Genomic DNA, 72,089 nt, shown 5'->3' on the forward strand with positions numbered 1-72,089 from the left:
GATTTAAGACAGATGTTATTTATTCCATTAAGTACGGGAGACTTTCTGGTTGAAGATTTTTAATAATTTTATATATCTGGTTATATGGCTCTCGGCAGAACCTAATCTGTGTAAATGGTTATTTATAATATCTTCAGTTGCTGTGTTGTTCAAATTTGATGAAAATGAATTGATATCATAAAAATGTTGGCCTAAAATTTGGCATTTCTCGGTTGACGTCGAGTAGCGCTCATCACCATGTTTTAATGTGGGAATATTTTTTGATTTCTTACGTATAACTTTGGTTAAATTCCAAAATGGCCGGGACCCTTTGTCTAATGTGGATAACAAATTATTCCATGAGGTGTTTCGGAATCTTTCAATTCTACTTTTTATTATTGAGTTCATGACATTAAATTCATAGTAATCGTCGGACTCGCGGTAGCGTATCCCTCGTCTGCGGAAATAATTTCGTCTCTGGATTAACATTTTAATATCCATATTAAAATATCCATTTTATATCTACCTCGAATACGTTTTATTTTAAAGGGAACACTTACGGCAATAGCTTCATTTAAAGTACCAGTGAAATGCTCAAGTGCAGAATCTATCAATTCCTTTGTGGTTAATTCCAAGCTAGGAAGATTAAGATTTCGATTTATATGCTGACAACACCGCCTCCAGTTTGCATTTTTAAAATCGAGATATTTTGGTTGAGAGTTTCTACAATCAGTATTAAACGACAGCTTTACTGGAAGATGATCAGATCTCAGATCGTTAATGACTATATGTGTGTTAGTTTAGGACCTTCTCTCGAATCGCTTTGATTTTTATTGCAACAACTTGTATTCAATGTCCCCTATTCGACGGTACAAGTTTCATCAGGGGCAAGTCCGTACTTCCTGAGAAAATAGCCTGAAAGTTGCAAAAAGCCCCTATGACGCCGTGTCTAGTGGTTAGAGAGCAAGATAACTCTCGAACGGATCTGCCGATTCGGTCCAAAATTTAGCCTTCGTAATATTTTGTCTAAGCATAGTTTAAATTCGAAGATAAGCCATATCGGTCAACTCCTTCCGGTACCTCCCCCACAAAGGTCGAAAATGTTCGGAAAATTTGTACGTACGATAACTCTTGAAGGAAGTAACCGATTTGGTCCATACTTTGCAAATCGTGAAATGTCTACCTTTTCTCATGGTCCATCACAGCAATAAACTCGGATTTTTAAAGAATATTTTTTCATACATCATCACATCAGTAAACGTGGATTTTTTAAAGAATATTTTTTCATTGGCCGTCACAGCAATAAACGTGGATTTTTTAAAGAATATTTTTTCATTGGCCCTCACAGCAATAAACGTGGATTTTTTAAAGAATATTTTTTCATTGGCCGTCACAGCAATAAACGTGGATTTTTTAAAGAATATTTTTTCATTGGCCGTCACAGCAATAAACGTGGATTTTTTAAAGAATATTTTTTCATTGGCCGTCACAGCAATAAACGTGGATTTTTTAAAGAATATTTTTTCATTGGCCGTCACAGCAATAAACGTGGATTTTTTAAAGAATATTTTTTCATTGGCCGTCACAGCAATAAACGTGGATTTTTTAAAGAATATTTTTTCATTGGCCGTCACAGCAATAAACGTGGATTTTTTAAAGAATATTTTTTCATTGGCCGTCACAGCAATAAACGTGGATTTTTTAAAGAATATTTTTTCATTGGCCGTCACAGCAATAAACGTGGATTTTTTAAAGAATATTTTTTCATTGGCCGGCACAGCAATAAACGTGGATTTTTTAAAGAATATTTTTTCATTGGCCGTCACAGCAATAAACGTGGATTTTTTAAAGAATATTTTTTCACCCACCATCAAATCAACAAACGTGGATTTTTTAAAGAATATTTTTTCATTGGCCGTCACAGCAATAAACGTGGATTTTTTAAAGAATATTTTTTCATTGGCCGTCACAGCAATAAACGTGGATTTTTTAAAGAATATTTTTTCATTGGCCGTCACAGCAATAAACGTGGATTTTTTAAAGAATATTTTTTCATTGGCCGTCACAGCAATAAACGTGGATTTTTTAAAGAATATTTTTTCATTGGCCGTCACAGCAATAAACGTGGATTTTTTAAAGAATATTTTTTCATTGGCCGTCACAGCAATAAACGTGGATTTTTTAAAGAATATTTTTTCATTGGCCGTCACAGCAATAAACGTGGATTTTTTAAAGAATATTTTTTCATTGGCCGTCACAGCAATAAACGTGGATTTTTTAAAGAATATTTTTTCATTGGCCGTCACAGCAATAAACGTGGATTTTTTTAAAGAATATTTTTTCATTGGCCGTCACAGCAATAAACGTGGATTTTTTAAAGAATATTTTTTCATTGGCCGTCACAGCAATAAACGTGGATTTTTTAAAGAATATTTTTTCATTGGCCGTCACATCAATAAACGTGGATTTTTTAAAGAATATTTTTTCATTGGCCGTCACAGCAATAAACGTGGATTTTTTAAAGAATATTTTTTCATTGGCCGTCACATCAATAAACGTGGATTTTTTAAAGAATATTTTTTCATTGGCCGTCACAGCAATAAACGTGGATTTTTTAAAGAATATTTTTTCATTGGCCGTCACAGCAATAAACTTGGATTTTTTTAAGAATATTTTTCATTGGCCGTCACAGCAATAAACGTGGATTTTTTAAAGAATATTTTTTCATTGGCCGTCACAGCAATAAACTTGGATTTTTTTAAGAATATTTTTCATTGGCCGTCACAGCAATAAACGTGGATTTTTTAAAGAATATTTTTTCATTGGCCGTCACAGCAATAAACGTGGATTTTTTAAAGAATATTTTTTCATTGGCCGTCACAGCAATAAACGTGGATTTTTTAAAGAATATTTTTTCATTGGCCGTCACAGCAATAAACGTGGATTTTTTAAAGAATATTTTTTCATTGGCCGTCACAGCAATAAACGTGGATTTTTTAAAGAATATTTTTTCATTGGCCGTCACAGCAATAAACGTGGATTTTTTTAAGAATTTTATTTCATCCTTTATCAGACCAATGAAAGTGGATATTTTAAAGACTTTTTTTCATCCATCATCAGACCAATAAACGTGGATTTTTGTAAAGAATATTTGTCACAGACAACATCTGATCAAGAATCGTGGACTGCCAATCAATGTACGCATAGATTGCACAAATGCAACAAGCTCACGAATGAATAACGAAGCGTCCAAAATAAAGTTGGTAAACGCTTAAATATACATATATGTATATCAAATATTTCTGTTTGATAAAATTCGCCAAAATGCCGGTAAATCGGCAAATCTGGCATCATTGCTTGAAGTAATTATTTTAATAAAATTTAGAGCATATTTTTAGGATGCATGGGTATTATTAAAAACATTGAATTGTTAAAGTTTTTACAATTTTGAAAAGAAACAGATGACGTCTCAGATTGAACAAAAATATATATTACTTGTATTTTATTTATTACACCCTACACCACAATGTGAAAAGGGTATTATAAGTTTGTTTTTCCGAAAATGCATGTAACACCGCGAAATAATCGTCGTAGACCCCCCATGTGGTATACCAATATTCATATCTCGACGAGATAAAGCGATTTTGAGATGTGTGTCCGTCCGTTCGTCCATTAAAAATTGTACGCACGCTACAGGCCGCAATTATGGACCAATCTTCACGAAATTTTGTATGGAGGTCGAGTTCAGACCAATTTTTTCTGTAGTTCGCAGTGGTAGTATGATCGACGCGAAATTTTAAGTGAAGTTTGAGTTTATGACGGAGACGAAGCTTACAATTCAACATGATGATCAGATAGTATTTAGGGGGTTAAATGGACCAAAACTTTTGTGTGAAAATTTGTAAAAATGCTAGTATAATGACTATATCTTTATTTCCGCCCACGTGAGCTATTTTTGGAAGACCGTCTTCCCCTTTCCATAGATGCCAAATATGTTGATGTACGTTGTCAGATAACAGCGTTACAGCCTACAGGGATCCCACATTTTTAATTGTGTTTAGTGTAACCGTAACCACGCTAGAGTTCGCAGTTATAGTTCAATACTTACAAAACTTTCCACGATTTAAGATTATGGTCAAGGAAGATGCCAATAATGTTGGAAAATGATCGGCTAGTGTTAAGGGGGTGAAAGTGGCCATAACTTTTATGGGAAAATTTTCCAAATTACATTTTTTGTCCGTATTATAATTTTTGAGGGATATGTTCCGGTAAGTTACGAACCAAACATGAAAACCAACTCTAGACCTCTTCTTTGATGCAAATTACACCAATGTAGAGTTAAGATAACAGAACTATTGTCTATGTACGTAAGTTGGTTCCCCTAGTTTTTTTGTTTGTTTGTAAAGAATCACGATAAAGAAATTCCAAGTTTTTAAATTAATGCAAATTACATAGTATACAGGGTCTTGAAGTATTTGTGCTACATTTGGTCAACAGTAATGGCATTTCACTTTTCATACTACAACTTATGTATCAACAGTTTTTGTCTCTACTGAAAAATAGAAAAGTTTTAGTAACTACCTTTTTGTTGAACAGGTGCGATATATTGCAGCATGGGGTCGCTTCGCCACGTTTTTTTTTTTTTTTTCAAAATGTACTCGGTGCCGCTACCGTTAAAGTTTTTTTGAAATTTCTTCAGTGCTGTTTGTTCGACCTTTTGTATTTGTATTCAAAATTAAACAAGTGGTTTTCGAGCTTGAGGTCATGTTTTTGTTTTTATTATTTCCAATATTTCGCAATTCCTTTAAATTGCATCTTCAGGGAAAATCTACAAAATATTTATTTAATATTAGTTTCATTTCATTTTGATTAACAAACACAAAAAGATTCAAAGAAACGAGAATCGCTTACATTTATAACTTATAAAACTAGTGTCAAGTTTACTTATAACTATGATAGACTTCACTATCGTCGTCGTCGAGTGTAAATATTGCACTGAGTTAAATTAGTTATTGCACGATTTCTCTTTCTGTGAAAGATGTCGGTAACAGTATGCTGCGTTATCCGTATCACTCTTATAGTTTATTCTCTTTGTTGTTGGTAGGTTGTTAATATGTAACATCTCCAATGTAAGTCTCCTATTGTAGTTATTTTCTGTTTGCAGAATTTGTACTTTTTCGAAGTTTGGTGTGTGGTTGTGTCTCTTACAGTGGTCTGCAAGAGCTGTTTTTTGGATTACATTCTGGTTTCTTAGTTTAATATCGGATTTATGAGCCGATAATCGCGTCTTTAATTTATTTTTCGTTGTTCCAACATACATTTTTCCACATTGTTCCCCATTGTTACCATCGCATTCTATTTTATAAATAACATTATGTTTATCCAAATCGTTTATCTTATTTTTTGTATTCGAAAATAACTTTTTAAGTGTATTATTCGTTTTTTGGGCTACATTGTATTTTTCTTTGTCGTAAAGGTCTGATTTTTGGAATCTTTCCGAAATTTTTGGAACATAAATCATAGACTTATATATTTTCTCCTTTTTCTCCTGTGTCTTTCTTGGTTTTTGTTTGTATATTAAGTTATTTATGATATTGTTTGGAAAATTATTCTTGGTCAAAATTTCTCTAATCATATTTTTGTTTTTGTTGTGGAATTTTTTGTCGCTGATGTTTAATATTCTATTTACCATGTTCCTTGCTGTATTCATGATCATCGGTTTGGGATGATTGGAGAGGAAATTTATTATTCTACCCGAAGCCGTAGGTTTTTGATACCAGTCCAGTTCTAATTTACCTTTATTTCTATATATCATCGTATCTAGATAGGGGATGGATCCGTTATATTCTTCTTCTATCGTGAATTTAATGTTGTTATTGTAGCTGTTTAATTTTGTCAAGGTATCTAATATTGCATCTTTCTTAAGTATCACAAAAAGATCGTCAACATATTTGGTTAAAATCACAGGTTTGGTCGTCAGTTGTTCCATACAGGTGTCAAGTAGTTTCTCCATCACTATGTCAGCTACAATCGGAGAAGCCGGTGACCCCATCGGTAGTCCTTTTTTCTGTTTATAAACTTTATCGTCATATGTGAAGTAGCGGTTGTCCTTGATGCAAAAAGTAAGAATACTGAAAAATAAGCCCTTTGTCATATTTGTGTATTCTTTAAGTTCATCCCATCTTTCTTCTATTAATCTGACTCCTAGGTCCACTGGTATGCTCGGGAACAGTGACACCACATCGAAAGATACCATCTTTTCATTTTCTTCAATCGTCACATTTTGTATCTTGTTTTTAAAGGCAAGCGAGTCTTTTACATTATATTTTGATTTACTTGTCAAATTCTTGAGTATTTTGACCATATATTTACATAGTTGTATTGAAGGTGAATTCACTGAGGAACATATCGGGCGTAATGGGTAATCTTCCTTGTGTATTTTTGAAAGTCCGTATAGTCTAGGTGCTGTCGCCACGTCAGATTTTAATTTTCGTCTTTCTATTGCACTTATTATATTACTATTGTATAGCTCTTCCACTAGTTCATTGTTCTTTTTCATTAGCCTTGTTGTTGGATCCTTATTGATTCTTTGATATGTCATCATATCAGATAGTATATTCGTCATCCTTATTTTATAATCATCTTTACTTAACGCTACCGTAACGTTCCCTTTGTCCGCATTCAAAATCAGTATGTGTTTGTTCCTTCTCAAAAAGGTTCTACTGTGAGCGACTATGCGGTTTACTAATTTGTCTCTTTCATTTTCTCTCTGTTTATTCAAATGTGTATCTATCATAGTTGTAAATTTGGTTCTCATTATTTCTTGTTGTTCCTTGTTGTTATTAGTTTGGATAATGTCATCACCGTCCGCTATAAACTTAAATAAGGGGAAATCTCTTTTCGTTGTTGGTAATCCAAACTTGTCACCAAGTGAGAGAAGCCACTTTACTTCGGTAGGGAATTCTACGCTTGTTTTGTTTACGAACCATTTTTCATTGTGCTTTATGTCATACTCGTTCATTTGTTTCTGTTTTAATTTGTCAAATTTTTGTTTTTGTATGTTTATCGTTTTATTTTGTATGTTAGTTATTATTTTATCTTTATAAATTAAAGACGCGATTATCGGCTCATAAATCCGATATTAAACTAAGAAACCAGAATGTAATCCAAAAAACAGCTCTTGCAGACCACTGTAAGAGACACAACCACACACCAAACTTCGAAAAAGTACAAATTCTGCAAACAGAAAATAACTACAATAGGAGACTTACATTGGAGATGTTACATATTAACAACCTACCAACAACAAAGAGAATAAACTATAAGAGTGATACGGATAACGCAGCATACTGTTACCGACATCTTTCACAGAAAGAGAAATCGTGCAATAACTAATATAACTCAGTGCAATATTTACACTCGACGACGACGATAGTGAAGTCTATCATAGTTATAAGTAAACTTGACACTAGTTTTATAAGTTATAAATGTAAGCGATTCTCGTTTCTTTGAATCTTTTTGTGTTTGTTAATCAAAATGAAATGAAACTAATATTAAATAAATATTTTGTAGATTTTCCCTGAAGATGCAATTTAAAGGAATTGCGAAATATTGGAAATAATAAAAACAAAAACATGACCTCAAGCTCGAAAACCACTTGTTTTTTTGAAATATTAATTTTGGTGAAGGAGAAGGCACCCACTGACCTCCTCAATGAACCCAGAGTCAGGGAGCTGACACTGGAAGTTAACAGGCTGGTCGGCGAGCACAAGTGGTTAAATCATCTGAAGAGTTGCAACATTGGAGCCGGTATATGTGAATTGTGGGCAACGGTTAAGTCACTCTCGAACCCTGGAAGAAGGGAAGATAGGACCTCAGTCACGTTTGGCGACGTTACGTTGACTGACCCGAAGAGGTGCGCAAGTTATTTCAATCGACAGTTTGTCGAGCACCCCGAGAGTGACAGGGCGAAGAGAAGAGTATTACGTCGCATCAGATCTCTTCCTGCCGAGGAGGAACCACCACAGTTTACAATGGATGATGTTGCCAATGCCATCAGGAACGCTAAATCATCCAAAGCGTTGGGCCCTGATGGAATCTCCATGGTAATGCTGAAGCAGCTGGATGAGCCGGGAGTGGAGTATCTCACTAAAGTTCTCAACTTGTCGCTATCCACCCTCATTGTTCCCGATGTCTGAAAAATGGGCAGGGTGGCCCCACTACGGAAGCCCAGCAAGGCTGCCAGCAAAAGTGAATCGTACAGGCCGATTTCGCTTATGTCGCCCGTAGCAAAGATCCTTGAGGCCTTAGTCCTCCCCAGTATCAGAAATAGCTATCGAGTTGCCGATCATCAGTATGGATTCCGTAAGCAGCACAGCACGACAACTGCTCTGCACGCCATTACCACACATATTTGTCAAGGACTCAACCAGAGACGGCCGTGCGATAGAACAGTGATGGTGGCGTTTGACTTATCAAAAGCCTTTGATACAGTCAGGCACTCCACGCTGTTTGAGGACATTGAGCAGACAACCCTCCGGCCAAGCTTGAAACGTTGGATAGTCAATTATATGTGTGGACGCCAGTCGTACGTGGAATTCAGGAACAAGAAGTCCAAACCCCGTAGAGTGAAACAGGGAGTTCCCCAAGGTGGGGTGATATCTCCGGAACTGTTTAACCTCTACCTCTCCTGTATTGCGCCCCTCCAGACATCGAGATCGTAACGTATGCAGATGATTGCACGATCCTGGCGTCGGGTACCTATCCTGATGACATCTGTGAGAGACTGAGAACACCACATGGACAGCGCAGTTTGGAAGAGAATTGAATGTCGTGGTTGACGGTAGCAGAATTCCGACCACAAACTGCCCCAAAATTTTAGGGGTCACATTCGACACTACTTTCACGTCGTGCGCGCACGCCTCAGCTGTCTGCGACAAACTGAAGAGTAGGAAAAAGGTCCACAAGTCCCTAGCCGTCAGCACTTGGGGTGCAGATAAAGAAACCATGTTGACCACATATAACGCGATAGGTCGGTCCGTGGTAAGCTATGCGGCTCCAGTCTGGTCCACGAGATTATGTGATACGAATTGGAAAAAGATTCAAACTTGCCAGAATGCCGCCCTGAGAACAGCAACAGGGTGCCACCTCAAATATTCAGTGGACCATCTACATGAGGAGGCAAAGATTCTTCCAGTAAAGCAACACAATGAGATGCTTTCGTTGCAGTACCTGCTTGGATGTTACCGTGTTAGCCATCCCAATCATCATCTTGTGGGTAGGCCCGGCACATACAGGCAGATCAGGAAGGATATCCATGCTCTAGAGGAAGAGGTCCAACGATACAGGAGAGAACCCCTAGATTAACAAGCGTATCAAGCAGGTTTAAATAGTATTCACACGGATGTAGTTGCCAAGGCCTTAAGCAGTTATAGAGTGAATAAAGTCCTCGAAATACATCCTCCATCTATTGCAGCTGAGGAGCGTCAGCTGCCACGACAAACTAGAGTAGTTTTGGCTCAACTACGCTCGGGATATTGCAGTCGCCTTAATTCTTATTGGGCGGAAATCGACCGCGCCGTGCAAGACATCTGCCCAGTATGTGGCATGGGCCCGCACGACACAAAACACCTTTTCAACTGCCCAGCCAATCCTACTCATCTAACTCCAGTGGATCTGTGGTTACACCCCATCGAAGCAGCCACTTTCCTGGAACTGGAGATAGACCCAGAGCCAGATTGAACAATAGAACGAACATACAAACATAATAACAAACACTGTTACAACAACAACTGACCTCCTCCTGTCGTATAATTTTGGGATTTATACATACAACAATTTACCGCCAAGTCCGAAAGGCGTGCCCTAAGACACCACTTGTAGAGAAGTTTTTCATGGCTGAAATACTCAGGAAATGTCGTCAACATTACTAAGATGCGTCTTGCCTCCGTTGATCGATTCCCCGGTCAGGTAACTTCAAACGGTGGGAAAATACCGCTCAGTAATGTTGGCGATTTTTTTTTCAGTCATGCAAATCTGAAATACAAAATGCATGAAATACAAATCTTCCATACAAAAGTGGACAAAAATAGAAGGAGTTGACATAGGTTGATGAATTTTTGCACAAGTACTTATGAGGGAACAGGAATGAAAAATTTCAACTTTGGTCCATATCGGTTCAGATTTGGATATAGCCCCCATATACATATCGCACCTCTTCAACAAAAGGATAGTAACTCAAAATTTTGAAATTTTCACTACATATTTAATAAAAAACGATGAATGTATACCACCCAGCCAAGATGAGGTAATGACAGCAATAAACCGGCTGAAGAATAATAAGGCGGCAGGAGCAGATGGCCTACCAGCCGAGCTGTTCAAAACCGGAGGCAACACGCTGATAAGGTGTATGCATCAGCTAGTTAGCACCATCTGGCAGGAAGAACGCGTACCCGACGATTGGAACGTGAGCATCCTATGTCCAGTACACAAGAAGGGTGATAAGACAGTGTGCTCCAATTACAGGGGCATAAGTCTGCTCCCTATTGCATATAAGATAGTATCTGGCATGTTGTGTGAGAGACTAAAGCCTATGGTCAATGAAATTATTGGACCCTATCAGTGCGGCATTAGACCTGGCAAATCCACCATTGACCAGATATTTACCTTGAGACAAATCCTGGAAAAGACCCAAGAAATGCAGATCGACACCTACCACCTTTTTGTTGATTATAAAGCAGCCTTCGACAGCCCACTACGTTCAAAGGTATTCCAGGCCATGTCTGAATTTAGAATCCCCGCAAAGCTCATTCGGCTTTGTAGAATGACATTAACCGAGACGAGATCCTCAGTTAGAATAGAAAAGAACCTCTCCGAAGAGTTTATTACCAAAAGAGGTTTCAGACAAGGAGACGGCCTCTCGTGTGATCTCTTCAACATCCTGCTGGAAAAGATTATTCGAGAGGCAAACGTTAAAAGAAGTGGCACAATCTACACCAATAGCCACATGTTACTTGCTTATGCTGATGATGTAGACATCATGGGACGATCAGTAAAAGAAGTAACAGTTACCTTTATGAAGGTCGAAGGAGAATCTGCTAAAGTGGGCTTGGCGGTAAACGGCAGGAAGACTAAGTTGATGGTGTCGACGCGCAATGCGTCCATAGAGATCAGGCCAACTGTTGACGTTGGTTCCTATAATTTTGAGGTAGTAAAAGACTTCGTCTACCTCGGCACCGCCGTAAACACAACTAACGATATCAGTTGTGAAATAAGAAGAAGAATTGTATTGGCCAACAGATGCTACTTTGGCTTAAGTAAGCACTTCAAAAACTAAGCCACAACTCGTCGAACAAAAATAACGCTTTACAAAACACTGATACTACCCGTGCTGATATATGGTTCCGAAGCCTGGGTACTTGCGCAAGCAGATAAGGCAGGCAACGACATCAATATAGTTAAACGTATTGAGATGCAAATATTGCGTTGGCTAGGCCATATCATAAGAATGAGCGATGGAGAACCCGCTAAAAAGGCGTATAAATACTAACCGCTTGGCGGTGCACGCAGAATTGGCTGGCCAAAGAATAGATGGCGCAAACAAGTGGATTAAGAGATGAAAAGGCGCGGTATTCCAGAGTGCAAAGCAACAAATAGAGAGAATTGGAGATATTTTCTTAGTTCGGCCTATAGAACAAATGTTCTGTAAAGGGCCAGCTAAGTAAGTAAGTAATTTTATATTTGATATTTTATATATTTTACAGTGGGCAAAACTAATGAGAAAGTGAAACCAACAGAAGTAGCTGTCACTGACAATGAGGAAGAAAATTCAAGAGTAGTTCCTTAGCGCTGTCCGAAACACTCAACCAGGATTGGTTGAGACAATGGCAGGCACTTGTTGACACCACCTATTCGGAGTCAGACAGTAGTATCCCCAGAAATAGGAACGGATACATTCAAGATACCATCGACAAATATGACCGTCAGTCCGGGGGCAGCTGCTTTGAGGTCGGCCTCTGTGGCATCAAAATCATCATCATCATCTAAGACAGCCTCCTCCGCATCAGCCTCTTCATCTTCATCTTCGTCATCATCTTCGCCATCATCCTCTTCGTCATCAGGGAGAGAAATACCTAGACGAAATATTCAAACCAAATGAGGAGAGTGGACCGCAAAACTTATCCATAAAAGAAACAGACCATGCAGCTGGAACTGCCACCCTAGGAGTTCCCCAGTCTGTCACGCCACAGTGGTAAGACGTAGAAGCCGGGAAATATCCCGACGCACTGAAAATCGCACTAAAAAAACTAATGAGCCAACCCAGAGGTAACCAAAAACCAAGGCAATTACTTAAAATAGGAAAGAGGCAGTACCGAATCATAGTCAATGCATCAGGAGCCATTAGAGTTGCCATGAAAACCTCTGCCATAACCGCAAATGCTCCAACCACTTTGACACCGTCAAAGGGAAACAGAGAGCGTGCTGGTGAAACCCAACGATAAAATTTCATCAAGCTACTAGCCGTTTTTGTTTCAACAGTTGAAAGTCAGCAACAACAGAAAGAGCAAAAATCAGTCCAAAAGTCTGGCGTACAATCCATCGTTTTTGGGGTACAGGCTCAAATATTCCTACCATATATCTTTTTTGAATTGTTTTGTTATGTTGTATAAAAATGAATTAATAAAAATATGAATTGTTGTGTTAGGTTTTATACTAATAAAAAATATATAAAATATCAATGTACCAATTATCACTTAAGCCAACAGACGGTTGTAGTAGACATTTAAATTTACGGCCAAACGACGACCTCTACAGATGGTACTACCACCTCATCGCCACCCCTAGCGGTGAAGGAAATAAACAACAGCATACCAACTGAAGTTGGCTGCAGTTGGTTGGCGCAGCCACCACCGCCACGCTATAAAAGGAGATGCCTGGCCGTCACTCGGGACAGTTGTCTGTTGACCGCTGGTGAGTTAACTGGGGTATGATAAGTACCAATCTTTTAACTCTGTAGTGTAGTTATTATTAGTGAGTTAATTGGGGTACTGAGAGCAATCGACGTTCCAATCTCTTAACTCTTTAGTGTGGTGTGTGAGTTAATTGGGGTACTGAGAGCAATCGACGTACCCATCTCTTAACTCTTTAGTGTGGTGTGTGAGTTAATTGGGGTACTGAGAGCAATCGACGTACCAATCTCATAACTCTTTTGTGTAGTGTGTGAGTTAATTGGGGTACTGAGAGCAATCAACGTACCAATCTCTTAACTCTTTAGTGGGGTGTGTGAGTTTATTGGGGTACTGAGAGCAATCGACGTACCAATCTCTTAACTCTTTTGTGTGAGTTAATTGGGGTACTGAGAGCAATCGACGTTCCAATCTCTTAACTCTTTAGTGTGGTGTGTGAGTTAATTGGGGTACTGAGAGCAATCGACGTACCAATCTCTTAACTCTTTAGTGTGGTGTGTGAGTTAATTGGGGTACTTAGAGCAATCGACGTACCAATCTCTTAACTCTTTTGTGTGAGTTAATTGGGGTACTGAGAGCAATCGACGTACCAATCTCTTAACTCTTTTGTGTGGTGTGTGAGTTAATTGGGGTACTGAGAGCAATCGACGTACCAATCTCTTAATTCTTTAGTGTGGTGTATGAGTTAATTGGGGTACTTAGAGCAATCAACGTACCGATGTGCAGCGGTTAATTGGGGTACTAAGAGCAATCGACGTACCGATCTCTTAACCTACTTCGACAATTGGAGATATTGACGTCATCACCCTCACGAATGATTATCAAGCCATCAGCATATGATTGTGATTCGCCAAACCACTAGCTGCCGTCGGGAAAATAAGAATGACTCCCAGACCAGTGAACAATTAAAACTACGATTGATCAAATGTGTTGCCGAAGACTCCGAAACTGTACCTAAACGAAACCAAATAATAAGATTGCGATAAAGTGTTTAATGAAATGTAGTGTGAAGTGTTTTTATACCCTACACCACTATGTGGGGAGGGTATTATAAGTTGGTTTTGCCCAAAAAGATTGTAACGCATCGAAATAATGGTCGTAGACCCATACTTATATATACCAAAATGATTGTCTGGCTATGTGTGTCCGTCCGTCTGTCCATCTCAACCTTGTAATCACGCTACAGGTCGCAATTTTGATCGGATCGTCACCAAATTTGGGAGGAAGAAGCCTATTGATTTTGGTGATGGTCGGATAATATTTAGGGGTCGGAATGGGCAAAATAATTATTTGGCGAAAAGGTAAACGTTTTTTTCCAAAGCAAATATCTCAGCTTACATAAGGTGTATACCAAACGGAAAACCTGCTAATGAAAGTAGAAAGTATCAACTTTCTAACGATTTAAAGGAGGTTGATGTAGGTGGTCTAATATATAACGCAATAGCCGCTAATAGAACCCAACTTTTCATTTTTGCGATTTAAGTTATAATGACGAATATCACAGCTTTGGTTGGCGAGTTTGCAAAAGCAAAGTCTGGCTATGAAATTAAAATATCCCATATTTACAATGATTCAAAGTAGGTTATCGTAGGTGGCCAAATAACGGAGATATCGCAATAGTCGTTTATACATCCCATTTTCCCATTTTTTTGCAATCACGATACATGTTGCAATTTTGATCGTATAGTCACGAAATTTTGGTTGCTTAGAGGGATCCCAGAGAGAAAGAGGTATATTGTGTTTAGTGGCAGTCGGATTATATTCCCTAAAAGATATGTTTACCAGTGAAAAGCTTATGCACGGGGGTAGTGGTGTAGGGTATCACATGGTCGGCCCCGTCCCGACTATAGCCGTTGGTCACTTGTTTTGTATTAAATATTACAACGTTTATGAAAAAAAATTAAACTTCTGTTTTCTCTCTCTCTAACGTTCCCAACAAATAAATGACGACCCTGGCCCCCACTGAACTACCCCAGCTTCAAAGTGAAAACACGTCGTTACAGTGTTGTTGGGATCCCAGAGAAGTAGAAGCCTATTATTTTGATGATGGTTGGGAGCTACTTTGGCCGACCATTACTTCCAAATCGTATACAGTATTTTTACATGACTTTCACAAGTACACATTCGACCTTTGGAAGCTTGTTAAAACTTTTATAAATTGTATCTTATCTGCCCATAGTGAAAAGTGTGCCACATTCAGTCCATTTATGTGCTTTCTAATATGGTGGACGCTCAAAACGTTTCTTATCAAAATGCATTTGTCTAGAGAGTAGTGGAGTTAAATTTCACTCTGATAAACTGCAAATGACGCGAGAACTGAAATCATATTTTAAGACCTAAGGCGAGTATGTAACTATATGTAATTATATTACATTAATATCAGGGCACTTATATTTATTTACCCGATGTCTGAGTTGTTTTAGAAATCTACTTGTCATCGCTCGACGACGATAAGAAATGAAGTGGTATATGAAAAAAGGCAAGGAAAATATTTAAATAAATGCAATTTTTGCAGGCCGTGTAGTATAGTTTTTGACGGGGATATTAGACAAACGTGTCGGCGTCGTTGTTAAACATTTGAAAGTCAAAAGGATCCGGGATACCATGAATATTTGGTTAATTATAATTTGTGCTGTTCTGGCCGCACTTTACTCTCTGATAAAGTCCAAAAGTTCATATTGGCAGCAGAAGGGTGTACCACAGCTGGATAATGGGATATTGGATAACATACGCCGCCTAACATCCATACATAATACCGATTTATGGCAGGAAGTCTACGATAAATTCAAGGGCCAGACCCCCTTGGCCGGCACCTACATCTATACCAGGGCCTTTGCTGTGGTCTTGGACTTGGAATTGGTGAAATCGGTGTTAATCAAGGATTTCCACTCGTTTACTGATCGTTTTACAAATCCCCATAGCAAGGATATTTTAAATCAACATCTTTTCAATGCTGATAGTACCATATGGAAGGGCTTGAGAACAAAATTGACACCCACCTTCACCTCGGGAAAAATGAGATTTATGTTCCCCTCCTTGGTGGAAGTTTCCAAAAGCTATGTGGCCTCATTACAGGCTGCTCTTAAAGCGAAACCTGATCACATTATGGAAATGTATGACTGGAATGGTCGTTTCACCACAGATGTTATTGGCAGTGTCATCTTTGGTATTGAATGCAATAGTATTCGTGATCCTAATGCCGAATTTCGTAAAATTGGTCAGAAGGCATTTGGTGCTGATAAGCCGAATATCAAGTGGTCTTTGGTGAAGAATATGTATATGAAATATTTAAAATATGTTGGTGTACGACGTTTCGATCCCATTTTTGAGAGATTCTTTTTGAGGATTGTTAACGATACAGTATTGGAGCGGGAACGTAGAAATATTCATCGTAATGATTTTATTGATATTTTAATTGAATTGAAAAATCAAAAAGATGAAAATGGCAACCCTGTGCTGAGTCTTGAGTTGGTGGCTGCCCAATTGTTTGTGTTCTTTGTGGCTGGGTTTGAGACCTCATCGAGTAATATGAGTTTTGGCCTATATGAATTGGCTAAAAATCCTGACAAGCAGGATATATTGAGGCAAGAAGTTATGGATGTGCTTAAAAAACACAACAACCAGCTCACCTATGAGGCCATGATGGAAATGTCCTATTTGGATCAGGTTATATCGGGTAAGTAAGACACACATATAAAAATTTCATTCAAATGATTTACAATATTTCCCTTTTTTATTCCCCTAGAAACCCTTCGCCTCCACCCTGCCTTGGCATTTTTGCAACGTGTCTGCATGGAAGATTATCAGGTGCCGGATACAGATATAATTTTGGAAAAAGGCACAGCAGTTGCCATACCTGTCAAGGCTATACACTATGATCCAGATATTTATGAAAACCCCAACCAGTTTGAACCAGAACGTTTTGAACCTTCCGAAGTGCAAAGTCGTCATCCTCAGTCATTTTTAGGTTTTGGTGATGGTCCCCGCAATTGTATTGGCCTACGTTTTGGTCGCATGCAAGCTAAAGTTGGCCTTATTAGTCTGATATCGAATTTCCGTTTCTCCGTCTGCCCTAAAACACCAAAACATTTAGATTGTTCCAAACACAGTTTTGTATTGATACCCGGTAAGGGGGTTTGGCTGAAGGTTGATCACCTGTAACAAAGTTTTAGAAATTAAGTTAATTAATTATTATTGAATAAAAAAATATTTAATTTTATGAATAAATAATAAATTAATCAATAAATTTTTAATCTAATTTTTGTTTTTATTTCTTTAAACAAAAATTTTCAAACCCCCAAAAAAATATTAATATTTTTTATTAAAACTATTTAATTAAATAAAACACCATACTTTCACAAAAATATAATTGTTTTAATATTTTTATTTATTATCAGTAATGCTCCAACTTCTCCACCTATAGCCATACATATTTGATAATTTTATTTATTTTCCCTACTGCTCCAACTTCTCCACCTTTAGCCATATATCGTTGATATTTTTCAATACGAATGTATGTTTTGAATATTCAGGTTGTTCCATAGTTTTATCACATAAAGAAAATTTAAAATTCGACAACATTGCCACCATGGCAGTTGTAACTTGAAGCCTTCCCAAACGTACACCAATACAATTACGCGGTCCATCGCCGAATGCTAAATATGCCTGGGGGTGTCTTCGCTTTACTTCAGCCGGATCAAAACGTTCTGGACAAAATTCTTCAGGGTTATCATAAATTTCAGGATCATAATGAATACTGCGTACGGGAACAAAAACTCGAGTTCCCTTATCCAACACGTATTTTGTATTCGGAATATGATAATCGACAGTGGTGACACGTTCCAAATAGGAGAATATGGGATAGAGACGATTTGTTTCTGTAAAAGAAAATGGAGAGGGAGAGAAAAACATTTATTTTAAAATCCAAAATTTCTCTAAAAAATCAAAATTTATTTCACAAATATTCTTAAAAATATTTCAGAAATATTCGTTAAAAATTCAAATTTATTTCAGAAATATTTCTTAAAAAATCCAAATTGGCTTGGGAAAAATTTATCAAAAAATCCAAATCGAACTTAACGACTTTTTACTTGTTTAAAAATCAAAATTGAAAAATATTTTTTTAAAAAATTCAAATTTGACAAATATTTATTTTAAATAAATCCAAATTTATTTAAAATATATTTTTTTAAATCCATTTTTATTTGAAAAATAATTTTTTAAGTCCAAGTTTTTTTTAAAAAATATTTTTTTAAAAAATCCAAATTTAATTGAAAAATATTTTTTTTAAATCCCAATTTGTTTGAAAAATATTTTTTTATAAAATCCAAATTTATTTGAAAAATATTTTTTGTAAATCCAAGTTGGTTTAAAAAATATTTTTTTAAAAATATTAGAAAAAAATATTCTTTACAAATCCAAATTTATTTCCGAAATATTCTTAAAAAAAAGCAACCTTATTTGAAAAACATTCCTTAAAAAATATTTAAAAAAAAATTAAATTTTATTTTTTTTTAAATCCAAATTTGACAAATGTTTATTTGAAATAAATCCAAATGTATTTAAAAATATTTTTTTTAATCCATTTTTATTTGAAAAATAATGTTTAAATCCAAGTTTTTTTTTAAAAATCCAAATTTAATAGAAAAATATTTTTTTTAACCAATATTGTTTTTAATTTTTTTTTTTAAATCCAATTTTATTTGAAAAATATTTATTTAAAAACTAAATTTATTTGATTTTTTTTAATCCATTTTTTAGAAATATTCCTAAAAAATTGGTAAGAAATTTATTTAAAAATCTCAGTTTTTGAGCAATATTCTTTAAAAAATCCCAATATTTTGAGAAATATTGCTTAAAAACTCAAATTTATTTGAGATATATTCATTAAAACTCAAAATCTATTTGAGAAATATTCCCTAAAAAATTCAAGTTTGTTTGAGAAATTTTCCTCATTTTATTAAAATTTAGTTCAGAAATATTTATTAAAAATCAAATTATATTTGATAAATATTCCTAAAAAAACAAATTAATTTGAGAATTATTCCCTCAAAATACAAATGTATTTAGGATATGATATATTCCTTAAAAAGATCCTAACTTATTTAAGAAATATTCATTAAAAATCGAAATTTTTCAAGTAATATTCCTTAAAAAATTCCAAATTTATTTAAAACATATTTTTAAAAAACTACAACAAACCAATTTGATTTTTTTTAAATCCAAATTTTTTGAAAAAAAAAAATTAAATCCCATTTTATTGGAAAAATATTTTTTTATATCCAAATTTATTTAAAAAAAAAAAAAATTAAAATCCAAATTTATTTAGAAAAAAAAAAAAATTAAATCCAAATTTATTTGAAAAATAATTTTTCAAATCCAAATTTATTTTTTTTAAATTCAATTTTTTTTTATTTTTTTTTTTTAATAAAATTTATTTTGAAAATATTTTTTTAAAATCCAAATTTATTTGGTTTCTCTTTAAATCCAAATTTATTTGAAAAATATTTTTACAAAAAAATATGAAAAATATTTTAATATTTTTTTTATTTTTTTTTAATAAAATTAATTTAGAAAATATTTTTTTAAAATCCAAATTTATTTGGTTTCTCTTTTAATGCAAATTTATTTGAAAAATATTTTTACAAAAAAATATGAAAAATATTTTAATATTTAATATTTAATATTTAATATTTAATATTTAATATTTAATATTTAATATTTAATATTTAATATTTAATATTTAATATTTAATATTTAATATTTAATATTTAATATTTAATATTTAATATTTAATATTTAATATTTAATATTTAATATTTAATATTTAATATTTAATATTTAATATTTAATATTTAATATTTAATATTTAATATTTAATATTTAATATTTAATATTTAATATTTAATATTTAATATTTAATATTTAATATTTAATATTTAATATTTAATATTTAATATTTAATATTTAATATTTAATATTTAATATTTAATATTTAATATTTAATATTTAATATTTAATATTTAATATTTAATATTTAATATTTAATATTTAATATTTAATATTTAATATTTAATATTTAATATTTAATATTTAATATTTAATATTTAATATTTAATATTTAATATTTAATATTTAATATTTAATATTTAATATTTAATATTTAATATTTAATATTTAATATTTAATATTTAATATTTAATATTTAATATTTAATATTTAATATTTAATATTTAATATTTAATATTTAATATTTAATATTTAATATTTAATATTTAATATTTAATATTTAATATTTAATATTTAATATTTAATATTTAATATTTAATATTTAATATTTAATATTTAATATTTAATATTTAATATTTAATATTTAATATTTAATATTTAATATTTAATATTTAATATTTAATATTTAATATTTAATATTTAATATTTAATATTTAATATTTAATATTTAATATTTAATATTTAATATTTAATATTTAATATTTAATATTTAATATTTAATATTTAATATTTAATATTTAATATTTAATATTTAATATTTAATATTTAATATTTAATATTTAATATTTAATATTTAATATTTAATATTTAATATTTAATATTTAATATTTAATATTTAATATTTAATATTTAATATTTAATATTTAATATTTAATATTTAATATTTAATATTTAATATTTAATATTTAATATTTAATATTTAATATTTAATATTTAATATTTAATATTTAATATTTAATATTTAATATTTAATATTTAATATTTAATATTTAATATTTAATATTTAATATTTAATATTTAATATTTAATATTTAATATTTAATATTTAATATTTAATATTTAATATTTAATATTTAATATTTAATATTTAATATTTAATATTTAATATTTAATATTTAATATTTAATATTTAATATTTAATATTTAATATTTAATATTTAATATTTAATATTTAATATTTAATATTTAATATTTAATATTTAATATTTAATATTTAATATTTAATATTTAATATTTAATATTTAATATTTAATATTTAATATTTAATATTTAATATTTAATATTTAATATTTAATATTTAATATTTAATATTTAATATTTAATATTTAATATTTAATATTTAATATTTAATATTTAATATTTAATATTTAATATTTAATATTTAATATTTAATATTTAATATTTAATATTTAATATTTAATATTTAATATTTAATATTTAATATTTAATATTTAATATTTAATATTTAATATTTAATATTTAATATTTAATATTTAATATTTAATATTTAATATTTAATATTTAATATTTAATATTTAATATTTAATATTTAATATTTAATATTTAATATTTAATATTTAATATTTAATATTTAATATTTAATATTTAATATTTAATATTTAATATTTAATATTTAATATTTAATATTTAATATTTAATATTTAATATTTAATATTTAATATTTAATATTTAATATTTAATATTTAATATTTAATATTTAATATTTAATATTTAATATTTAATATTTAATATTTAATATTTAATATTTAATATTTAATATTTAATATTTAATATTTAATATTTAATATTTAATATTTAATATTTAATATTTAATATTTAATATTTAATATTTAATATTTAATATTTAATATTTAATATTTAATATTTAATATTTAATATTTAATATTTAATATTTAATATTTAATATTTAATATTTAATATTTAATATTTAATATTTAATATTTAATATTTAATATTTAATATTTAATATTTAATATTTAATATTTAATATTTAATATTTAATATTTAATATTTAATATTTAATATTTAATATTTAACCCAGATATGCCCAGCGTCCTATATATAGGACACACAAAATTCTTGCTAATTTGATATGTTATGTTTATCAAAGTACCGTTTATTTTGGTGATATACTCAGTACACATCTGTAGCTCTTGGGATATTATGTGATTCCATTATTTTGAGCTACTATTTTTGAGTTTTGAGGTCTAGTTCATCGAAGTTACCACCTATCGCTTAGTTTTTACAATGATTTGCGTTATGACCGATTAATTATTGGGTAGTTTTATAACGAAAACATACACGATGTGGAGCCTACTACGAAAAAACGTTAACTAGATGCCGAAAAGGTGTCTTTGGACTATATGTCAAATGTTTTGTGTCCCGTAACTCCCAGTTATAAGATAAAACCCTGTGTCCAAAAGTGGCCTCAAAAACCACTTTTTTCAAAAAATTTTTAAAAAGAATATAAACATACTGTTATTATTTCACATTTGCTTCTAAAATAATATAAAAATACTTTTAAAATGATCACGATCAAGCAATGGGCATATCTGGGTTAATATTTAATATTTAATATTTAATATTTAATATTTAATATTTAATATTTAATATTTAATATTTAATATTTAATATTTAATATTTAATATTTAATATTTAATATTTAATATTTAATATTTAATATTTAATATTTAATATTTAATATTTAATATTTAATATTTAATATTTAATATTTAATATTTAATATTTAATATTTAATATTTAATATTTAATATTTAATATTTAATATTTAATATTTAATATTTAATATTTAATATTTAATATTTAATATTTAATATTTAATATTTAATATTTAATATTTAATATTTAATATTTAATATTTAATATTTAATATTTAATATTTAATATTTAATATTTAATATTTAATATTTAATATTTAATATTTAATATTTAATATTTAATATTTAATATTTAATATTTAATATTTAATATTTAATATTTAATATTTAATATTTAATATTTAATATTTAATATTTAATATTTAATATTTAATATTTAATATTTAATATTTAATATTTAATATTTAATATTTAATATTTAATATTTAATATTTAATATTTAATATTTAATATTTAATATTTAATATTTAATATTTAATATTTAATATTTAATATTTAATATTTAATATTTAATATTTAATATTTAATATTTAATATTTAATATTTAATATTTAATATTTAATATTTAATATTTAATATTTAATATTTAATATTTAATATTTAATATTTAATATTTAATATTTAATATTTAATATTTAATATTTAATATTTAATATTTAATATTTAATATTTAATATTTAATATTTAATATTTAATATTTAATATTTAATATTTAATATTTAATATTTAATATTTAATATTTAATATTTAATATTTAATATTTAATATTTAATATTTAATATTTAATATTTAATATTTAATATTTAATATTTAATATTTAATATTTAATATTTAATATTTAATATTTAATATTTAATATTTAATATTTAATATTTAATATTTAATATTTAATATTTAATATTTAATATTTAATATTTAATATTTAATATTTAATATTTAATATTTAATATTTAATATTTAATATTTAATATTTAATATTTAATATTTAATATTTAATATTTAATATTTAATATTTAATATTTAATATTTAATATTTAATATTTAATATTTAATATTTAATATTTAATATTTAATATTTAATATTTAATATTTAATATTTAATATTTAATATTTAATATTTAATATTTAATATTTAATATTTAATATTTAATATTTAATATTTAATATTTAATATTTAATATTTAATATTTAATATTTAATATTTAATATTTAATATTTAATATTTAATATTTAATATTTAATATTTAATATTTAATATTTAATATTTAATATTTAATATTTAATATTTAATATTTAATATTTAATATTTAATATTTAATATTTAATATTTAATATTTAATATTTAATATTTAATATTTAATATTTAATATTTAATATTTAATATTTAATATTTAATATTTAATATTTAATATTTAATATTTAATATTTAATATTTAATATTTAATATTTAATATTTAATATTTAATATTTAATATTTAATATTTAATATTTAATATTTAATATTTAATATTTAATATTTAATATTTAATATTTAATATTTAATATTTAATATTTAATATTTAATATTTAATATTTAATATTTAATATTTAATATTTAATATTTAATATTTAATATTTAATATTTAATATTTAATATTTAATATTTAATATTTAATATTTAATATTTAATATTTAATATTTAATATTTAATATTTAATATTTAATATTTAATATTTAATATTTAATATTTAATATTTAATATTTAATATTTAATATTTAATATTTAATATTTAATATTTAATATTTAATATTTAATATTTAATATTTAATATTTAATATTTAATATTTAATATTTAATATTTAATATTTAATATTTAATATTTAATATTTAATATTTAATATTTAATATTTAATATTTAATATTTAATATTTAATATTTAATATTTAATATTTAATATTTAATATTTAATATTTAATATTTAATATTTAATATTTAATATTTAATATTTAATATTTAATATTTAATATTTAATATTTAATATTTAATATTTAATATTTAATATTTAATATTTAATATTTAATATTTAATATTTAATATTTAATATTTAATATTTAATATTTAATATTTAATATTTAATATTTAATATTTAATATTTAATATTTAATATTTAATATTTAATATTTAATATTTAATATTTAATATTTAATATTTAATATTTAATATTTAATATTTAATATTTAATATTTAATATTTAATATTTAATATTTAATATTTAATATTTAATATTTAATATTTAATATTTAATATTTAATATTTAATATTTAATATTTAATATTTAATATTTAATATTTAATATTTAATATTTAATATTTAATATTTAATATTTAATATTTAATATTTAATATTTAATATTTAATATTTAATATTTAATATTTAATATTTAATATTTAATATTTAATATTTAATATTTAATATTTAATATTTAATATTTAATATTTAATATTTAATATTTAATATTTAATATTTAATATTTAATATTTAATATTTAATATTTAATATTTAATATTTAATATTTAATATTTAATATTTAATATTTAATATTTAATATTTAATATTTAATATTTAATATTTAATATTTAATATTTAATATTTAATATTTAATATTTAATATTTAATATTTAATATTTAATATTTAATATTTAATATTTAATATTTAATATTTAATATTTAATATTTAATATTTAATATTTAATATTTAATATTTAATATTTAATATTTAATATTTAATATTTAATATTTAATATTTAATATTTAATATTTAATATTTAATATTTAATATTTAATATTTAATATTTAATATTTAATATTTAATATTTAATATTTAATATTTAATATTTAATATTTAATATTTAATATTTAATATTTAATATTTAATATTTAATATTTAATATTTAATATTTAATATTTAATATTTAATATTTAATATTTAATATTTAATATTTAATATTTAATATTTAATATTTAATATTTAATATTTAATATTTAATATTTAATATTTAATATTTAATATTTAATATTTAATATTTAATATTTAATATTTAATATTTAATATTTAATATTTAATATTTAATATTTAATATTTAATATTTAATATTTAATATTTAATATTTAATATTTAATATTTAATATTTAATATTTAATATTTAATATTTAATATTTAATATTTAATATTTAATATTTAATATTTAATATTTAATATTTAATATTTAATATTTAATATTTAATATTTAATATTTAATATTTAATATTTAATATTTAATATTTAATATTTAATATTTAATATTTAATATTTAATATTTAATATTTAATATTTAATATTTAATATTTAATATTTAATATTTAATATTTAATATTTAATATTTAATATTTAATATTTAATATTTAATATTTAATATTTAATATTTAATAATTAATATTTAATATTATATTTAATATTTAATATTTAATATTTAATATTTAATATTTAATATTTATATTTAATATTTAATATTTAATATTTAATATTTAATATTTAATATTTAATATTTAATATTTAATATTTAATATTTAATATTTAATATTTAATATTTAATATTTAATATTTAATATTTAATATTTAATATTAATATTTAATATTTAATATTTAATATTTAATATTTAATATTTAATATTTAATATTTAATATTTAATATTTAATATTTAATATTTAATATTTAATATTTAATATTTAATATTTAATATTTAATATTTAATATTTAATATTTAATATTTAATATTTAATATTTAATATTAATATTTAATATTTAATATTTAATATTTAATATTTAATATTTAATATTTAATATTTAATATTATTTTAATATTTAATATTTAATATTTAATATTTAATATTTAATATTTAATATTTAATATTTAATATTTAATATTTAATATTTAATATTTAATATTTAATATTTAATATTTAATATTTAATATTTAATATTTAATATTTAATATTTAATATTTAATATTTAATATTTAATATTTAATATTAATATTTAATATTTAATATTTAATATTTAATATTTAATATTTAATATTTAATATTTAATATTTAATATTTAATATTTAATATTTAATATTTAATATTTAATATTTAATATTAATATTTATATTTAATATTTAATATTTAATATTTAATATTTAATATTTAATATTTAATATTTAATATTTAATATTTAATATTTAATATTTAATATTTAATATTTAATATTTAATATTTAATATTTAATATTTAATATTTAATATTTAATATTTAATATTAATATTTAATATTTAATATTTAATATTTAATATTTAATATTTAATATTTAATATTTAATATTTAATATTTAATATTTAATATTTAATATTTAATATTTAATATTTAATATTTAATATTTAATATTTAATATTTAATATTTATATTTAATATTTAATATTTAATATTTAATATTTAATATTTAATATTTAATATTTAATATTTAATATTTAATATTTAATATTTAATATTTAATATTTAATATTTAATATTTAATATTTAATATTTAATATTTAATATTTAATATTTAATATTTAATATTTAATATTTAATATTTAATATTTAATATTTAATATTTAATATTTAATATTTAATATTTAATATTTAATATTTAATATTTAATATTTAATATTTAATATTTAATATTTAATATTTAATATTTAATATTTAATATTTAATATTTAATATTTAATATTTAATATTTAATATTTAATATTTAATATTTAATATTTAATATTTAATATTTAATATTTAATATTTAATATTTAATATTTAATATTTAATATTTAATATTTAATATTTAATATTTAATATTTAATATTTAATATTTAATATTTAATATTTAATATTTAATATTTAATATTTAATATTTAATATTTAATATTTAATATTTAATATTTAATATTTAATATTTAATATTTAATATTTAATATTTAATATTTATATTTAATATTTAATATTTAATATTTAATATTTAATATTTAATATTTAATATTTAATATTTAATATTTAATATTTAATATTTAATATTTAATATTTAATATTTAATATTTAATATTTAATATTTAATATTTAATATTTAATATTTAATATTTAATATTTAATATTTAATATTTAATATTTAATATTTAATATTTAATTATTTAATATTTAATATTTAATATTTAATATTTAATATTTAATATTTAATATTTAATATTTAATATTTAATATTTAATATTTAATATTTAATATTTAATATTTAATATTTAATATTTAATATTTAATATTTAATATTTAATATTTAATATTTAATATTTAATATTTAATATTTAATATTTAATATTTAATATTTATATTTAATATTTAATATTTAATATTTAATATTTAATATTTAATATTTAATATTTAATATTTAATATTTAATATTTAATATTTAATATTTAATATTTAATATTTAATATTTAATATTTAATATTTAATATTTAATATTTAATATTTAATATTTAATATTTAATATTTAATATTTAATATTTAATATTTAATATTTAATATTTAATATTTAATATTTAATATTTAATATTTAATATTTAATATTTAATATTTAATATTTAATATTTAATATTTAATATTTAATATTTAATATTTAATATTTAATATTTAATATTTAATATTTAATATTTAATATTTAATATTTAATATTTAATATTTAATATTTAATATTTAAATATTTAATATTTAATATTTAATATTTAATATTTAATATTTAATATTTAATATTTAATATTTAATATTTAATATTTAATATTTAATATTTAATTTTAATATTTAATATTTAATATTTAATATTTAATATTTAATATTTAATATTTAATATTTAATATTTAATATTTAATATTTAATATTTAATATTTAATATTTAATATTTAATATTTAATATTTAATATTTAATATTTAATATTTAATATTTAATATTTAATATTTAATATTTAATATTTAATATTTAATATTTAATATTTAATATTTAATATTTAATATTTAATATTTAATATTTAATATTTAATATTTAATATTTAATTTTTAATATTTAATATTTAATATTTAATATTTAATATTTAATATTTAATATTTAATATTTAATATTTAATATTTAATATTTAATATTTAATATTTAATATTTAATATTTAATATTATTTAATATTTAATATTTAATATTTAATATTTAATATTTAATATTTATATTTAATATTTAATATTTAATATTTAATATTTAATATTTTAATTAATATTTAATATTTAATATTTAATATTTAATATTTAATATTTAATATTTAATATTTAATATTTAATATTTAATATTTAATATTTAATATTTAATATTTAATATTTAATATTTAATATTTAATATTTAATATTTAATATTTAATATTTAATATTTAATATTTAATATTTAATATTTAATATTTAATATTTAATATTTAATATTTAATATTTAATATTTAATATTTAATATTTAATATTTAATATTTAATATTTAATATTTAATATTTAATATTTAATATTTAATATTTAATATTTAATATTTAATATTTAATATTTAATATTTAATATTTAATATTTAATATTTAATATTTAATATTTAATATTTAATATTTAATATTTAATATTTAATATTTAATATTTAATATTTAATATTTAATATTTAATATTTAATATTTAATATTTAATATTTAATATTAATATTTAATATTTAATATTTAATATTTAATATTTAATATTTAATATTTAATATTTAATATTTAATATTTAATATTTAATATTTATTATTTAATATTTAATATTTAATATTTAATATTTAATATTTAATATTTAATATTTAATATTTAATATTTAATATTTAATATTTAATATTTAATATTTAATATTTAATATTTAATATTTAATATTTAATATTTAATATTTAATATTTAATATTTAATATTTAATATTTAATATTTAATATTTAATATTTAATATTTAATATTTAATATTTAATATTTAATATTTAATATTTAATATTTAATATTTAATATTTAATATTTAATATTTAATATTTAATATTTAATATTTAATATTTAATATTTAATATTTAATATTTAATATTTAATATTTAATATTTAATATTTAATATTTAATATTTAATATTTAATATTTAATATTTAATATTTAATATTTAATATTTAATATTATTTAATATTTAATATTTAATATTTAATATTTAATATTTAATTATTTAATATTTAAAATTGAATTTAGATCACTTTTTTGTGGAAAATATTTTTAAGAAATCCACGTTTTGTTGGAAAATATTTTTAAGAAATCCACGTTTTGTTGGAAAAATATTTTTAAGAAATCCACGTTTTGTTGGAAAAATATTTTTAAGAAATCCACGTTTTGTTGGAAAAATATTTAAAAAAATATTTTTAAGAAATCCACGTTTTGTTGGAAAAATATTTTTAAGAAATCCACGTTTTGTTGGAAAAATATTTTTAAGAAATCCACGTTTTGTTGGAAAAATATTTTTAAGAAATCCACGTTTTGTTGGAAAAATATTTTTAAGAAATCCACGTTTTGTTGGAAAAATATTTTTAAGAAATCCACGTTTTGTTGGAAAAATATTTTTAAGAAATCCACGTTTTGTTGGAAAAATATTTTTAAGAAATCCACGTTTTGTTGGAAAAATATTTTTAAGAAATCCACGTTTTGTTGGAAAAATATTTTTAAGAAATCCACGTTTTGTTGGAAAAATATTTTTAAGAAATCCACGTTTTGTTGGAAAAATATTTTTAAGAAATCCACGTTTTGTTGGAAAAATATTTTTAAGAAATCCACGTTTTGTTGGAAAAATATTTTTAAGAAATCCACGTTTTGTTGGAAAAATATTTTTAAGAAATCCACGTTTTGTTGGAAAAATATTTTTAAGAAATCCACGTTTTGTTGGAAAAATATTTTTAAGAAATCCACGTTTTGTTGGAAAAATATTTTTAAGAAATCCACGTTTTGTTGGAAAAATATTTTTAAGAAATCCACGTTTTGTTGGAAAAATATTTTTAAGAAATCCACGTTTTGTTGGAAAAATATTTTTAAGAAATCCACGTTTTGTTGGAAAAATATTTTTAAGAAATCCACGTTTTGTTGGAAAAATATTTTTAAGAAATCCACGTTTTGTTGGAAAAATATTTTTAAGAAATCCACGTTTTGTTGGAAAAATATTTTTAAGAAATCCACGTTTTGTTGGAAAAATATTTTTAAGAAATCCACGTTTTGTTGGAAAAATATTTTTAAGAAATCCACGTTTTGTTGGAAAAATATTTTTAAGAAATCCACGTTTTGTTGGAAAAATATTTTTAAGAAATCCACGTTTTGTTGGAAAAATATTTTTAAGAAATCCACGTTTTGTTGGAAAAATATTTTTAAGAAATCCACGTTTTTGTTGGAAAAATATTTTTAAGAAATCCACGTTTTGTTGGAAAAATATTTTTAAGAAATCCACGTTTTGTTGGAAAAATATTTTTAAGAAATCCACGTTTTGTTGGAAAAATATTTTTAAGAAATCCACGTTTTGTTGGAAAAATATTTTTAAGAAATCCACGTTTTGTTGGAAAAATATTTTTAAGAAATCCACGTTTTGTTGGAAAAATATTTTTAAGAAATCCACGTTTTGTTGGAAAAATATTTTTAAGAAATCCACGTTTTGTTGGAAAAATATTTTTAAGAAATCCACGTTTTGTTGGAAAAATATTTTTAAGAAATCCACGTTTTGTTGGAAAAATATTTTTAAGAAATCCACGTTTTGTTGGAAAAATATTTTTAAGAAATCCACGTTTTGTTGGAAAAATATTTTTAAGAAATCCACGTTTTGTTGGAAAAATATTTTTAAGAAATCCACGTTTTGTTGGAAAAATATTTTTAAGAAATCCACGTTTTGTTGGAAAAATATTTTTAAGAAATCCACGTTTTGTTGGAAAAATATTTTTAAGAAATCCACGTTTTGTTGGAAAAATATTTTTAAGAAATCCACGTTTTGTTGGAAAAATATTTTTAAGAAATCCACGTTTTGTTGGAAAAATATTTTTAAGAAATCCACGTTTTGTTGGAAAAATATTTTTAAGAAATCCACGTTTTGTTGGAAAAATATTTTTAAGAAATCCACGTTTTGTTGGAAAAATATTTTTAAGAAATCCACGTTTTGTTGGAAAAATATTTTTAAGAAATCCACGTTTTGTTGGAAAAATATTTTTAAGAAATCCACGTTTTGTTGGAAAAATATTTTTAAGAAATCCACGTTTTGTTGGAAAAATATTTTTAAGAAATCCACGTTTTGTTGGAAAAATATTTTTAAAAAATCCACGTTTTGTTGGAAAAATATTTTTAAGAAATCCACGTTTTGTTGGAAAAATATTTTTAAGAAATCCACGTTTTGTTGGAAAAATATTTTTAAGAAATCCACGTTTTGTTGGAAAAATATTTTTAAAAAATCCACGTTTTGTTGGAAAAATATTTTTAAAAAATCCACGTTTTGTTGGAAAAATATTTTTAAAAAATCCACGTTTTGTTGGAAAAATATTTTTAAAAAATCCACGTTTTGTTGGAAAAATATTTTTAAAAAATCCACGTTTTGTTGGAAAAATATTTTTAAAAAATCCACGTTTTGTTGGAAAAATATTTTTAAAAAATCCACGTTTTGTTGGAAAAATATTTTTAAAAAATCCACGTTTTGTTGGAAAAATATTTTTAAAAAATCCACGTTTTGTTGGAAAAATATTTTTAAAAAATCCACGTTTTGTTGGAAAAATATTTTTAAAAAATCCACGTTTTGTTGGAAAAATATTTTTAAAAAATCCACGTTTTGTTGGAAAAATATTTTTAAAAAATCCACGTTTTGTTGGAAAAATATTTTTAAAAAATCCACGTTTTGTTGGAAAAATATTTTTAAAAAATCCACGTTTTGTTGGAAAAATATTTTTAAAAAATCCACGTTTTGTTGGAAAAATATTTTTAAAAAATCCACGTTTTGTTGGAAAAATATTTTTAAAAAATCCACGTTTTGTTGGAAAAATATTTTTAAAAAATCCACGTTTTGTTGGAAAAATATTTTTAAAAAATCCACGTTTTGTTGGAAAAATATTTTTAAAAAATCCACGTTTTGTTGGAAAAATATTTTTAAAAAATCCACGTTTTGTTGGAAAAATATTTTTAAAAAATCCACGTTTTGTTGGAAAAATATTTTTAAAAAATCCACGTCGTTTTGTTGGAAAAATATTTTTAAAAAATCCACGTTTTGTTGGAAAAATATTTTTAAAAAATCCACGTTTTGTTGGAAAAATATTTTTAAAAAATCCACGTTTTGTTGGAAAAATATTTTTAAAAAATCCACGTTTTGTTGGAAAAATATTTTTAAAAAATCCACGTTTTGTTGGAAAAATATTTTTAAAAAATCCACGTTTTGTTGGAAAAATATTTTTAAAAAATCCACGTTTTGTTGGAAAAATATTTTTAAAAAATCCACGTTTTGTTGGAAAAATATTTTTAAAAAATCCACGTTTTGTTGGAAAAATATTTTTAAAAAATCCACGTTTTGTTGGAAAAATATTTTTAAAAAATCCACGTTTTGTTGGAAAAATATTTTTAAAAAATCCACGTTTTGTTGGAAAAATATTTTTAAAAAATCCACGTTTTGTTGGAAAAATATTTTTAAAAAATCCACGTTTTGTTGGAAAAATATTTTTAAAAAATCCACGTTTTGTTGGAAAAATATTTTTAAAAAATCCACGTTTTGTTGGAAAAATATTTTTAAAAAATCCACGTTTTGTTGGAAAAATATTTTTAAAAAATCCACGTTTTGTTGGAAAAATATTTTTAAAAAATCCACGTTTTGTTGGAAAAATATTTTTAAAAAATCCACGTTTTGTTGGAAAAATATTTTTAAAAAATCCACGTTTTGTTGGAAAAATATTTTTAAAAAATCCACGTTTTGTTGGAAAAATATTTTTAAAAAATCCACGTTTTGTTGGAAAAATATTTTTAAAAAATCCACGTTTTGTTGGAAAAATATTTTTAAAAAATCCACGTTTTGTTGGAAAAATATTTTTAAAAAATCCACGTTTTGTTGGAAAAATATTTTTAAAAAATCCACGTTTTGTTGGAAAAATATTTTTAAAAAATCCACGTTTTGTTGGAAAAATATTTTTAAAAAATCCACGTTTTGTTGGAAAAATATTTTTAAAAAATCCACGTTTTGTTGGAAAAATATTTTTAAAAAATCCACGTTTTGTTGGAAAAATATTTTTAAAAAATCCACGTTTTGTTGGAAAAATATTTTTAAAAAATCCACGTTTTGTTGGAAAAATATTTTTAAAAAATCCACGTTTTGTTGGAAAAATATTTTTAAAAAATCCACGTTTTGTTGGAAAAATATTTTTAAAAAATCCACGTTTTGTTGGAAAAATATTTTTAAAAAATCCACGTTTTGTTGGAAAAATATTTTTAAAAAATCCACGTTTTGTTGGAAAAATATTTTTAAAAAATCCACGTTTTGTTGGAAAAATATTTTTAAAAAATCCACGTTTTGTTGGAAAAATATTTTTAAAAAATCCACGTTTTGTTGGAAAAATATTTTTAAAAAATCCACGTTTTGTTGGAAAAATATTTTTAAAAAATCCACGTTTTGTTGGAAAAATATTTTTAAAAAATCCACGTTTTGTTGGAAAAATATTTTTAAAAAATCCACGTTTTGTTGGAAAAATATTTTTAAAAAATCCACGTTTTGTTGGAAAAATATTTTTAAAAAATCCACGTTTTGTTGGAAAAATATTTTTAAAAAATCCACGTTTTGTTGGAAAAATATTTTTAAAAAATCCACGTTTTGTTGGAAAAATATTTTTAAAAAATCCACGTTTTGTTGGAAAAATATTTTTAAAAAATCCACGTTTTGTTGGAAAAATATTTTTAAAAAATCCACGTTTTGTTGGAAAAATATTTTTAAAAAATCCACGTTTTGTTAAAAAAAAATTTTTAAAAAATCCACGTTTTGTTGGAAAAATATTTTTAAAAAATCCACGTTTTGTTGAAAAAAAATTTTTAAAAAATCCACGTTTTGTTGGAAAAATATTTTTAAAAAATCCACGTTTTGTTGGAAAAATATTTTTAAAAAATCCACGTTTTGTTGGAAAAATATTTTTAAAAAATCCACGTTTTGTTGGAAAAATATTTTTAAAAAATCCACGTTTTGTTGGAAAAATATTTTTAAAAAATCCACGTTTTGTTGGAAAAATATTTTTAAAAAATCCACGTTTTGTTGGAAAAATATTTTTAAAAAATCCACGTTTTGTTGGAAAAATATTTTTAAAAAATCCACGTTTTGTTGGAAAAATATTTTTAAAAAATCCACGTTTTGTTGGAAAAATATTTTTAAAAAATCCACGTTTTGTTGGAAAAATATTTTTAAAAAATCCACGTTTTGTTGGAAAAATATTTTTAAAAAATCCACGTTTTGTTGGAAAAATATTTTTAAAAAATCCACGTTTTGTTGGAAAAATATTTTTAAAAAATCCACGTTTTGTTGGAAAAATATTTTTAAAAAATCCACGTTTTGTTGGAAAAATATTTTTAAAAAATCCACGTTTTGTTGGAAAAATATTTTTAAAAAATCCACGTTTTGTTGGAAAAATATTTTTAAAAAATCCACGTTTTGTTGGAAAAATATTTTTAAAAAATCCACGTTTTGTTGGAAAAATATTTTTAAAAAATCCACGTTTTGTTGGAAAAATATTTTTAAAAAATCCACGTTTTGTTGGAAAAATATTTTTAAAAAATCCACGTTTTGTTGGAAAAATATTTTTAAAAAATCCACGTTTTGTTGGAAAAATATTTTTAAAAAATCCACGTTTTGTTGGAAAAATATTTTTAAAAAATCCACGTTTTGTTGGAAAAATATTTTTAAAAAATCCACGTTTTGTTGGAAAAATATTTTTAAAAAATCCACGTTTTGTTGGAAAAATATTTTTAAAAAATCCACGTTTTGTTGGAAAAATATTTTTAAAAAATCCACGTTTTGTTGGAAAAATATTTTTAAAAAATCCACGTTTTGTTGGAAAAATATTTTTAAAAAATCCACGTTTTGTTGGAAAAATATTTTTAAAAAATCCACGTTTTGTTGGAAAAATATTTTTAAAAAATCCACGTTTTGTTGGAAAAATATTTTTAAAAAATCCACGTTTTGTTGGAAAAATATTTTTAAAAAATCCACGTTTTGTTGGAAAAATATTTTTAAAAAATCCACGTTTTGTTGGAAAAATATTTTTAAAAAATCCACGTTTTGTTGGAAAAATATTTTTAAAAAATCCACGTTTTGTTGGAAAAATATTTTTAAAAAATCCACGTTTTGTTGGAAAAATATTTTTAAAAATTCCACGTTTTGTTGGAAAAATATTTTTAAAAAATCCACGTTTTGTTGGAAAAATATTTTTAAAAAATCCACGTTTTGTTGGAAAAATATTTTTAAAAAATCCACGTTTTGTTGGAAAAATATTTTTAAAAAATCCACGTTTTGTTGGAAAAATATTTTTAAAAAATCCACGTTTTGTTGGAAAAATATTTTTAAAAAATCCACGTTTTGTTGGAAAAATATTTTTAAAAAATCCACGTTTTGTTGGAAAAATATTTTTAAAAAATCCACGTTTTGTTGGAAAAATATTTTTAAAAAATCCACGTTTTGTTGGAAAAATATTTTTAAAAAATCCACGTTTTGTTGGAAAAATATTTTTAAAAAATCCACGTTTTGTTGGAAAAACATTTTTAAAAAATCCACGTTTTGTTGGAAAAATATTTTTAAAAAATCCATGTTTTGTTGGAAAAATAATTTTGAAAAATCCACGTATTGTTGGAAAAATAATTTTGAAAAATCCACGTATTGTTGGAAAAATATTTTAAAAAATCCACGTTTTGTTGTAAATATATTTTAAAAAATCCACGTTTTGTTGTAAATATATTTTTAAAAAATCCACGTTTTGTTGGAAAAATAATTTTGTAAAAATATTTTAAAAAATCCATGTTTTCTTCAAAAAATATTTTTAAAAAATCCACGTTTCGTTATAAAAATATTTTTAAAATTCCACGATTGTTGGAAAAATATTTTTAAAAAATCCACGATTTGTTGAAAATTTATTTTTATAAAATCCACGTTTTGTTGGAAAAATATTTTCAAAAAATCCACGTTTTGTTGGAAAAATATTTTTAAAAAATCCAGGTTGGTTGGATTTTTTTTTGCTCCTTACCTGATATAATCTGATCCAAATATGTCATTTTCATGCAGGCCTCATAGGACAGTTCATTGTTATACTCCTCCAGCACTGATTGTATTTCGTGTCTTACTTTATCCTGTAACTCTGGATGCCGGGCCAATTCCCACAGGGAATAACTTATGGTATTGGCTGATGATTCATAACCTGCCGCAAAGAACAAAAACAAGTTCGAAGCGATTTCACCGTGTGATAGAATAGAATTTCCATTTTCATCTTTAATTTTCCTCAAATCAATCAACAAATCCAACAGATCTTGACGTCGGATATTGAGCCGTTCACGCTCAATAAAATTATTCTTTAACAAATCCATATAGAAATGTTCCAATTTTTGTGGAAACATTGTAACATGAATACCGATGGACTCAACTAGACGAACGTATGTTTCCACAAATAACTTCCAACGTATACTAAAATCTGTTGCTCCCGTGGTCACTGGAGCTATGTCATAGAAATCACTTGGTTCAAAGTTTAAGCTGCGGCTCTCACAACCCATAATACAATTGGCAATGACATCGGTGGTAAAGCGGCCACTTAAATCGGTTATATTTAAAATATCGGAAGTCTTTAGGCTCTTGGAAAAACTCTCGGTCAATTGCATGGCTGCAGCATTCATTGTGTTGAACATATACTTAATTTTGGAGGGTGTAAAGATGGTGGAAAATTTACTACGCATTGGTCGCCATTTGTGACTATCCCAAAAGAAGAGATTATCTGCTGTTAGATCCTTGCTGTTCTGATAGGCAAAACGATTCGAGAAATCATTGAAATCCTTTACTAAAGCCGTCTTAACTAAATCCAAATCAAGCAACAAAGCCACTGGTTGGGTGTAGATATAGAAGCCAGCTACACATTCGCTGGACTTAAAACGTTGATAAAGTTTATCCATAAGATCTGTGAAATGCATATCCTCCAGTTGCCTCCAATTACCCATTAGGGGATGAGCTTGCAGCGTTGGAATGCCCTTCCTTTGCCAGTGTTGGAATTTACGATGAAGGAAGTATATAAAAACGCTGAACAGCGTTATAACTACGTAAAGGAAAGCCGACATAATATCTCTCAACTTTTCTGCAACCTTCTGGCTTGAACGTGTTTTATTGACTACATATTTTACAAAAGGAATGCCTATATTTTATATAGCACGAAAATATATTAAGAATAATGTGTTTATTTTTATTTTTATTTGCTTCCCGCAAAAAATGCATGCATTTTGGATTTTTCTCGGGCAGGCAAAGGCGTAACTAAGCAATTCCCAAGGGGGTATAATATAAGAATCGCAATGAAATCGAAGATTCCCAAAGAGGACCCCCGACCCCAGCATGAAGCTTTTTCCAGGAATAACTGCAAAGTTATCATTGATGTAGTTACACAATATTTTCTTCTATCTTACACACACACACACACTCGCATTCCTCACCCACATCCACGCCCATGCTGTTACTTACGTCAGGTCAGCCAACTTTTAACTTGTCTAATAATCGCTCATTTTTAAAGTTAACGAACTTTTATCGAAAGTAAATTGAATATGTGGCAGTGGAACAGAATAAAAATACCTGTATGACTATTTACATACCTACATGACTTTTGATTAATCTGTTGTGTCTAAAAGTGCGGTATAAAATATAATTTGTCATAATTAAAATGTCATAATATACATTTTGTAATTATTACCTAAACTAAAATAAATTGATAATAATTTCATTTGAAAAATATTTCTATATAAAGAAATTATCATTACACGCAAACTCTTGGAACAACCGCTAAAGAAAAGCATGATGATTAAGAGAGAGAATATCTTTTCTAAAGACTTGAATATTTTTTATAAATATTTTTCTAAGCTTGAAGTTTGTTAAGTAATATTTTTTTAATAAACGGAATTTTTAAAGTTTTTAATAATATCTTAACAATAATCTTGGATTTTTTAAGAAATATTTTAACAATAAACGTGGAATTTTTAGGGAATATTTTAACAATAAACGTGGATTTTTAAGTGGTATTTTTTCAATAAAGGTGGATTTTTTAAAGATTATTTTTCAATAAACAAGGATTTTTAAGGAATATTTGTTATAAACGTGGATTTTTTTATTTAAACATCGCCAATTTTTTCCCACTAATAAATTAAAGTTGTTTTAATAAAATATTAAAACAACGACTATGGGATTAAGCCTGACTATTTTGAAAACAAAATAGAAGTCGTCATCCCAAATAAAAAACGCCAACCCTCGGAATATTTTAACAATAAACGTGATTATTTAAGGAATTTTTTAAAAAAAATAAATGTGATTATTTAAGGAATATTCTGATAACACTGTGCGACAACAAAAAAAATGACAAGGAAAATCGAGTAGATTATGAAAGTAGAGCCAAAAATATGAGACACGTGTATCGGCGTTTTTAAAGTTTACGTCGGAAAGTAACCAAAATAGGCGGGGCAAATTCCGCCCATTTTTAATTTCTTCGAAATATTCGAATTAAGATATCTTGGAATACTTGCATTTGAGGTATAAAGTGTCTTTGGCAACTTTACTCAGGAGGGTGTAGGAAATATTTTTGATAAAAATTTTAACCCTTATGCGGTTCATCAAAGGGGCCTTTTTTGTCCTTTTTTTGAAAATCTTTCAAAAACTCCTTAAAAATGTGATCGTATCAAATCCAAATATTCTACAAAATTGTTCGCCATAAAATTTTACTATAGGTCTCAGAATACACCAAATCTGTAACTCTTGTCTAATCGCCAGGAATCTCTAAAAATGAAAAACACGTTTTAGGGTTAAAGTCGGACTTCAGCTGAGTTTATTCAAAATTGTCCCACAAAACATAATTTTAGAGAGATGATGTCAGAGACAAAAATATTCTTCATCAAATTTCACTATGGGTCACCAAAGAAACGAAATGTCTATTTACATTTTATAGCATGAAAATATCTGTATCAATTTTGCTGAAAAAAACATGAAAATGTTTCCAAATTTTTTTGATGAAAAGTTTTTCCTTCTTTTTTGGAGTTGATACATGAAAGTAATATAAAACTTGGTTATAGGTGAAAAGTGTCAAAGGATGAAAAATTCTACACAAAATTTCACTATGAGTTTCAAAATAAACCATATATCTATAAACCATATATCTATTTGCTATAGTTAATTACTTAAGTGCCACCAAAGTAGGAGTGAGTCCCATCATTGCAGTTTTTTGGACCACACCAAATTGTACATGTGAGAGCCTATATGACACCTATATTTTCGCTGGACCATAGCCATAGACCTCTAATATATTTGCACATACAATATAAGCAACCAATGACTTATCCTAAATACGTAATTTAAGTTAAAAGTATCAAAAATACGCAATTTTGGCAGGTCCGATATAAGTTTTCCATATTTTTCAAATATATATTCACCACAAATGTTTGTAAAGCTATTTAAATTGAACTCACAACATCTTCTGTATGAATTTATAACGAAAAACCATCAATAAGATATTTATATTTATTAATCACAACGACAATCTGATTAAAAATTGTAAAATACGGCCCTAACCCCTACACCAAAAACAAGGGCTGCTAAGAATGTTATACGTTATGGTTACAGATTTCTTTTATTCAGAGACTCACAATGAAATTTCTTTTGGAACATTTCTTTCTTTAACAATATTCCCAAAAAGTAAAGGGTTTTGCTAGATTTTGATCCAGTATGGAATTATGTAAAATTAACAGTCCAAAATTAAAACATATAATTTCATCCTAATATATGTAAATTTGGAATCTAATTTTTTAAGGAAAAGGTATAAATAGATATAATGTTTATTTTGAAACTCATAGTGAAATTTTGTGTAGAATTTTTCATCCTTTGACACTTTTCACCTATAACCAAGTTTTATATTACTTCCATGTTTCAACTCGAAAAAAGAAGGAAAAACATTTCATCAAAATAATTGGGAAACATTCTCATGTTTTTTCAGCAAAATTGATACTGATATTTTCATGCTATAAAATGTAAATAGACATTTCATTTCTTTGGTGACCCATAGTGAAATTTGATGAAGAATATTTTTGTCTCTGACATCGTCTCTCTAAAATTATGTTTTGTGGGACAATTTTGAATAAACTCAGCTGAAGTCCGACTTTAACCCTAAAACGTGTTTTTCATTTTTAGAGATTCCTGGCGATTAGACAAGAGTTACAGATTTGGTGTATTCTGAGACCTATAGTAAAATTTTATGGCGAACAATTTTGTTGAATATTTGGATTTGATACGATTCCTGAGTAAAGTTGCCAAAGACACTATATACTTAAAATGCAAGGATTCCAAGATATCTTAATTCGAATATTTCGAAGAAATTAAAAATGGGCGGAACTTGCCCCGCCTATTTTGGTTACTTTCCGACGTAAACTTTAAAAACGCCGATACACGTGTCTCATATTTTTAGCTCTACTTTCATAATGTACTCGGTTTTTCCCATCATTTTGAACAAAATTGAATTTTGTTGCACAGTGTAATTAACGTGGATTCTTTAACGAATATTTTAATAATAAAGGGGGTTATTAAGGAATATTTGATCAATGAACGTGTATTTTTTAAGGAATATTTTAACAATAAAAGTAGATTTTTTAAAGACTAGTTGTTCAATAAGCAAGGATTTACTTACTTAGCTGGTCCATTACAGAACATTTGTTCCATAGACCGAAATAAGAAAACATCTCCAATCCTCCCTGTTTTTCGCTTCGCTTTTTTGAATACCGCGCCTTTTCATTTCTTCATCCACTTGTCTGCTCCATCGAAGCTTAGGCCTCCCGATTCTGCGTGCACAGCCATGTGGCATGTATTCATACGCCTTTTTAGCGGGTTCATCATCGCTCATTCTTATGATATGGCCTAGCCAACGCAATCGTTGCATCTCGATACGTTTAACTATATTCATGTCTTTGCATAGCTGATATAGCTCGTGGTTCATACGACGTCGATACTCACCGTAAACGCAAATCGGCCCGTACATCTTTCGAAGAATTTTCCTCTCAAACACACCAAGCACTGCCTTATCTGCTTGCGCAAGTACCCATGCTTCGGAGCCATACATTAGCACGGGTAGTATCAGCGTTTTGTATAGTGTTATTTTTGTTTGACGAGATGTGGCTTTGTTTGGGTGACGTAGGGGATGGAAGATACCAAGGAACGGTCCTGACCGGTTTTAACATGGCAAAGCCCAGGATTTATCTTGGTCCCTCCTTCATCTCAAGTGGACACTGATCTCCCCGTGGTGTCGCCTGGGGAACTGCCTTTAACACCCGTTAAAGGTAGTGAGCTAACATGTGCCGCGCGTTCACCCATAAGAACGTTAAAAACTTAAGTTTGGCGTCGGGTTAGTAACCCTCCCCTAGAAAAAACAGCCTGCTATGAAAAAACGAAAGAAAAGAAAAACAACCCCCTCTAAAGTTGACGAACCCCTCAAACGTTTTAAGGACCATGATCTGCGAATCTGCACCTGGAATGTTCGCATTCTTTATAGAGAAGGTGCAGTTTACGCATTGGCAGATGTACTTGATAAGTACAAGGCCGCCATTACTGCCATACAGGAAATACGATAGAACGGGAAAGGCGTCACAACAACATTTAAAGGTGACGCACTGTATTATAGCTGCCATGACATAAAGCATGAGTTTGGTTGCGGATTTGTAGTTGGTCGGAGGTTAAAACATCTGGCCCCCAGCTTCATCCCAGTAAATGAAAGACTCGCTGCAATTCGATTGAAAGCAAAGTTCTTCAACTTCAGCTTTATTTGCGCTCATGCTCCCACTGAAGACAAGGACGAACAGACCAAAGATATATTTTACGAGCGCTTAGGAGAAACTTATGACCCATGCATTAAAATTATACTAGGCGATTTTAATGCCAAAATTGGAAAGGAGAATATCTTTGGCCCAATAGTTGGGAAATTCAGTCTCCATAGTGAAACATCGAACAATTGAATGAGGCTGATAAACTTCGCAGCGGCAAAAAAAAATGGTAGTTAGCAGCACCAGATTTAAGCATCTCGATATTCATAAGGGCACCCGGCTGTCACCAGATCAAAGAAAAAGAAATCAAATTGATCACGTTGTGATAGATGGAAGACATGCATCAAGCGTGTTGGATGTACGATCGTTCCGAAGTGCAAACATAGACTCGGACCACTACCTTGTTGCAGCAAAGGTACGTACCAGATTAAACGTAGCAAACAAAGTGCGAACAGACACAACACGGAAGTTGGACATTGGTAAGCTGCAATCACAACAGATAGGCACAGCATATTCCACTCAACTGAACCAACTGCTTAATCAAAGCACTCCTCGTCCCGATAACATATCAGGACAATGGCAAAACATTGCTCACTCGATGCAAACAGCCGCAAAATCAGTACTTGGATACCAGAGACCTCCACCAAGGAATCCATGGTATGACCAGGAGTGTCGTGCTGCTACCGAAGAGAAAAATGCGGCATATAGGTCTACTTTACAATCAGTAGCAACGTGTAGCGCACAAGAGAGGTATCGGGAGAAAAGGAGAGAGGAGAAACGTCTTTTCCGCAGGAAAAATAGAGAGATGGAAAAGCGGGAGTGTGAACAAATCGAGATATACAGGAGACAGAATGAAGTCCGAAAATTCTAGCAAAGAGTGAAACATCAAACTGATTGCTTTGGAACTGGCATATCCTTCTGTGGAGACCAGCAAGGTAATCTGGTAACTGATACAGATAGTGTGCTAAGGATATGGAAAAACAAGTGAGGAAAGGCTATAGTCGGGACGGGGCCGACCATGTGTTACCCTACACCACTACCCCTGTGCATAAGCTTTTCACTGGTAAACATTTCTTTTAGGGAATATAATCCGAATACCATCAAACATAATATGCCTCTTTCTCTCGGGACCCCCATAAGCAACCAAAATTTCGTGACCTTCCGATCAAAATTGCGACCTGTAGCGTGATTGCAAAAAATGGAAGAATTGGATGCATTGTGGTATCTCCCTTGTTTGGCCACCTTCGCCAACCTACTTTACACCTATTTAAAGGTAATATTGTCTTCTTCTATTGACAGGCTTTGCCGTTGGAAACCCCTACTAGAAGCCGATATATTTACAGAGAATAAAACTTTGAATTTGTCTCCACATGAGTTTTTCCCCATTCCGACCCCTAAATATCATCCGACTATCACTACAATCAATAGGCTTCTTCCTCTGTGGGGCCCGCATCTACCCCCAAAATCTAGTGACTATCCGATCAAAATTCCAACCGGCAGCGTGATTACAAAAAATGAAAAAAAATTGATATATTACTGACTTTTGCAATATCTCGGTTGTTTGCTCACTTACGCCAACATACGTTGCATCAATATAAAGGAGATCTTTTCTTTTACCATTGGCGGGTTTTCTTTTTGGAATGCTCCTACCAGAAGCGGAGATATTCCCATAAGAAAAAAACTTTGACTTTTCTCCACATAAGCTTTTTGCTTATTCCGACTCCTGAATATTATACGACCGTCACCAAACTTAATAGGCTTCTTCCTTTGTGGGACTCGCATCAACTCCCAAAAAATTCGTGACGATCCGATCAACCTACGACAGCCTACTGTACATCGTTGAAAAGGTGATATTTTCTACTTTCCTTGCCAGGTTTTGCTTTTGATATACCTCTTAAAGAAACAGAGCTATTGGCTTTGAAATAAAACGTTGACATTTTCTCCAAATAAGTTATTGTCCATTTCGACCCCTGAATATTATCCGACCATCATAAAAATCAATAGGCTTCTTCCTCTGTGGGACCCCCATTAACTCCCAAAATTTCGTGACGATCCGATCAAAATTGCGACCTGTAGCGCGATTTTGAAAATAATTGAAAAATGGAATGTATTACCGACTATTGCTATATCTCCGTTATTTGGCCACCTACGCCAACCCGCTTTGAATCATTGTAAAGGTGGGATATTCTTCTTTCATAGTCAGGCTTTGCTTTTGGAAGATCCCCAACCAAAGCTGTGATATTCGTCATTATAACTCAAGTCGCAAAAATAAAAAGATGGGTTGTATTTGCGGCTATTGCGATTTCTTCTTTGTTTGACGACGACACCCTACTATACATCATTGAAAAGGTGATATTTTCTACTTTCATAAGCAGGTTTTTCTTTTGATTTACCCATAATAGATGCGGAGATATTCGCTTTGAAATAAAAGGTTGACTTTTTCCCCAAATACGTTTTTTGCCCATTCCGACCCCTAAATATTATCCGACCATCACCAAAATCAATAGGCTTCTTCCCCTCTGGGACCCTCATCCACACCCAAAATTTGGTGACGATCCGATCAAAATTGCGACCTGTAGCGTGATTACAAGGTTTAGATGGACAGACGGACGGACGGACTGACGGACGGACACACATAGCCAGATCGACTCAGCTCGTCGAGACATTCATTTTGGTATATATAAGTATGGGTCTAGGACCATTATTTCGATGCGTTACAAACTTTTTGGCCAAAACAAACTTATAATACCCTCCCCACATAGTGGTGTAGGGTATAATAAACTGTTGGTATCCAATAGTAGCGAAGTCGACGAAGATACCACAGATCCAATCCCAGAAGATGGTATTGAATGTATACCACTCAGCCAAGATGAGGTAAAGGCAGCAATAAACCGGCTGAAGAATAATAAGGCAGCAGGAGCTGATGGCCTACCAGCCGAGCTGTTTAAAAGCGGAGGCGACACGCTGATAAGGTGTGTGCATCAGCTAGTTAGCTCCATCTGGCAGGAAGAACGCGTACCCGACGATTGGAACCTGAGCATCCTGTGTCCCGTTCACAAGAAAGGAGATAAGACTGTATGCTTTAACTATAGGGGCATAATTCCTCTCCCTATCGCCTACAAGATAGTGTGAGGGATATTGTGCGAACGACTAAAGCCCATGGTCAACGAAATAGTTGGACCATACCAATGCGGCTTTAGACCTGGCAAGTCCACCATTGACCAGATATTTACCCTGCGGCAAATGCTGGAGAAGACCCAAGAGATGCTGATCGACACCTACCACCTTTTTGTCGATTATAAAGCAGCCTTCGACAGCCCGCTACGTTCAAAGGTATTCCAAGCAATGTCTGAATTTGGTATCCCCGCAAAGCTCATTCGGCTTTGTAAAATGACTCTAACTGACACAATATCTTCAGTTAAAATAGGAAAGAACCTTTCCGAAGACTTTTGTACCAAAAGAGGTTTCAGGCAAGGAGACAGCCTTTCGTGTGATCTTTTCAACATCCTGCTAGAAAAGTTATACGAGAGGCAAACGTCAAAAGAAGTGGCACAATCCACACCAATAGCCACATGTTACTTGCTTATGCTGATGATATAGACATCATGGGACGATCAGCAAAAGAAGTAACCGATACCTTTATGAAGGTCGAAGGAGAATCTGCTAAAGTGGGTCTGGCGGTAAACGGCGAGAATACCAAGATGATGGTGTCGACGCGCACTGCGTCCATTGAGATCGGACCAACTGTTGAAGTTGGTTCCTATAATTTCGAGGCAGTAAAAGACTTCGTATACCTCGGCACCGAAGTAAACACAACAAACGACATGAGTTGTGAAATAAAATTGTGAAATAGAATTGTATTGATCAACAGATGCTACTTTGGCTTAAGTAAGCACATTAAATACAAAGCCACAACTCGTCAAACAAAAATAACGCTTTACAAAACACTGATACTACCCGTGCTGATGTATGGTTCCGAAGCCTGGGTACTTGCGGAAGCAGATAAGGCAGTGCTTGGCGTGTTTGAGAGAAAAATTGTTCGAAAGATCTACGGACCGATCTGCGTTGACGGTGAATATCGACGTCGTATGAACCACGAGCTGTATCTGCTATACAAAGACATGAATGTAGTTAAACGTATCGAGATGCAACGATTGCGTTGGCTAGGCCATATAATAAGAATGAGCGATGATGAACCCGCTAAAAAGGCGTATAAATTCTAAAGGTTTAATATGTTTACTATCGAATACCCTATAGAAATTAAAAAAACGGTGACAACAAAAAATTCTGAACCACTGTGAGCCGCCCTTATTTTTTCCATGGAAGGCACGATCACGCGTGCCTTTTTTAAATCGCCGTATTAATGCGAGAAAATGCATAAAAATTTTGGACCGTGTTCGTGTATGTCCGGTCCAATTTTTTATGCACGCGCCACTTCTATCTCCACATGAAATATCTGAGAGCATGACAAAAACAAACATTGTTTTTTTCCACCGCATACATACCCACAATGCCAGTAATTTTAATAAGTTAATTAAAAATTCGAAATTTTTGTTTTTATTTCCATAAATTTTATTTCATCTTCCTTATTTGATTTACAACAACAAAAAATTATACACAGTTATATGATTTACAAACTAAACAAATTATAATGAAAAACACATTGTTATTTTCGCTTTTTGTCACCAAATAATTGAAATCTACTCTATGTTCAGTTTAGTTTTTGTTTTTATTATTAAATCTAATATTTTATTTATTTTCTTTTTTGTTTGTTTAATTTTGCTTATAGCCTAACAATACTCAAATTTCATGTGTTGTTTTTGTTGTTTTTTGTTTGCGGTTGTTTATTTTACAAATTAGTGTTGTTTAGAAAATAAAACAAGTAAAAAAGTATCAGTCGGCTTTGCCGACAGAGATATACCCTCAGCCTGTGCAAATTGAAACACTTTTATCACAAAAAACTTATGTATTTAGGGGGTTTCAAAATTTTGGTCTTATATGAACCGACAAAAATGTTGATTAGGATTAAAGTTCAAAAATTTTGCGGAAAATGTACTTAAAGGAATGGACCGTCATAGACCATGGGGGTGCCATAGGGGGTTTTTACACCCTTCGGGCTGTTTTCTCAAGAAGTATGGACTTGCCCCTGAAACAACTTTTACCATCGTAATTGAGGCACCGAATGTAAGTTGCTTCAACAAAAATCAAAGTGATTGAATAGCAGGTCTTAAAGTGAACTTATCCAAAATTGTGTGTGGGAGGTACGGGATGGAGTGGACAAATATAGTCCATATTCGAACCTTATCTATATCTGGTAGATATTATGAGAATGTGTAAAGTATGGACCAAATCGGTCACTCCCATCAAGAGTTATCGTGCGCAAAATTTTTCCGAATATTTTCGAACTTTTGTGGGGTAGGTACCTGTAGATAAGCCATATCGGTTACAATCAGTAGCAACTCATAGCGCACGAGAGAGATATCGGGAGAAAAGGAGAGAAGAGAGACGTCTTTTCCGCAAGAAAAAGAGAGAAATGGAAAAGCGGGAGTGTGACAAAATCGAGATGTACAGGAGACAGAATGAAGTCCGAAAATTCTATCAAAGTGTGAAACATCAAACTGATGGCTTTGGAACTGGCACATCCTCCTGTAGAGACCAGCAAGGTAATCTGCTAACAGATACAGATAGTGTGCTCAGGATATGGAAGGAACATTTCTCCAATCTGCTGGTATCCAATAGTAGCGAAGACGATGATACCACAGATCCAATCCCAGAAGATGGTATAGAATGTATACCGCCCGGCCAAGATGAGGTAAAAACAGCAATCAACCGGCTGAAGAATAATAAAGCAGCAGGAGCCGATGGCTTACCAGCCGAGCTGTTTAAAACCAGAGGCGAAGCACTGATAAGGTGTATGCATCAGCTAGTCAGCACCATCTGGCAGGAAGAACGCGTACCCGATTGGAAACTGAGCATCCTATGTCCCGTCCACAAGAAAGGAGATAAGACTGTATGCTCCAACTATAGGGGCATAAGTCTTCTCCCTATTGCCTATAAGATAGTGTTAGGGATATTGTGCGAACGACTAAAGCCAATGGTCAACGAAATAATTGGACCATACCAATGCGGCTTTAGACCTGGCAAGTCCACCATTGACCAGATGTTTACCCTGCGGCAAATCCTAGAGAAGACCCAAGAGATGCAGATCGACACATATCACCTTTTCGTCGATTATAAAGCAGCCTTCGGCAGCCCGCTTTGTTCAAAGGTATTCCAAGCAATGTCTAAATTTCCTACCAATAAACGTGGATTTTTAATGAATATTTTTATGGACCTTTTGACAAATAAATTGGATTTTTAATGAAAATTTTTTCATGGACCTTTTGCAAACAAGCGTGATTTTTATTGAATATTTTTTTATAGGCTTCCTGACCAATAAACGTAGATTTTTTAACAATTTTTTAAAGAATATTTTTTATTGGACCTTTAGACCAATGAACGTCGATTTTTTTTAAAGAATATTTTTTATTGGACCTTTAGACCAATGAACGTGGATTTTTTAAAGAATATTTTTTATTGGACCTTTAGACCAATGAACGTGGATTTTTTAAAGAATATTTTTTCATGGACTTTCGACAAATAAACGTGGATTTTTTAAAGAATATTTGCTATTGGACCTTTAGACCAATGAAGGTGGATTTTGTAAAGAATATTTTTTATTGGACCTTTAGACCAATAAACGTGGATTTAGACCAATAAACATAATTTTTTTTAAAGAATATTTTTTATTGGACCTTTGGACCAATAAACGTGGATTTTTTAAAGAATATTTTTTATTGGACAATTAGACCAATAAACGTCAATTTTTAAAGATTATTTTTTATTGGACCTTTAGACCACTAAACGTCAATTTTTTAAAGAATATATTTTATTGGACCTTTAGACCAATAAACGTGGATTTTTTAAAGAATATTTTTTATTGGACCTTTAGACCAATAAACGTCAATTTTTTAAAGAATATTTTTTATTGGACCTTTAGACCAATGAACGTGGATTTTTTAAAGAATATTTTTTATTGGACCTTTAGACCAACGAACGTGGATTTTTTAAAGAATATTTTTTATTGGATCTTTGGACGAATAAACGTGGATTTTTAAAGAATATTTTTTATTGGACCTTTGGACCAATAAACGTGGATTTTTTAAAGAATATTTTTTATTGGACCTTTGGACCAATAAACGTGGATTTTTTAAAGAATATTTTTTATTGGACCTTTGGACCAATAAACGTGGATTTTTTAAAGAATATTTTTTATTGGACCTTTGGACCAATAAACGTGGATTTTTTAAAGAATATTTTTTATTGGACCTTTGGACCAATAAACGTGGATTTTTTAAAGAATATTTTTTATTGGACCTTTGGACCAATAAACGTGGATTTTTTAAAGAATATTTTTTATTGGACCTTTGGACCAATAAACGTGGATTTTTTAAAGAATATTTTTTATTGGACCTTTGGACCAATAAACGTGGATTTTTTAAAGAATATTTTTTATTGGACCTTTGGACCAATAAACGTGGATTTTTTAAAGAATATTTTTTATTGGACCTTTGGACCAATAAACGTGGATTTTTTAAAGAATATTTTTTCATGGACCTTTTGACAAATAAACGTGGATTTTTTAAAGAATATTTTTTATTGGACCTTTAGACCAATAAACGTGGATTTTTTAAAGAATATTTTTTATTGGACCTTTAGACCAATAAACGTGGATTTTTTAAAGAATATTTTTTATTGGACCTTTAGACCAATAAACGTGGATTTTTTAAAGAATATTTTTTTCATGGAGCTTCAGACCAATAAACGTGGATTTTTTAAAGAATATTTTTTTCATGGAGCTTCAGACCAATAAATGTGGATTTTTTAAAGAATATTTTTTCCATGGAGCTTCAGACCAATAAACGTGGATTTTTTTAAAGAATATTTTTTTCATGGAGCTTCAGACCAATAAACGTGGATTTTTTAAAGAATATTTTTCCATGGGCCCTCAGGCCAATAAACGTGGATTTTTTAAAGAATATTTTTCCATGGGCCCTCTGGCCAATAAACGTGGATTTTTTAAAGAATATTTTTCCATGGGCCCTCTGGCCAATAAACGTGGATTTTTTAAAGAATATTTTTCCATGGGCCCTCAGTCCAATAAACGTGGATTTTTTAAAGAATATTTTTCCATGGGCCCTCAGGCCAATAAACGTGGATTTTTTAAAGAATATTTTTCCATGGGCCCTCTGGCCAATAAACGTGGATTTTTTAAAGAATATTTTTCCATGGGCCCTCTGGCCAATAAACGTGGATTTTTTAAAGAATATTTTTTCATGAACCTTTAGACAAATAAGCGTGAATTTTTTAATGAATATTTTTCATGGATCTTTGGACGAATAAACGTGGATTTTTTAAAGAATATTTTTTCATGAACCTTTAGACAAATAAGCGTGAATTTTTTAATGAATATTTTTCATGGATCTTTGGACGAATAAACGTGGATTTTTTAAAGAATATTTTTTCATGGACTTTTGACAAATAAACGTGTATTTTTAACGATTATTTTTTATGGATCTTTGGACGAATAAACGTGGATTTTTAAAGAATATTTTTTCATGGACTTTTGACAAATAAACGTGGATTTTTTAAAGAATATTTTTTCATGGACCCTCAGGCCAATAAACGTGGATTTTTTAAAGAATATTTTTCCATGGGCCCTCAGGCCAATAAAAGTGGATTTTTTAAAGAATATTTTTCCATGGGCCCTCAGGCCAATAAACGTGGATTTTTTAAAGAATATTTTTCCATGGGCCCTCAGGCCAATAAACGTGGATTTTTTAAAGAATATTTTTCCATGGGCCCTCAGGCCAATAAACGTGGATTTTTTAAAGAATATTTTTCCATGGGCCCTCAGGCCAATAAACGTGGATTTTTTAAAGAATATTTTTCCATGGGCCCTCAGGCCAATAAACGTGGATTTTTTAAAGAATATTTTTCCATGGGCCCTCAGGCCAATAAACGTGGATTTTTTAAAGAATATTTTTCCATGGGCCCTCAGGCCAATAAACGTGGATTTTTTAAAGAATATTTTTCCATGGGCCCTCAGGCCAATAAACGTGGATTTTTTAAAGAATATTTTTCCATGGGCCCTCAGGCCAATAAACGTGGATTTTTTAAAGAATATTTTTCCATGGGCCCTCAGGCCAATAAACGTGGATTTTTTAAAGAATATTTTTCCATGGGCCCTCAGGCCAATAAACGTGGATTTTTTAAAGAATATTTTTCCATGGGCCCTCAGGCCAATAAACGTGGATTTTTTAAAGAATATTTTTTATTGGACCTTTGGACCAATAAACGTGGATTTTTTAAAGAATATTTTTCCATGGGCCCTCAGGCCAATAAACGTGGATTTTTTAAAGAATATTTTTTATTGGACCTTTGGACCAATAAACGTGGATTTTTTAAAGAATATTTTTTATTGGACCTTTGGACCAATAAACGTGGATTTTTTAAAGAATATTTTTTATTGGACCTTTGGACCAATAAACGTGGATTTTTTAAAGAATATTTTTTATTGGACCTTTGGACCAATAAACGTGGATTTTTTAAAGAATATTTTTTCATGGACCTTTTGACAAATAAACGTGGATTTTTTAAAGAATATTTTTTATTGGACCTTTAGACCAATAAACGTGGATTTTTTAAAGAATATTTTTTTCATGGAGCTTCAGACCAATAAACGTGGATTTTTTAAAGAATATTTTTTTCATGGAGCTTCAGACCAATAAATGTGGATTTTTTAAAGAATATTTTTTCCATGGAGCTTCAGACCAATAAACGTGGATTTTTTTAAAGAATATTTTTTTCATGGAGCTTCAGACCAATAAACGTGGATTTTTTAAAGAATATTTTTTTCATGGAGCTTCAGACCAATAAACGTGGATTTTTTAAAGAATATTTTTTCATGGACCTTTTGACAAATAAACGTGTATTTTTAACGATTATTTTTTTATGGATCTTTGGACGAATAAACGTGAATTTTTAATGAATATTTTTTCATGGACTTTTGACAAATAAACGTGGATTTTTTAAAGAATATTTTTTCATGGACCCTCAGGCCAATAAACGTGGATTTTTTAAAGAATATTTTTCCATGGGCCCTCAGGCCAATAAACGTGGATTTTTTAAAGAATATTTTTCCATGGGCCCTCAGTCCAATAAACGTGGATTTTTTAAAGAATATTTTTCCATGGGCCCTCAGGCCAATAAACGTGGATTTTTTAAAGAATATTTTTCCATGGGCCCTCTGGCCAATAAACGTGGATTTTTTAAAGAATATTTTTCCATGGGCCCTCTGGCCAATAAACGTGGATTTTTTAAAGAATATTTTTTCATGAACCTTTAGACAAATAAGCGTGAATTTTTTAATGAATATTTTTCATGGATCTTTGGACGAATAAACGTGGATTTTTTAAAGAATATTTTTTCATGAACCTTTAGACAAATAAGCGTGAATTTTTTAATGAATATTTTTCATGGATCTTTGGACGAATAAACGTGGATTTTTTAAAGAATATTTTTTCATGGACTTTTGACAAATAAACGTGTATTTTTAACGATTATTTTTTATGGATCTTTGGACGAATAAACGTGGATTTTTTAAAGAATATTTTTTCATGGACTTTTGACAAATAAACGTGTATTTTTAACGATTATTTTTTATGGATCTTTGGACGAATAAACGTGGATTTTTAAAGAATATTTTTTCACGGACTTTTGACAAATAAACGTGGATTTTTTAAAGAATATTTTTTCATGGACCCTCAGGCCAATAAACGTGGATTTTTTAAAGAATATTTTTCCATGGGCCCTCAGGCCAATAAAAGTGGATTTTTTAAAGAATATTTTTCCATGGGCCCTCAGGCCAATAAACGTGGATTTTTTAAAGAATATTTTTCCATGGGCCCTCAGGCCAATAAACGTGGATTTTTTAAAGAATATTTTTCCATGGGCCCTCAGGCCAATAAACGTGGATTTTTTAAAGAATATTTTTCCATGGGCCCTCAGGCCAATAAACGTGGATTTTTTAAAGAATATTTTTCCATGGGCCCTCAGGCCAATAAACGTGGATTTTTTAAAGAATATTTTTCCATGGGCCCTCAGGCCAATAAACGTGGATTTTTTAAAGAATATTTTTCCATGGGCCCTCAGGCCAATAAACGTGGATTTTTTAAAGAATATTTTTCCATGGGCCCTCAGGCCAATAAACGTGGATTTTTTAAAGAATATTTTTCCATGGGCCCTCAGGCCAATAAACGTGGATTTTTTAAAGAATATTTTTCCATGGGCCCTCAGGCCAATAAACGTGGATTTTTTAAAGAATATTTTTCCATGGGACCTCAGGCCAATAAACGTGGATTTTTTAAAGAATATTTTTCCATGGGCCCTCAGGCCAATAAACGTGGATTTTTTAAAGAATTTTTTCCATGGACCCTCAGACCAGTAAACGTGGATTTTTTAAAGAATTTTTTCCATGGACCCTCAGACCAGTAAACGTGGATTTTTTAAAGATTTTTTTCCATGGACCCTCAGACCAGTAAACGTGGATTTTTTAAAGAATTTTTTTCCTTGGACCCTCAGACCAGTAAACGTGGATTTTTTAAAGAATTTTTTCCATGGACCCTCAGACCAGTAAACGTGGATTTTTTTAAAGTATTTTTTCCATGGACCCTCAGACCAGTAAACCTGGATTTTTTAAAGAATTTTTTCCATGGACCCTCAGACCAGTAAACGTGGATTTTTTAAAGAATTTTTTCCATGGACCCTCAGACCAGTAAACGTGGATTTTTTAAAGAATTTTTTCCATGGACCCTCAGACCAGTAAACGTGGATTTTTTAAAGATTTTTTTCCATTGACCCTCCGACCAGTAAACGTGGATTTTTTAAAGAATTTTTTTCCTTGGACCCTCAGACCAGTAAACGTGGATTTTTTAAAGAATTTTTTCCATGGACCCTCAGACCAGTAAACGTGGATTTTTTTAAAGAATTTTTTCCATGGACCCTCAGACCAGTAAACGTGGATTTTTTAAAGAATTTTTTCCATGGACCCTCAGACCAGTAAACGTGGATTTTTTAAAGAATTTTTTCCATGGACACTCAGACCAGTAAACGTGGATTTTTTAAAGAATTTTTTCCATGGACCCTCAGACCAGTAAACGTGGATTTTTTAAAGATTTTTTTCCATGGACCCTCAGACCAGTAAACGTGGATTTTTTAAAGAATTTTTTTCCTTGGACCCTCAGACCAGTAAACGTGGATTTTTTAAAGAATTTTTTCCATGGACCCTCAGACCAGTAAACGTGGATTTTTTTAAAGAATTTTTTCCATGGACCCTCAGACCAGTAAACGTGGATTTTTTAAAGAATTTTTTCCATGGATCCTCAGACCAGTAAACGTGGATTTTTTAAAGAATTTTTTCCATGGACCCTCAGACCAGTAAACGTGGATTTTTTAAAGAATTTTTTCCATGGACCCTCAGAGCAGTAAACGTGGATTTTTTAAAGAATTTTTTCCATGGACCCTCAGACCAGTAAACGTGGATTTTTTAAAGAATTTTTTCCATGGACCCTCAGACCAGTAAACGTGGATTTTTTAAAGAATTTTTTCCATGGACCCTCAGACCAGTAAACGTGGATTTTTTAAAGAATTTTTTCCATGGACCCTCAGACCAGTAAACGTGGATTTTTTAAAGAATTTTTTCCATGGACCCTCAGACCAGTAAACGTGGATTTTTTAAAGAATTTTTTCCATGGACCCTCAGACCAGTAAACGTGGATTTTTTAAAGAATTTTTTCCATGGACCCTCAGAGCAGTAAACGTGGATTTTTTAAAGAATTTTTTCCATGGACCCTCAGACCAGTAAACGTGGATTTTTTAAAGAATTTTTTCCATGGACCCTCAGACCAGTAAACGTGGATTTTTTAAAGAATTTTTTCCATGGACCCTCAGACCAGTAAACGTGGATTTTTTAAAGAATTTTTTCCATGGACCCTCAGACCAGTAAACGTGGATTTTTTAAAGAATTTTTTCCATGGACCCTCAGACCAGTAAACGTGGATTTTTTAAAGAATTTTTTCCATGGACCCTCAGACCAGTAAACGTGGATTTTTTAAAGAATTTTTTCCATGGACCCTCAGACCAGTAAACGTGGATTTTTTAAAGAATTTTTTCCATGGACCCTCAGACCAGTAAACGTGGATTTTTTAAAGAATTTTTTCCATGGACCCTCAGACCAGTAAACGTGGATTTTTTAAAGAATTTTTTCCATGGACCCTCAGACCAGTAAACGTGGATTTTTTAAAGAATTTTTTCCATGGACCCTCAGACCAGTAAACGTGGATTTTTTAAAGAATTTTTTCCATGGACCCTCAGACCAGTAAACGTGGATTTTTTAAAGAATTTTTTCCATGGACCCTCAGACCAGTAAACGTGGATTTTTTAAAGAATTTTTTCCATGGACCCTCAGACCAGTAAACGTGGATTTTTTAAAGAATTTTTTCCATGGACCCTCAGACCAGTAAACGTGGATTTTTTAAAGAATTTTTTCCATGGACCCTCAGACCAGTAAACGTGGATTTTTTAAAGAATTTTTTCCATGGACCCTCAGACCAGTAAACGTGGATTTTTTAAAGAATTTTTTCCATGGACCCTCAGACCAGTAAACGTGGATTTTTTAAAGAATTTTTTTCATGGACCCTCAGACCAGTAAACGTGGATTTTTTAAAGATTTTTTTCCATGGATCTTCTAAACAATAAACGTGGATTTTTTAAAGATTTTTTTCCATGGATCTTCTAAACAATAAACGTGGATTTTTTAAAGATTTTTTTCCATGGATCTTCTAAACAATAAACGTGGATTTTTTAAAGAATATTGTTTCAATGTTTCATCAGACCAATAAACCTGGATTTTTTAAAGGATATTTTTCATGGACCTGCAGAAAAATAAACGTGGATTTTTTAAGAATATTGTTTCAATGTTTCATCAGACCAATAAACCTGGATTTTTTAAAGGATATTTTTCATGGACCTGCAGAAAAATAAACGTGGATTTTTTAAGAATATTGTTTCAATGTTTCATCAGACCAATAAACCTGGATTTTTTAAAGGATATTTTTCATGGACCTGCAGAAAAATAAACGTTGATTTTTTAAAGAATATTTTTTTCATGGAGTTTCAGGCCAATAATCTTGGATTTTTTTAAAGAATATTTTTTTCATGGAGCTTCAGACCAATAATCGTGGATTTTTTAAAGAATTGTACCTTTGGACCAATAAACGTGGATTTTTTAAAGAATTGTACCTTTGGACCAATAAACGTGGATTTTTTAAAGAATTGTACCTTTGGACCAATAAACGTGGATTTTTTAAAGAATTGTACCTTTGGACCAATAAACGTGGATTTTTTAAAGAATTGTACCTTTGGACCAATAAACGTGGATTTTTTAAAGAATTGTACCTTTGGACCAATAAACGTGGATTTTTTAAAGAATTGTACCTTTGGACCAATAAACGTGGATTTTTTAAAGAATTGTACCTTTGGACCAATAAACGTGGATTTTTTAAAGAATATTTTTTATTGGACCTTTGGACCAATAAACGTGGATTTTTTAAAGAATATTTTTTATTGGACCTTTGGACCAAAAAACGTGGATTTTTTAAAGAATATTTTTTATTGGACCTTTGGACCAATAAACGTGGATTTTTTAAAGAATATTTTTTATTGGACCTTTGGACCAATAAACGTGGATTTTTTAAAGAATATTTTTAATGGACCTTTAGACCAATAAACGTGGATTTTTTAAAGAATATTTTTTATTGGACCTTTGGACCAATAAACGTGGATTTTTTAAAGAATATTTTTTATTGGACCTTTGGACCAAAAAACGTGGATTTTTTAAAGAATATTTTTTATTGGACCTTTGGACCAATAAACGTGGATTTTTTAAAGAATATTTTTTATTGGACCTTTGGACCAATAAACGTGGATTTTTTAAAGAATATTTTTAATGGACCTTTAGACCAATAAACGTGGATTTTTTAAAGAATATTTTTTTAAGAATTATTAACTTATAATAAATGAAATTGTAAATAATTGTTTTTCTGTTTATATTTTTTCCACCTTCAAATAAACACCACCTTTTGGCACCAATACCATGCTGTGATTGGAAAATTCAATTTCCTCAGAATTCTTTGTGGAGGGTTGTGAAAATTTAAATTTGGTAAGAAGTGAAATGAGACCCAATTTTGTTATCATGCGGCCAAAACGTAAGGCAATGCAATTTCGGGGACCATCTCCGAAACCCAAGAATGATTGGGGATGGGATTTTACCCATTCACCACCGGGTAGGAAACGTTCTGGTTGGAACTGCTTTGGATTGTCGAAGATATTGGGATCATAATGTATGCCATAGGCTGGTATAAATACTTCGGTATTCTTTTCTATGATGACATCTGTGCCGTGTACTTTGTAATCATTTAGGGCAACACGTTGTAGAAAAGGCAAGGGGGGATACATGCGAAGGGTTTCTGCAAATAAGAAACGGGTGTTGGGAAAGAAATCAAAGTTGGCTGGGTTTTGGCTTACCTGTTAAAACACAATCCAAATATTTCATGTCCATTAGGGCCTCATAGCTCATTACGTGGTTGTGTTTTTGTAATACTTCCCAAATATCTTGCCTCAGCTTGTTTTGGGTGTCTGAATACTTGGCCAATTCAAAGAGGGCATAACTCATGGATGTCGATGATGTTTCAAAACCGGCTGTGAAAAATATAAACAATTGTGCCGATATTTGATCATAGCTAAGATTCAATTCACCCGATTTCTTTAAGTCAATTAAAATATCCACAAAGTCATTGCGCAGAATCTGCTGCTTTTCACGAGCCTTGAACCCCTCACATACCACATTGCGAAAGAAATCCTCCACAAATTGCGGAAACCGTTTAAAGCCCATAAATTTCATAAAGCCCACATAGGTTTGTTTAAACAAATGCCAGCGGACATTGAAATTGCTGCGACTAAATATTTTGGAGCTTACTTTCAAGAATTCTGCCTCTGGATCCTTCAGGCTATTACACTCAATGCCAAAAAAGCAGGTGCCTATGACATCCACGGTAAAAAGGCTATTAAAGTAATGGACATTGATGAGATTCGATTTTTCAACAGCTTCCTCAAAGGTTTGCAAAAAATCCGCACATAATTTCCTTACTGTGGGAAACATAAATTTTATCTTTCCCGAGGTAAAGGTGGGGGAGAATTTAGTACGCAATGGCCGCCATAGCTCAGCTTCCACATTGAACAAATGTTGTGAGAGAATGTCTTTTTCATTTTTATATGTCATGCGACTGGCGAAATTGTTAAAATCTTTTATCAACACAGCCTTTACCAGATCCAAATCTAAGATTACAGCAACCGGTTTGGTAAAAATGTAGACGCCCACCAGTCGCTGCTTCCCCTTGAAGCTGTCATAGACCTCCTGCATAAATTCCTTGTGATTCATACCTTTTAATTTGGGAATGTGGCCCAAAAGAAAGTGCGGTTTCAGCTGTTCCACATTCCGTCGGGTCCAATAGCTATACCGTGTCCTCTGGTAACATAGAAAGGTGCAGAAAAATATTCCAAAAATTATAAACCAAAAAGTCATTTTCCGTACAGAAAATTCGTTGAATTTAATTATACAAAAAACCCATTTCCAGCTGAGCTCACTGTTTTATAAGCCTTTTGTTACGAGCTCACTTGCGAACGCATTGTTCTTGTTGTTGTTATTTTTGTTGTCATAGATAAGATAATGTATGTTCTACATCAAATAAACTGAGTGCATGAACGATACACATTTGTTGTGTGCTGGTTGACAAGTACGTACATAGTATGTCAGTGGCATTATTTTGAATCAAATTCCAAGTTGTTGTTGTACAAAAACATGTTTCAATTGAAGGTTGATTAACACATTTAACTAAACAAAATGTATTGAAGCTAATTGTCAGCAGAAATGAATCAATAACCATGCCAAGGGTGACCTACTCCCATAAATGTCATATTTCCATAGATTTTTTGAAAATTTAGGTCTAATATTACCCCATTTTTATTTGCTGCCCCCATAATAAATTTTGGTCGCCCTTAGCATTCATCATATTCCACAATTTACTGGAAATATTTCATCAAATATGGTTTCTGTTTAAAAATTCTAATTCTTCTGCCTGGCCTAAACCGAACCTATCCCAATAAAAGTAAATAAATAATAAATTTGTCTTTTTACGAAGTAAAACAACAACAACAGTGTGCCTACAATTTAAAGTCAATAAGTTATGGTCAAACCACAGCAGGTAGTAGACACATAGCTTCTTATCACAATGCTCTGCTATGTATGACTCTCTCACACTCACACACAAATTAGTTATTGCTTTGAAATTGTTGTTGCACTTGAAACATGTTAAACAACATGATTCAAAAGTTGTTTATATGAAAGTTAAAATTGAATTCATAATCAAAGTAAACAAATTTTTGTCGTCTATATTAACAAACATTAATATACTTCCCTCTTATTTCGTAGCAAGCAATATCTTAATAACCTTGACAATGACCTATATTTTTATGTAACACAACTTTTTATTACAAGCGATTATATTTATCAGAAAAAGAAGTAAAAAAGAATTAGTCCATGGGCCGAATTATATTTCCACAAACAGATTCATTCAACACAGTAAACAAACACAGAAAAAAACAACAACAAAATAAATTAAGTTCGGCCAGGCCGAACTTGTTGTACCCTCCACCACGAGTTGTATTGACGTAAAATGGAGCAATTAATTTCTTTTCGTTTATAAAGAAGGCTAAATACCAAATTTCAGCAAGTTCGGTAAAACGATGTGGCTAACCTTCAAAATGCCGAAATTCGGGAGGTACCGTTCCATGGGGCTATATGAAAACGTCGATCAATACCTACAAATTTCTGGCGTTAAGTTTTTAGACACAAAGGAGACTAAATACCAAATTTCCGATATTTCGGTAAAACCTTAAAAATATCGACAATCAAGATGTACGCTTCTATGGGGGATATGGTAACCTATACTGATAATTCACTTCTGGAATATTTTTATAAACCCATGGAAGACTAATTAAAAAATTTCAGTCTTTTGGTGGGATATTGAAGTCACAACCTTCAGAATTACGAAAATCGGGAGGTACCGTTCTATAAGGACTGTATCGAAACGTGGATCTATACCGACGAATTTCAGTCAGAAAGGCTTTTACCCCCAAGAAAGACTAAATAACAAAATTTCAGCCATTTCGGTGGGTTGCTGTGGCCACAACCTTCAAAATACCGAAAATCGGGAGGTACCGTGTTCTATGGGGGCTATATGAGGGCGCGACAAATTTCTGGGAGAAAGTTTTATACCCCCAACGAACACTAATTTTCAGCCATTTCGGTGTGATAATGAGACTAAAACCTTCAAAATACCGAAAATCGGGTGGTACCGTTCTATGGGGGCTATATGAAGGCGTTGGCCTATACCAACAAAGTTCATATGGAATGTTTAATACCCCAAATGAACACCAAATACCAAATTTCAGCATATGGATTATTGTGGCCATTTCGGTGGAATATTGAGGCCACAACTTTCAAAATACCGGAAATAGGGAGGTACCGTTTAAATGGGGGCTATACTAAGGCATGGACCTATGCCGACAAATTTCATATTGAACATTTAATACCCCAAATGAAGACCAAATACCAAATTTCAGCCATTTCTGAGGAATATTAAGGCCACAAACATCAAAACACCGAACGTTCTATGGGGGCTATAAGAAGGCGTGGACCTATACCGACAAATTTGACAACGAACATTTAATGCCCCAAATGAAGACCAAATACCAAATTTCAGCAATTTCGGTGGATTATTGTGGCTACTACCTTCAAAAAACCGAAAATCGGGAGATACCGTTCTATGGGGGCTATTGAAGGGCTATACCGACAAATTTCTTGGGGAAAGTTTTATACCGCCAACGAAGACTAAGTACCAAATTTCAGCCATTTCGGTGTGATAATGAGGCTAAAACGAAAATCGGGTGGTACCGTTCTATGGAGCCTATATGAAAACGTGGACCGATATAGCCCATTTGCAATACCAAACATCCTAGGAATAATAAAAACCAAATTACAAAGCTCTATCTTAAAAATTGCGAGCTGTATCTTGATTTCAACAAACGGACAGACAGTCATGGTTATATCGACTTAGAGTTTTACCCTGATCAAGAATACTTTATAGGGTCTCCGATGAATATTTCGATGCGTTACAAACGGAATGAGAAATTTAATTATACCCTCCATATTGGTGCACCAATCACGCTACACGGAGGAAAACAGGCCTCTCTAACATACGTATGTCCCAAACATATTTAAAAGAAAACATATCTATGTTTGCAATAGTCTCTAACATAACATATGTTTGGGTGCAAAAAAATATATAATTGGATGCAAACAAATATATGTTTGGGTGCAAACATATATATGTTAGGGTGCAAAAAATATATGTTTGAGTTCAAACAAATATATGATTGGGTGCAAGCAAATATATGTTTGGGTACAAAAAAATATATGATTGGGTGCAAATAAACATTTGTTTGGGTTCAAACAAATATTTGTGAGGATGAAATATATGTAAATGCAAATCCAAAAGCCACAGAAAACATGCACATACTCACACATTGATCAATGGTGGTGGTTGTTTCTTTTATTGAAATGCATTAAAACACCAAACACAAAAGCAACAACAGACGCACGAGTACATACAATATTCCAAATACAAGAAACACATAGCAGACTTTAATGAAAAAATAATGTACTGTCACACGCAAATTCTGTCAAATATTTATGCAATTTGGAAAATGTCAACGAATTCGGACTAGCAAAAAGTTTGCCAAATTATATTGAAATAGGTTCAGATTTGGATATAGCTCCTATATAAGAGGCGCTCAGTGCCAAAACGGTCTAACCCCAAAAAATGGTTCTGAGAAAAATAAGTTTAAATAAAATATGTTTTTTAAAATATTTTTATTACTTTTTTATTAATAGTAAATAAATATTTGTTTTATGTTTTAGTATTGTTCGGCTACAGGCTTTTTTAATAAAAAGACTTGATGTTCAAGTTTTCTTTATTTCCGATATTTCGATTGGAGTCTCCAATCATCTTCAGGGAAACTACAATAATTGCACATTACAAAAGGTTTGCTTAAGAGGAATAAAACAAAAAATAAAAACTTACTTAAAGGAAATAATTGCTGTTTACTGCCCAAAACACTTTGTATTTGTTTTATGTTAATCATAAGGTCTTAACAAGTGAGCCAAGGCTATAGTCGGGTCTATGTGATACCCTACGCCACTACCCCTGGCATAAGGTTTTGACTGGAAAAATCCAAAATATTAAATTTGGGATAGCTTAGCGCCTTTGCTCTGAATGTGTTCATCAATACAGGTTAATTTTGTTGAAACGCATTTAAGTGCATCGCACAATGGTGCCTCAGTGGACAAAAATAAAAATATATGTTGTCGATTTTTTATAATTTTATGGTTTTATTTTATTGAAAACACTTCAAATAAGACAATCGTGAAAGATTTTTGTCGATACATGGAGTTACTATAAAGTTATAGCTCTTCAAACATAGACAATTTTTCGTGGGTAGCTTATATTGAAATTTACGTAAAAAAGGATCACATGTTCAAGGAACTGTATTTAAACAAGTTATTGGAAATATTAAAAGTTTTGATTTGGGAATTAAAGAGTGGCCAACAGACTTTGTTTTTGTGAACAAAAAAGTTTACATAACATGTTTATATATAAAGTACCGTTATGTTGATTGAAGCAATAGCATGTTGTGCATTACTCATGAATTTCCCTTCTTTCATGGAGTGTATCTAAAAATTGCAAATTGCAGCTTCGGCCATTTGGTACATGAAACAGACATCCTTTCGAATAAAATTATAGAAAAACAAGTAAGAAAAGTCTATAGTCGGATGGAGCCGACCATGGGATACCCTATACCACTATCCCTGGACAATCGCTCACTACGGAACTTCTTTTCAATGATTAAGAAAATGTAATTATTAAATATAAGAGATGTAATGTATAATACTTATGACCAAAACCAAAAAGTTATCTAGCATGACAAAGACATTTTTGTAGCAGGAAAGGAAAATTTAGTTCACACAAACTAAAATGTAATGAAACCCACTTATGTAGTATTACTACTTCCGTTGTTTAACCGCTACGGTATTGAAATTTTTACCACAAAAGTTTCATTCCATTTAACCCGCTAAGTATTATCTAATCTTCTTCTTCATCATAAACTTAAACTTTGTTTAAAATTTTGCGGGTTATTATTTCGATCTACAGAGCCGCTACAAAATTGGTTAAAATTTTGTTTTTGGTACATTTCATCCCCTGAACATTTCACGATCATCACCAAAAACTATTCATTTCCATTCTGCCCCGAACCCAACCTCCTTAACAAAATCGTTACAATCGGTCCATAATTGCGGCCTTAAGCTTGTTTACAATTTTTAATGGACGGACACACATCGCTAAATCTCTTTACCAAATAAGGGGTCTAGGACGAATATTTCGTGGTGTTACATAAACTTTGGAGAGGCAATATGTAACATGGGATAAAAATGTGGTTCTATACAGGGACGTACGCAGGATTTCATTTCGGGGGGGGCCCAACTTGACCAAAAATCATGAAAAATTCAAATGTTGTGAAGCGTTACGTAAAGCTATTTTAAGGGGTTATGGCCACTTATAAGTATCAGAAAAGCATTTTCATGCATTTTTTTATAAGAAATCTATTTTTTTTCTTTTAAATAATCTTTCTGACAAATGCCCGACTATAAAGCACTGTTTTACTAAAGCAGTTTGCGGTACCCACTGTTGTTTAAAAAAGAATAAACCGATCAGTATATAATTTTGTGGGATCATTACGAACCTAATAATCTTGTTCATTATTGAAACGGAATTAAAAAATCAACTTTTAAAAATTTTGAACAGTTAAAATCAAAATTTCGATTTAATAAAAAACACACGGTAAAAAATTGATATTTTTCGGACTCCGTCAGCAGTTTTTTAAAGACTCTCTCGGTAAGTACATGATTTATGTGTATAATAGTCCCACAAAAACAAATAAAGACCGGAGCATCCGTTTTCGAGCTACAGTGGGCACCGCTTTCAAAAGTGCCATTTCGAGGAAAAGACGTTTTTAGATTCTATGCTACATACAGAACACAATAAATGTTTCCCTTCGATAGCTAATATCTCGGTAAATTTTTGTCCGATGGACTGAAAATTTAGGCACATATTCTATTCTACATGTACTTTAAAATGAGCCCAAAAAATTTCGATTTTTCGAATTTTATATGAAACTAGCTGAACCCTGTGCGATTTGCTGCCCCGACTATGATAATATATAATGGAATGCCATAATTATTTTAACGTTTTTAATAATTTAACGAATAATAAAACATAAATCTTAAGAAGTCTCTCAAAGACATGATACTTAATAGCTGTAGCCTTGGTCAATTCCTTCCCGACTATAATAATAATTATAATTGTTCCACAAACATCCCAGGCGGGACAGGGGAGACTTCTCTCATATCAATGAGTGCACCCCGATTCATATTAGCTCAATGACATGGGACCTACTGTTTATCGCCGAGTCCGAACGGCGTGTCTAAGACACCACTTGTAGAGAAGTTGTACAAGACTGAAATACTCAATGTCGCCACCATTACTAAGGGGTATTTTGCCACCGTTGAAAAGTGTTTTGATGTTGACTGGCCGGGAAATCGAACCCACGACCTTTAGCGTGCAAGGCGGGTGTGCATACCATTGCACCACGGTGGCAACCAACTATAAGTACTTCTGTAAATAATAATGACTTTTACTGGCTGCTAAGTCTTCAACATTTCATTGAAATTGAACACACGTAACAAAAACATGAAATCGACCGAAAATATATATGGGTAGCTATATTCCTATATGAACCGCTCTCGATATAATTCGTCAAATTTATTTTTAGACAAATCCCGTCTCACATTTACATTTTGTGCATAAAATAATGAAAATCAGCCAAAAATATATATGGGAGCTATATTCTAACCTGAACCGATTTCGATATAATTTGTCCCATTTATTTCTAGAACGAATTGCGTCACGTTTTCCAAATTTCAGTGAAATTGGACATATCTAGTGTGTCCAAATCTGAACCGTCTCGATATAATTTGGCACATTTATTTTTGGAACAAATTCCGTCAGACATCCCAAATTTCAGCGACATTGGACAAATATAGCGTATTTAGAGCATCAAATTCAGACAATCGACCTAAAATATAGATAGGAGCAATATCCAAATCTGAACCGATTTCGATATGAGTTGGCACATTTATGTCTACACGCAGAGAAAAAATATTTTTTAACTGGTGGTGGGCAACATTTTATTTTGGGTGGCACTAAATAATTTTTGTGGAGCACACATTATTTTAAAGGCGATAATGTATATTGCCAATTTTGATTCTGTTCACCATATAAAACAACAACAAATCACAAAAACTTGATATATGGTAATATTTTCATAATTATGTGATGGGCAATCCAACCACAATCTGCTTAACTTTCTCATTTTTACTTATGAAGTGTCAAAAACTAGGAACAGCTGTTCACTGCCAAAAGCAAATACACATTCTCTCATTAGTTGTTCTGTCGCTGAGTAAACGCTGGTACATAAAATAAGGAAATCGGCCGAACATATACATATGTATGTGGGAGCTATATCCAAATCTGAACCGATTTGAATATAATTTGGTAAATCTTTTTCTACATCAAATTCCGTCACGCATACAAAATTTGGAGATTGTATCTGTAACAGTTCTAAAGATATTTGCATACAAAATCTACATTTTTTTAGGTACCTCCGGTTTTGATGCTATATCTCCAGATCAACGCGTTTTCGAGTCTATAGGGCACAAACAAACAAACGTACAAACTAATTTCAATTTTATATATATAAATATTGGTACAAAGTATATAAATTCAATAGAAAGAATTCATAATATTTAGGATACTGTTTAAGTTAGAAACTCTCTATTGGTATTTTCACTACAAATCTCCAGGGAGTCTTTGTTCGCCTAGTTCGGATCGCAGAGAGGTCTCCCTTCCTTAAGTGTTCTCTACAAACCCTCTGAGAAACTATGTTCGCTTACGGCGGACCGTAGGGTGATATTTCCAATCATTGCCCTACAAATCTTCTCAGAGACTATGTTCGCTCAGCGCGGATCGTAGAGAGTACTCTCTTGGTAGTGGAATTTCTCTGCAATTTCTCCCTGGAACTGTATTCGCTCAGTTCGGATCGTAGTGAGATCTTTCCAATAAGCAGTGATTGCCTCAGCCTTGATTCACTTTCGGTTTTTATACAAAAAACACTTATAAGTCATCTCTTCACCTGTACAGACGTATGTACATTTTTATAAGTCGGTTTCTCACCTAAACATCCTTGTTTATACACGCGAATTGTAACGCGTCTCACCCACACCAGGTAAAGTCATCAGCACTTTTCGCCTTAATAAATCACCCACACCAATATTATTATTTATACAAACTAAATACCCTTTGTGTTTTATTTTCTCCTCTTATATTTATCGGTAACACTCGGGTTTGTATCACCACATTCCCATCTCCACAAACAACAACTATTCTCTGCGGCCTTTCTGAGCTATCACCTAAACAGATACAATTTAAAAAATTACAGAGTAGGATATTTATGGTGTGAAATCTATACAAATTATGGAATTTTTAGATATATTATAAAATTTGAGGTAATAAATGTAGTTTTTCCAGTTCAATATTTCTCCAAATATTTTATTCTGACCCTTATCTACAAATTTGCTTCAGAGGTCAGAAGAAGATTTGCATTGGTTTCAGAGATATAGCCCCGAGTTGCTTTAAAAAGTCGATAATTAGCAATGTTTAGAGGGGGCCATAAAATCCAAGCTGGATCTGACTCAACAAAACGCAACTAGGGCTTTTGTACTTTGGGTCTGTACTTTCAAAAATCCTCACTTCAAATTTTTTGCACAAGAATACCTTAAAAATGCTGCACAGTGTTATTTACCGGAAGAGATAGAGTCTGATTCAGGATTATTTTTTACTTTTATTATAATGTTAAAGAAGAAGCATTATAATTTTTTTTAATTGGACTCGACACTTTGACAAACACTTTGATGGACTTAGTTCTATATAGTTTTGACAAATAACAATCGATCCACTTAATTATTCGGTTATAATAAGCTAAATAATTTTAGAAATGGATCTTATTTTATGAGACGCTCCTCTCGATAGTTACCGCGCCCATAAGCTATTTTAGTTGGTTACCGTAGCAGTTAGAGCTTTGTCAGGAAGCATGAACTTGTCCACGAAAAATAGGATATCGCTGTAAACAAGACTACAAAATGTCCAAAGGATCCTCAAACAGTCTTTAAACTGCGGTTATGTTAGACTTGTATGAGTGACCTGAAGATGTTGTCCAAACATATTCATTTGGAACTAGATGTACTTTTGGAAGTAATTTTGCGAGTGGACCAAGATAGTCCATATTAGGTTCGATTTTGGACCGAATCGGTTAGTCCCTTCGACCATTTTAGTGAAAATGACTTAAATTTAATTTGGACAAAACATTACGGTGGTAAGTACTTCCATCATGTCTGAAACGGATTTTGTCCAAACATATTTATGTGGAGTATAAAATCATTATTTTGATGAGACCTACATATTTGTATTGTATATATATATATATATTGTATATAATCTCGTAACCTTAAAGTCTGAGGCTACAATTATACTTCGGTGATGATTAGGAAAAAAAAAAAATTCATTTGTCTTCATTATTTTCTCATACTGTTTAGCAGCAAATTTGTCTAAAATAGAATAACAAAATTTTGGCGATGGCAGTAAAACTAATTTCTAATTGGTTTTCAAGATGTAGTCCACGAAGGACCGACCCTTCATACATTGTATCCAATAGACATTTTTTCATATACTTCCATTCCCACAATACTGAACTCGTTATTTTTGTTGTTACAGGATGAGTTTTAAGCCTCGAGAGCTATATATAGTTCGAATATGACATAAACTTGGAGTACATTCATTAAGAATTCGCATTTGATAGTGGAATGATATGACTTGAAGAAGTAATTCAGATTTCATTGGAAGTTTCTCTCAAAAACAGCATACTAACAAAAATTTTTTAAATATTTTCTTACAAAACTTGTTAATGATGTACATTTTCTGTTCAGAAACTTAAGAAAATATAAGCTTTAATTTGAAATCTGCAAACATACAAACATTTTTATGAGAAAAAAATATAATAACTAGTTACAGCAGCTTAACAAATTTTGTTCGGCCAAACCATTTCGGGGGGGGCCCGGGCCCCCCGTGCCCCCACCCCCTGCGTACGTCCCTGGTTCTATACACAGAACCCATTATAAGGCAGTAGGCCCGTTATCTAGCAAACACTTTATTGCAATTTCCATCAGAGGAAAGGTCTGTAGTTTTTTTCCATATGTAGGCTACTTTGCGAAATATATATGTCCTCAAGGAATTAAAATATAGACCAAAAATAAAATCTTTATATTTTTCATACAAAAGTAATGGTCCATTTCACCCGCTAAAGAATATCAGATCATCTTTCAAACTTGTAGGCATCTTTTTCGACCTATACTCTTACCCGGTGCAAAATTTCGTGACTATTGATGTATAATTGCGACTTCTAGCGAGTTTATTATTACACTACAAACAAATAATGGAATATATTAGGCTGTAACTCTGTTATCTGATCATGCACACCAACATAATTGGCATCAATTGAAAGGTCAAGCGTTCCACTTTCAAGTATATCTCACTTGTCCGGAATGTCACTTCCAGGAATTAAGATATAAGCTGTATATTAAAAATGTTCACAATTTTCACACAAAAGTTTTGGTCCATTTAACCCTCTAAATATTATCCGATCGCCATCTCAAATTGCAAGCTTGTACTTTGTGATATACTCTTACCTTATTTAAAATTACGCGTTGATCGGACATTTATTGAGACCTACAGAGCCGCTAGAAAATTGGATAAATATTATGTTTTTGGTCCATTTCACCCGCTAAATATCTCACGATCATCACCAATAAGAATAGGGATCTTTTCTGATCTGAACCCGACCTCCATACAAAATTTCGTGACGATCGGTCCATAATTGCGGCCTGGAGCGTGTTTACAATTTATAATGGACAGACGGACGGACGGACTCACATCTCAAAATCGCTTTATCTCGTCGAGATATGATGATTGGTATACCACATTGGGGGTCTCCGACGAATATTTCGCGGTGTTACATGAATTTTTACCACATTGTGGTATAGGGTATAAAAACAACAAAATAATTTAAACAAGTAATAACGGCGTTAAGTTCGGCCAGGCCGAACTTGTTATACCCTCCACCACGAGTTGTATTGAAGTAAAATGGAACAATTAATTTCTTTTCGTTTATGAAGAAGGCTAAATACTAAATTTCAGAAAGTTCGGTAAAACGATGTGGCTAACCTTCAAAATACCATGGGTGCTATATGAAAACGTCGATCTATACCTACAAATTTCTGGCGTAAAGTTTTTAGACACAAAGAAGACTAAATAGCAAATTTCCGATATTACGGTAAAACCTTAAAAATACCGAAAATCAAGAGGTTCGCTTCTATGGGGGATATGGGAACCTATACTGATAATTCACTTCTGGAATATTTGTATAAACCCATAGAAGACTAAATAACAAATTTCAGTTTTTCGGTGGGATATTGACGTCACAACCTTTAATAATAATTGTTCCACAAACATCCATGAAGGGACAAGGGAGACTTCTCTCATATCAATGAGTGCACCCCGATTCATATTAGCTCAATGTTATGGGACCTACTGTTTATCCGGGGAATCGAACCCACGACCTTCAGCGCGCAAGGCGGGCGTACATACCATTGCACCACGGTGGCAACCATCGTCACAACCTTTAGAATTACGAAAATCGGGCGGTACAGTTCTATGAGGGCTGTATCAAAACGTGAATCTATACCGACGAATTTCAGTCAGAAAGGCTTTTACCCCAAACAAAGGCTAAATAACAAAATGTCAGCCATTTCGGTGGGTTGCTGTGGCCACAACCTTCAAAATACCGAAAATCAGGTGGTACCGTTCTATGGGGGCTATACGAAGGCGTGGAGCGACAAATTTCTGGGAGAAAGTTTTATACCCCCAACGAACACTAAGTACTAAATTTCAGCCATTTCGGTGTGATAATGAGGCTAAAACCCGAAAATCGGGTGATACCGTTCTATGGGGGCTATATGAAGGCGTTGGCCTATACCAACAAATTTCATATGGAACGTTTAATACCCCAAATGAAGACCAAATACCAAATTTCAGCAATTTCGTTGGAATATTGAGGACACAACCTTCAAAATACCGGAAATAGGGAGGTAGCGTTCCATGGGGGCTATACTAAGGCATGGACCTATGCCGACAAATTTCATAATGAACCTTTAATACCCCAAATGAAGACTAAATACCAAATTTCAGACATTTCAGAGGAATATTGAGGCCACAACCATAAAAATACCGAAATCGGAAGGTACGTTCTATGGCGGCTATAAAAAGGCGTAGACCTTTACCAACAAATTTCATAACTAAAAACTACCAAGTTTCAGCAGATTCGATGGATTATTGTGGCTACAACCTTCAAAGTGCCGAAAATCAGGAGGTACTGTTCTATGTGGGCTATATGAAGGCGTGGACATATACCGACAAATTTCTGGGGGAAAGTTTTATACCCCCAACGAAGACTAAGTACCAAATTGCAGCCATTTCGGTGTGATAATGAGGTTAAAACCTTCAAAATACTGAAAATCGGGAGGTACCGTTCTATAGGTGCTATAACAAAACGTGGACCGATATAGCCCATTTGCAATACCAAACATCCTATAAGTAACAAGTGAGCCAAGGCTATAGTCGGGTCGGGGCCGACTATGTGATACCCTACACCACTACCCCTGTTCATAAGCTTTTGACTAATAAAATTCAAAATATTAAAGTTGGGATAGATTAGCGCCTTTGCTCTGAATGTCTACATTAACACAGGTCAATTTTTTTGAAACGCATTTAAGTGCATCGACAGTACAACCCAAATAAAAAATGGAAAAGTGGGATGTATCCCAACCATCAATAGGCTTCTTTCTGTGTTAGACCCCCATCAACTCCCAAAATTTCGTGAGGATCCGATCAAAATTTCGTAGTGTGATTGCACAAAAATGGAAAAAGGGATG

At 29.4% G+C, this 72,089-nt stretch overlaps 3 protein-coding genes across 3 annotated transcripts; 1 reads left to right on the forward strand and 2 right to left on the reverse strand.

Annotated features, from left to right (window-relative positions):
* Nucleotides 1–15,430: 15,430 nt before the first annotated feature.
* LOC141393789 (probable cytochrome P450 6a14) lies at nucleotides 15,431–17,190 on the forward strand. The gene is made up of 2 exons (XM_073967260.1): nucleotides 15,431–16,620; nucleotides 16,690–17,190. Exons 1-2 carry the CDS (start codon nucleotides 15,549–15,551, stop codon nucleotides 17,103–17,105), a joined length of 1,488 nt encoding a protein of 495 aa, XP_073823361.1. The 5' UTR covers nucleotides 15,431–15,548; the 3' UTR covers nucleotides 17,106–17,190.
* Nucleotides 17,191–17,297: 107 nt separating this feature from the next.
* Nucleotides 17,298–38,304, reverse strand: LOC141393790 (probable cytochrome P450 6a14). Its single transcript, XM_073967261.1, has 3 exons — nucleotides 38,274–38,304; nucleotides 36,805–38,169; nucleotides 17,298–17,821 (listed from the first exon to the last, which is right to left on the reverse strand). Exons 2-3 carry the CDS (start codon nucleotides 37,877–37,879, stop codon nucleotides 17,400–17,402), a joined length of 1,497 nt encoding a protein of 498 aa, XP_073823362.1. The 5' UTR covers nucleotides 37,880–38,169; nucleotides 38,274–38,304; the 3' UTR covers nucleotides 17,298–17,399.
* A 19,420-nt stretch (nucleotides 38,305–57,724) lies between these two features.
* On the reverse strand, nucleotides 57,725–59,380 carry LOC141393791 (cytochrome P450 6a8-like). Its single transcript, XM_073967262.1, has 2 exons — nucleotides 58,280–59,380; nucleotides 57,725–58,221 (listed from the first exon to the last, which is right to left on the reverse strand). The coding sequence occupies exons 1-2, from the start codon at nucleotides 59,334–59,336 to the stop codon at nucleotides 57,800–57,802; spliced, it is 1,479 nt and encodes a 492-aa protein (XP_073823363.1). The 5' UTR covers nucleotides 59,337–59,380; the 3' UTR covers nucleotides 57,725–57,799.
* Nucleotides 59,381–72,089: the final 12,709 nt, after the last annotated feature.

Source organism: Musca autumnalis, unplaced genomic scaffold, assembly GCF_047663935.1.
Source record: "Musca autumnalis isolate F117 unplaced genomic scaffold, ASM4766393v1 scaffold_2, whole genome shotgun sequence".
Classification (NCBI taxonomy): Eukaryota; Metazoa; Arthropoda; class Insecta; order Diptera; family Muscidae; genus Musca; species Musca autumnalis.

What these genes read in the sequence shown, in the direction of transcription:
- LOC141393789 (XM_073967260.1), top strand. Translation starts at nt 15,549, where the DNA reads ATGAATATTTGGTTAATTATAATTTGTGCTGTTCTGGCCGCACTTTAC. An exon ending in TTTGGATCAGGTTATATCGG is followed by an intron (nt 16,621 to 16,689) that starts GTAAGTAAGACA and finishes TTATTCCCCTAG; the next exon opens with AAACCCTTCGCCTCCACCCT.
- LOC141393790 (XM_073967261.1), bottom strand. Translation starts at nt 37,879, where the DNA reads ATGTCGGCTTTCCTTTACGTAGTTATAACGCTGTTCAGCGTTTTTATA. An exon ending in TTTGGATCAGATTATATCAG is followed by an intron (nt 17,822 to 36,804) that starts GTAAGGAGCAAA and finishes TTTCTTTTACAG; the next exon opens with AAACAAATCGTCTCTATCCC.
- LOC141393791 (XM_073967262.1), bottom strand. Translation starts at nt 59,336, where the DNA reads ATGACTTTTTGGTTTATAATTTTTGGAATATTTTTCTGCACCTTTCTA. An exon ending in TTTGGATTGTGTTTTAACAG is followed by an intron (nt 58,222 to 58,279) that starts GTAAGCCAAAAC and finishes TCTTATTTGCAG; the next exon opens with AAACCCTTCGCATGTATCCC.